The sequence below is a fragment of the Sapajus apella genome, unplaced genomic scaffold (genome assembly GCF_009761245.1).
Source record: "Sapajus apella isolate SASKATOON/1434 unplaced genomic scaffold, GSC_monkey_1.0 scaffold51, whole genome shotgun sequence".
NCBI lineage: Eukaryota > Metazoa > Chordata > Mammalia > Primates > Cebidae > Sapajus > Sapajus apella.
The window spans coordinates 12,907,708-12,979,796 of NW_022436991.1; positions in this window are offsets into that span (position 1 = coordinate 12,907,708).

Below are 72,089 nucleotides of genomic sequence, written 5' to 3' on the forward strand. Positions count from 1 at the left end.
CCCAGTACTATTTTCTACCACAGCATCGGATTCCTTTCCACTGCCACACTTCTGATCATTTGAAATTATATACGTTTTTCATGTTATGGATTGCTTGTCTCGTCCCCAAGACTGGAAGTTCCACAAAGGAAAGCCCATGTCCATTTTATTCAAGAGGATATATCTGCACTGAACATTAAACACCTCCTTTTAATCTTGTTTACCTGTTCCATTTGCTTTGAAAGTGTTTATTATGTTAGTAAAGGCAGAAAGCTATTGTATTTAATGGGAAGGTAATTAACTAGGCCTGGAAGGTAAGAATGAAAGGAAGACTTACTCTTTCTTTACTTGTATACCCTTTTGTATTTTTCAACATTTGGAAACATGTATCTCATTCAAATGTACACATATACAGCACCTGGAACAGGTTAGGTGCACACTGAAGCATGTGTTGAAAGCATAAATTATGTAATGAATGAACGAGAGGCAGAGAAATGGAGAAAAGCACCAAGCTGGCCCTGGGCAAGGAACTCTTAGATTCAAGGTTCCAAATGAGAATATTGGTGTCATGCTGGAGGCGGGGTCACTTTGAAATCTTGTGACAGAGGGGCAGTGGGAATCAGGCAAGCTCCTAGTTTTGAGTCAGACAGTTTGGGTTGACAGCAGACAAAGCCACTTCCCTCTCATCTCAGAACCATGACTTCTGTGGGCACCACAGGTTTTGCCATTCACCTGATGTTATTCGGTTACATGGAGGGTAGCTGAGAGGATTTTTAAAGTAATTTAAGAATCCTTGAAGCATTTTTCAGAGAGGCAAAAATACCATCTTACTTCTGACACCTGTATTCCTAGCTCTAGTACTTTCTTACCTGAAGAAGTATTTTCCTGATGGCAAAAAACAATAGTATGTGAGTATAAAACATACAGACACAGACAGACACACATATCACCCATAATTCACCACATGAAAGACAATCGTCATTTATATTTTGTTATATTCTAGTTCAGGCTTTTGGTGTATTGAAAATGCATAATTTTGTATCAATGTGAACATCATACTATAAATGCTATTTTGTAATAAGCTAAATACAGCAGCTAATTCTAATGATTTCTCTTGTCATTGAATAGTCCACTGAAACTCAAATTTTGGTGCTACTTTGAAAGGAGGTACTGTAATTTTATCTTGCCCTGCATTGAGCGTTTAGATTTTTTATGGTTGTTGTTGTGCTTATATAGAGCTGCAAGAGAAATCTATGTGCATATCTTTTTTGTCATCATCTGTGAATTTCTCACCTGGGGATATGTTCTGAGAGGTTTGCTGGATGGGAGGAGGAGAGAAATCATATGTGCTGTGGATGTGCCATCATTTTGTCCTCCAGAAATGCTGGAGCTCCCCTTCCACAAAGTGTACCTAAGTTTCTCCTATGTCCAAATCTTTCCCAAATGTATTACCTTTCTATTTCTTAATTACTTACACCAGGGCTAGTCATTGAATGATTTATTTGTTAACCAACATTGTCATTTTTATCAACACAATGCATGAATGAGAAAAGATGAGAAAAGCCAGTGACAAAAAAGCAAAACTCCCCCACCCCACTCTTCTGCATCCCAAGTTCAACGACCCGTGGATGCCTTTTAAATCATCAAGGTTTTATTTCCTCTGATGATGACTTCCATACGATGGTATGATATACAGGCACTTCTATTTATTAGAAAATAGTTATCTTCACCTTAATAGTAAATGGTATAGCTTATATCACTTACAATATATCGTCTTCTCCTCTGCTGCTTCCTATATTTCATAGTTATATATTCCTTCTTATTCTTCAGTTGGCCACATTTTTTTAACTTTTTGCTGCAAAATCATCCCAGATTTACAGAAAAGTTATAGACACACTAAAGGAATGTCTGTATGTTCTTCACCCAGTTTCCCCAAACAGCATTCTCATTCTTTCTAACTGTATAAATTTAAACACATATATAGATACAGGTAAGAATATATAGACAAATAATAGTTTTATATATATTAATCATTTAAAGTTATATGTAAAGTTATACATACTAATTTAGTTATATATTTATGTACACCAATCAATAATAGTTATATATATATATACATATGTGTGTGTATATATATATATATACTATTATTCTGAAATGTTTGAATTGAGTTGCAAATATGATGTTCCATTATTTCTAAACACGTCTGTGTGTATTTCATGAGAATCAGGACATGCTCTTACACAACCATGGTACAATGATTAAAATCAAGAAATCACATTGACGCAACACTCTTATCTAATCTACAGACCTATTCAAATCTTTCCAATTGCCCACTACTGTCTTTTATACTACAACCAAAAAAATAATTGGCTGCCTTTTAAACTTTGAATGTTAAATATAGATCACCATCTCCAGTTTCATTTGCTTTATTCATGTCATCTTTTATATCCCTTAATAAATGTAGTAACTTTCTTATTGTAGGTCTTGTACAATGCTGGTTAAGTGCATTCCTAGACATTTTAATTTGTTTTTGCTGCGATTATTGTGAATGGTATCTATTAATTTTTATAATGTACCTTACTGAACTCTTAATATTAGTTCAAAATCTGTTTTACCCAATTTTCTAAGTAGACAGCCATATTCTCTGCAAATGATAATTATTGGATTGCTTCCTGTCTAAAAATTTAACTTATTTCTTTATCATGTCCTTCTGCACTGGCCATAATGTCCAGACTATAAATTGTTCTTATTTATTTTCTCAATTTTTTAAATTTAGAATGACTACAGATTCACAGGAAATAGCAAAGAACTGTACAGGGAGGCCCTGTGCATACTTGACCTTCCCTCAGCCACATTCCTGTCTTCCTTAACTGTAGGACAATAACAAAATCAGGAAATCAGCATTGGCATAATCCATAAAGTGAGGCATATTTTACCATGAACACATGCACTCACACACACATGTGAGTATATGTGTATGTGGCTCTATGCAATTTTTTTTTAGACAGATTCTCACTCTGTCGACCAGGCTGGAATGTAATGGCGTGATCTCAGCTCACTGCAACCTCCACCTCCTGGGTCCAAGCGATTCTCCTGCCTCAGCCTCCCGAGTAGCTGGGATTACAGGTTCCTGCCACCACGCCCAGCTAATTTTTGTATTTTTAGTAGAGATGGGGTTTCACCATGTTAGTCAGGCTGGTCTTAAACTCCCGACCTCGAGTAATCTACGGATCTCTGCCTCCCAGAGTGTTGGGGTTACAGGCATGAGCCACTGCACCCGGCCAGCTCTATGCAATTTTATGTGTGTAGCTTCATATGACTAACCCTGTAATTATTTTCTTTTTTAAATAAAGAAAAGGAAAACAGAAATTAAGCCAGAGACTCTTCCAAAGATATATCAAAAATATCTTATCAGGTGTCTAACCAGCCCCAGAAATTTAGAAAATCTTGAGTCGAATACATGCAGTTTTTTGATGAGTGAATTTTGCCTCAATTAATGCAAGCTCATGAATAAACTCATCCAGCCACAGTCGAAGACATAAAAACAAAATAATACCATCTTACCAACAGTGCAAATTAATGCGTAGGATTGGGTCAATTTTGTGAGCAGCTTCCAAGGAAAGAAAAGCAAGAAGTAAAGAGCATTTGAGATAGTTTCCTGTGAAATAAAGAAGATGAATTTTTACTTCCACTTCTGCCATGGGCTTCTCATCCTTACGCATCAGTCCCATCTCTCGTTCTCCCAGCTTTTTCATCCCAATGACAGTCTGTAAAGGACACAAAGTCACCTATGAAATATTCTGGGCAAAAAATGTTTAAGTTTTTAATGTTAACTTTCAGTTTCTAAGAAATACAAAGAATAGAGGAACAAGTTAAAGACTCCCACAAGGAAATATGTAGAGAAATCCAAACTGTGGGTCACGCTGTAAAATGAGAGAGGAGATGCTGTTCCAGATTAAAGGGGAGATAAAAACCAAATGGGAACCGTCACAGCCAAAAGGAGCCTAAGGGAACATGGTGACTAAATGTAATGTAGGATCCTGGGTAAGACCACAGGACAGAAAAAGGACATTAGGTGAAAACCAACAAAACCTGAATAAAAAATCGACTTTAGCCAATAATAATGCATTAATGCATCAATATCCGTTCAATAACTGGGAAAAAAAGTTCCATACTAATGCAGGATGTTAATAATAGGGGAAGCCAGGTGGGGTGGCTCATGCCTGTAATCCCAGGACTTTCCAAGGCCGAGGCAGGCAGATCACCTGAGGTTAGGAGTTTAAGACCAGCCTGGCCAACATGCTGAAACCCTGTCTCTACTACAAATACAAAATTAGCCAGGGGTGGTGGTGTCTGCCTGTAATCTCAGCTACTCAAGAGGCTGAGGTATGAGAATCGCTTGAACCTGAAAGGCAGAGTTTGCAGTGAGCCGAGATGGCACCACTGCACTCCAGCCTGGGCAACAGAGTGAGACACTGTCTCAAAAAATAATAATAATAAATAGATCTCATATACCTCATACCCAGTTTCCCCTGGGGATCTTGCAATTATTTATGTAGCTCTAAAACTATTCTACAATAAAAAGGTTATTCAAAAACAAATGCAGATACTTGGGAGATTTTTTTAAATGTGAACCGGATGTTAAATATAGGTATAGATATTATTTTGTTAGATGGGATAAAGATGTTGAGTTATGAGGATAACGTCCTTACTTTTGACAATTTGTGCTATAAGTGTTTAAGGATAAAGTGGTTCGATATAGAAACTTACTTTAAAATGATTCAGTCCAACTCCTAGGGAATGACTGTCAGTGGCTATTAAATCTATTAGGTTAAAAGCTGTCAAGGACTTTACAATGGGTAGATTAAATGATGCAAAATGAGAACCTACTTAACATCACAAAAAGAGACTACCAGACATTATGACTGTCCTGATGGAACCACACCAAAGCTGTTTATAAAATATTCTGGCCAAAAGTCAGACGTGGATCTGATCAAGGCTCAATAGCTAAATCCCAGTTTACAGGAGATAAAAGGAAAAGAAGAACATGTTAAATAGCACCAAAAGACTGACTCTACAAAATTTCAAAAGTGGGGAAATTGTACAGTAGAAACAACACAGATTTTTTTTTTAACAAATAGATTGCACTAGGGGAAACAAAAAAACAGAAAAACAAGAAGAGAAAACCCAGGGACTTAAACAATTATCAACCAAATATGCTAGGGAGAGTTTGGTTTTAGTGCCAATTAAAAGACAGCAACTGTAAAAACACAGGAGAGAGAGGGAGAGGAAGAACAGAAGTCAAGAAATGTGTACGCTGACTAGGTATTCGGTGATATTCAGAAAGTGTTCATTATTTCAGATGTGAAAGTGACATTATGATTATATTTTTTAAAATGTCTTTATCGTTCCGAGAGGCAGACTGAAATATTTACAGATGAGATTACGTGCTGGTCTGGGATTTGCTTCAGAAAGAATACAGAGCTGGGGTAGAACAGGCACGGAATGACTGCGAGAACAGACGACATGAGATTGCCCACACATTGAAGATATTGCAGCTGGAATGGATCCACTTTACCAGTCTCTCTGCTTTCTTATACTGTTGATATTTTACAAAATGAAGTGCATACACAGTGGCTAAGCAAATAAAAATATGGGGCAAATAAAAGCTAAACATTAAAAAGTTGTTGAATCCAGTTGTTCAATTATAGGTGTATCATATTCAATACTACTATCCTTTCTAATTTTCTGCATGTTTGATCATTTTCAGAATAAAAGATTACAATGAAAGGCTGCATGACTGAATAAATAAAATAATGCAAAATTCAGGAAAGCAGCACCTTGCAGAGAGAAGGGTCAAGATGGAATTAGACAAAAACACACAAAGCTACTAAGCTATGGCTAGAATCATTTCTTAAAAACGATGGTGAACTCAACAGATATTCATTTTATTAATGGCTCATAAATGATGAATATATGCTCTATTCATCTTTATGTACGACACAAAAAGAAATTACAAGAGTACTTTTTTTTTTTTTAAGGTTAGAGATGGTTTGAGATCTTCCCAGCAAAATCTTTGTGTTGGCACTTGGCTCCCGGGGAGTCTCATGTACGTGTCCCACCATAAATCGCAGCTAGCTTAGAGGCTAGAAGTGGGAACAGACCACACCTCTACCTGCTTTCCTGGAAGAAGATGAAACAGAGTTACCAGCAGTGGGAGTCAAAGAGAACTAACTAAAGGCAGAAATAAACAACACAAACACGTCACTCTCCAGTGTGTGATCCTTTCTTTTTCTTTCTTCCTTCTTCCTCTCCCACTCTTTTTTCTCTTTCTTTCCTCTTTCATTTAAGATGAAGTTAATTTATATTTTTTTGAGACAGAGTCTTGCTCTGTCACCAGGCTGCAGTGCAGTGAAATGATTTTGGTTCACTGTAACCTCCATCTTCCAAGTTCAAGCAATTTCCCTGCCTCAGCCTCCTGAGTAGCTGGGACTGCAGGTGCACTCCACCACACCCAGCTGATTTTTTTTTTTGTATTTTAGTAGAAATGGGATTTCACCATGGCCAGAATGGTCTCGATTTCCTGATCTTGTGATCTGCCCGTCTTGGCCTCCCAAAGTGCTGGGATTACAGGCATGAATCACTGCACCCGGCCTAAGATGAAGTTAAATTTTAAAAGTCTCCACTAGCCTTCCATCCTCCTAAGAGAAAAGGTTCAACCCTTACTCGAGGCATTTGACAAGAAAAAGTCTTTCATATAAAGTGTTAACATAACCTTCGAGCAGGGTAGCCCCTCCTGGGATGCTTAAGTAGAAAACATTTGACCCAGAGAATGTGACCCAGCAGGAGGCTGAAATAGGTCATCCATAGAGCAGACAGCAAGGGATGGAGAGACAGAGGACGTCAGAGGGCCAGGTTGCTCTGTCTCACAACATAAATGAGTGCCTGCCAGAATGACGTTACTTAGGCTTGCTGTGTAACTCCTGACCAGTAGCTACTCCTCTCTAAGCAGCAAGTTTCACTCCAGGAAATTGGACTTAGTCAGTTGCTGCAAACTGCAGGGACCAGGTAAAGAAAGTAAAAAAGCAAAGTGAGCTAGGGCTGGGGGTGAGGGCGGGAAGGGGTATGAACTAGAGAACCGTATGGACTCAGCTCCAGGTGGGAACAAAGCCCCAGTTTAGTCAGAGCACCCATTTCTTTCTGAACAACATGAAAGTCTGATATTTGAAAGTGCCATCTCCCTATTTTCAAATGCTGATAGGAAATTTAATCTAAAAAGGAAAGAGAAGCAGCAATCAGAGACAAAACAACCATAAACTCGTTGTGCAACTCTAACCAAAGCTATCTGGGAGTTGAAGATGGGATTCGGCTTGCAAACCAACATTTCCCAATCTCCGTATTAGAGAATATCTGAAAAGCCTCCAAAGTTTTAAAAATCTATGTCAAAAGTCTGACTTGGGGGTTAGGAAGATGTACTTTGGATTCAGAAAGAATTGGGTTCAAACCCGTTTCAAGCTCTTTCTCTTCCTGCATGTGTGATATTGGACAAGTTTCTTAGCCTCTCTGAGTTTCAGTGTCCTCTCCTAATACTGTGCATCTGCAAGGATAGAATGAGAAAATATGCACAAAACGTGATTCCCACTGCCTAGCACAGTGCTTAATAAATGACAGTCATTATAATTCTCTACCTCTACCAGGATATGATAGCTGCATACTTTTACATCCAGATGGTTCTAAGCAAAAAAAAATAAACAATGAATGAACTTCTAGTTACATGGGTTCCCCAGGAACACAGCAGGAAATTCCACTGGGGGAGTATCATCCAAGGCACAGATAACGCGGAAAGGCTTCATGATAGCCACTGCGGGCAATGGGCTGCTCTTGAGTTCATCTCCTGGATCACTAAATCTGGAGAGCTTGTTTGTAAAAAATGAAAGTGATGCCCACAACTAAACTAAGAACCAATCAAAAGCAATTCAGTATTTTATTTTAAAAGCTGTGTTTTGAGTATTTCTTTCTTGTGTAGTAATTTTAGATTTATCAAATGACTTTCAAGATAGTACAGGAGGTTACCATATACCCTTGCCAAGTTTCTCCAGTTAATTTTTTTTTTTACTTGAGATGGGATCTCATATGCTGCCCAGGCTGGTCTTGAACCCCTGGGCTCAAGTGTTTCTCCTACCTCGGCCACCCAATGTGCTGGGATTTGTTAACGCAAAGTAAATACAACCTGAGAAGGACTCTGTACGGTTATATTTGAGTCCTTGTGGACAAACTGCAACCTAACTTAATAGGTAGGCAAGATTGAAAATCTAACATAGGAGTAGGCGCCTGTAACAACAGCTGAATCTTGGCCAATCCCAGTGGCTATACTTCAACCACTCATATGCTGCTGAGTGTTCAAACTGTGTTCAAATAAGGCAAACACCAACCTGTAATCCAGCTGTTCTGTACGTCACTTCTGATTCGTGTACGTCATTTCCCTATTTTTTGTCTATAAATCTTCCACTACTTGGCCATGCTAGAGTCTCTTTGAATCTGCTGTGATTCTGGGGGCTGACCAATTCCTGAATCATTCATCACTCACTTAAAATCCTTTACATTCAATTTGGCTGAAGTTTTTCTTTTACCAGCTGACAGGCATGAACCAGTAGTTTTGCCCAGGCGTTTTTCTCCTTTCGTTAACATCTTATATAACCTGAGTAAATTTGTCACATCTGAAAAACCAACATGAGTGCTTGATGATTAACTGAATTCTAGACTTCATTGCAATTTCACCTGTCTTTCCATGTACATCCTCTTTCTGTTACAAGACCCTATCCAAAGTTTCACGTTGCATTTGGTTGCAGCATCTTCCCAGTCTCTTCTGATGTGTCTTTCTTTGGTTTTCATGACCTAAGCAGTCCTAGGGGTGATACTGGCCAGGTGTTTTGTAGGCTGTCCTCCACTCTGGGTTTCTCTGGTGTATTTCCCATGAGTAGACTGGAGTTTGGGTCTGGGGGTAAAACACCAGAAAGCTGAAGCATCCTCCTCTTCACATCCTATCCAAGGTTACATGAACACCACGTGGCGTATTCAGTGAGGTTGGCCTTTATCGCTTGGTTAGGGTAGCATTTGCCAGGTTTCTCCGCTTTCTAATTAGTGGGTTTTTTCCCTTCTCATACTTTATTCTTTGGAATAAAACCACTAAATCAAGCCCACTTCTTGTGGGACGTGGGAGGTGATGAGGAAGATTAAGTAGCTCCTTCTAGAGTAGGAGAACCTACACATATTAAATGTAAGCAGTAACTGGCTGGTGCTTACATGGCACAACCTGGTAAGTGCCACGGCTCATGCCTGTAATCCCAGCACTTTGAGAGCCTTTTGGAAGGACTGCACAAGGCCAGGAGTTTAAGACAAGTCTGGTCAACATCATAAGACACTGTCTCTACAAAAAATTTTAAAATTATCTGGGCATGTGTCATGTGACTGCCATCCCAGCTACTCAGGAGGCTGAGGCAGGAGGATGGCTTGAGCCCGGAAGTTGGAAGCTGCCGTGAGCCACGATCATGCCACTGCACTCTAGGCTGGGTGACGCTGCAAGACCCTGCCTCAAAAAAACAAAACAGAAAACAAATTTTAAAAAATATCGGCAATGATCTTTAATTTTTGTGTGGCTCTGTACCCCCACTTTACAAAAGTGCGAGTGGAGGCCTAGAAAGGTCAAATGACTTTCCCAAAATGTGGCTACATTTATAGATAACAAAGCTTAGGTTCAAACCTCTATCTCTGCCCTCAAAGCCCATCTTCTTACCACTGGATGCCATGTCAGACCCTACCAGCTCTGCCCCGCCCCTCTGGCTTTGGTTATCTCCCTAGGGAATGGTGAATCTTTGATGATCTCATGTTTGCCATCTCCTTGAGGTCTAAAATGGTTGGTTTCCACCATCTATGGCATGAGTTAAATCACTGACGCAGAAGAACAACCTGGCCCAGTCTTTCTCAGAATTGCTGTGCTCTCATGGTCCCCAAACCTGAGTCAGGAATGAGTCACACTTATTTCCAGGTACTGGTGAAATCTTGTGGGGGGCAACTGTCATCACAGCCTCTTTACAACTCAGCAAGGTGCAAAATTACTTACGCAAGCCCCTGGCACTCGAGAGAGTAAAATGCACAAAGAAAGATAGAAATGCTTGTTTTTGTTACTACCTGGAATTCGGGGAAACAGCCGTGTTTTTCTAGACTTCTGACTTTCCAACGGGGGCACATTTATAACGCATTACTTTTCACAATACTCTACATTGAAAATACTTTTACTGATCTATGATAACAAGGGTTAAAAATCCAACCTAAATTGGCTGTAGCAAAAAGTAGAAAGTAACATTCAGTTCATTTAACTGAAAAGCCTGGTTTAGTTGTTTCAGGCATGGCTTGACTCTGGAACTCAAAAAACATTGTTAAGATTCTTCCTTCTTATTTTTAAATTTCTATTCTTCAGTATTGGCTTCAGTCTTAGACATCCTTTCTCCAAGTTGACATGGCATCTTCCAGCTGCTCTAGGCTTAGAGCTTTTCATCATAAAAATACCAGTAGAAAAATAAATGTCTCTGTGCTAATTGCGCTAGCAAAAGTTTCAGTTCTAACTCTGATTGACCATCAGTGTGGTCAATTATCTGTTGCCACAGAAGGAGTGAGCAACAAAGCCTCAGTGGTATATAAAAATAAATGTAGCCAGGTGCGGTGGCTCACACTATCATTCCAACACTTTGGGAGGCAGAGGTAGGCAGATCACAAGGTCAGGAGTTCAAGACCAGCCTGACCAATATGGCGAAATGCTATCTCTACTAAAAATACAAAAAAAAAAAAAAAAAAAAATAGCCCGGTGTGGTGTGCGTGCTTGCAATTCCAGCTACTCGGGAGGCTGAAGCAGGAGAATCGCTTGAACCTGGGAGGCAAAGGTTGTGGTGAACCAAGAGCACACCATTGCACTCCAGCCTGGGTGACAGAACGAGACTCCATCTCAAAAATAAATAAATAAAATAAAAATAAATAAATGTGTTCTTCATGCTGCTGGGGTCATTGGGGGTCCACTGGGGGCTTTGCTGATCTTGAATGGTCTTGCTCACACACCTGGGGGTCGGTTGGCTACTGGTTGAGAAGCTGGAGTGAGTTGGCCCTGCTCCACACATTTTTCCTTCTCTATGAAGCCAGCCCAGGCACGTTTCCACAGTGAAGGTGTAACTATAATAAATCCATGGCCAGATGTGCGCTGCAAGTCAACACCCCAAGACACCAGGTTGCAGCAGAGAAAGAGGCTACCGACCCAACCAACGAAATAGGAGGGAACCTCAAATCCAGTTCCCTGAGGGATTTGGGGTTAGGATCTTTAAGGGTTTTGGGGTAGGCTAAAATGCAGAGATCATTGGGTGGTGAAAGAAGTCAGGGGAAGTCAGGGGACAGAGGGATGAAAGAAGCTGTGTTCATTCATTCACGTGCTAACATGATTCCTCCCTGGGAATCTTCAAACTGGTGGGCTTCAGCTATTCCACTGGAATTCAGGACATGGAAAACATCATAAGCGATCCTTAAACAACAGCTTTATGATTCTAATGCCAGAGATCCTGTCTATAGGAACAATAGGTATGCAAATCAATTCATAAACAGTCTGTGAGTCTCATGTCAGAGATCCTATCCATAGGAATGATAGGGACGCAATGGTCAGTATCTAGTGCTACGTGACTTTAATAACAAGGAAATGGGTAAGAGTGCAGCCTAATGAATGCCTAATTATATTTCTCTCCGGAATCCAACGTGCAATTCTTGTCATCCCTGTGGGGATGGTAGGGATGGTATCAATAGCACAAACACAGCAGTAGCCAGTGGAAGCTCACCAGGCAGGCCTCAGCAGCATGGCAGTGACTCACCCTCACTTCCACTGCATCTGACTGGCAACTCCAATGTCAGGGATGGAGACACAGGCTTCCTCCTTTCTCTGATCATTTTCACAATACTCTACATTGAAAATACTTTTATTTATTAATTACAACAAAGGTTAAAAATCCCTTTGAGAGGAAAGCAATGGCACTCATGCAGGGTGGGTGAAGAATTAATGGATTGCACATGCAATCCATCTCACCCACCAGCCCTTGCTGGATGGAAGTGAGGCACACATGGGCTATGTACCTTTCTGAGTTGGGATATGAGAAGTGACTTCTGGGAAGATGAATGGAGTAGGGTTGTTTTCCAAGAGGAATATTGTAGAGGCAAAACCAGCAGAAGTACACTGCAGTGTCATAAACTGAAGTTCAGATGTGGAAAGAGTCACAACCAAGACCCGTGATTTTGGGGGTCACAATCAGAAGCTTCCAGGTTGTGGGCCAGGTGCAGCGGCTCACACCTATAATCCCAGCACTTTGGGGGGCCCAGGCGGGTGGATCTCCTGAGGTCAGGAGTTCGAGACCAGCCTGGCCCACATGGTGAAATCCCATCTCTACTCAAGATACAAAAATTAGCTGTGTATGGTGGCACACGCCTGTAATTTTAGGTACTTTGGAGACTGAGGCAGGAGAATTGCTTGAACCTGGGAAGCGGGGGTGTTGCAGTGAGCTGAGATCGCACCATTGCACTCCAGCCTGAGCAACAAGAGCAAAACTCCATCCCAAAAAAAAAAGAAGAAAAGAAAAGAAAAGGAAAGGAAAAGAAAAGAAAGAAAGAGGGGGGGGGGGAGGGGGAGGGGAAGGGGGGAGGAAAGGAGAAAGGAGAAAGGGAAAAGAAGAAGAGCTATCCAGGTTGTTTTTGGAGCCTAGACCTGTTTCCTACCAAAGCCAATTCACCTGATGTCTCATCTTACTTTATCTTGAGAATCTTTCACTCCAACCAACGCTTTGGTTTTGACACTGCTTTTCCTCCACTTGGGCACCCCATTAAAGTGAACTGTCTTACTTGCCTTTTATGTATGATTTCATTTTGTCACACACACACACACAAAAACTTTTTACTAAAGCTGATGCATCCATTATAAATTATTTACTATTATTTTTAACAGACACTCTTTAGCTTAATGTATTTCATCATGTTACCGCTTTATGAAACTGACTTGATTTTAGGTTGGAACTAGGAAGTCTTGTTGTTGAGAAGTTACAAAGACTCAGGCCTCCAACCTGTAAACCAAGGGGACAGCACCGTCTTCCCCTTGGTGAATTTTGTTCCTGGGCTATTTGAGACACTTGGCAAAGATGTTCTTTGTCACTGAGTGCCCGGGCTTCCTTGTCGTATTCCTGTGAATCAATCCTCCACGACAGGCAGTGGCTTCCTGAAGCCTGCAAAAGCCTTCTAAACAGGCAACTTGAATTCATTCCTGTCTCTGAGGCTGTGTTTAGATGGGAGCTGATATTGAAGGGTTTGGCAGCATCTAATCTCTGCAATAAATTCTCCTAAGAGCTGAAATCTCTCCTCTTGCAGGGAGCTGGGGCTTCTTGAATGGCCTATCTTGTGACTGCTGAAAGGAGAAACAGGATGAGACATGAGGACCCCTCTCCCTGGCCCAGAGAATCAGAGCTAGAACCTAAATCCATCAGAAGAAATTGCAGGAGAAATAGTTATGTCCAGGCAACATTTTAACCCAAAAGCAGTTCCATGAGTGTCCCAAAGAGGTTAAGGGCACATCCGTTCATATCCACTGGCAAAGATGAGCTCAAGCTCCTGTTTTCCATGGGTTGCAGGACTGATGTTTTAAAATTCACTCGACAAATGTTTCTTGAGAACCTACTAAGTACCAAGTACTAGAACACCACAGTGGGCAAGACAGAGATCTCTGCTCTCCTGGAGCTGGGGATCGTGTCATTCCCACAAGAAAGAAAGCATGGAGTATGTCTGGACAGTCGTGACTGGGGAAGAAAAAGCAAAGTGTGGGAACTTCCGGGAACGTGGAGGTCACTGGAACGGTCTGCAGAAGGACAAAGAGATCACAAGTAATGGTCAAGCTGGTGAAAGTCAGGAACTGATGAAAAAGGCGGTGGAGCCTGGAAATCACTGGATGGGGTCCTGAGCTAGAGTGGTTTTTATTTTTATGTTTTCCTTGTTGCTGCTTCTGTTTTAGAGATAGGGTCTGGCTCTGTCACCCAGACTAGAGTGTAGGGGCATGGTATGATCATTGCTCACTGCAGCCTCAAATTCCTGTGCTCAAGCAATCCTCCTGTCTCAGTTTCTCGAGTAACTGGAACTGCAAGTGCATACCACCATGCCTGGCCAATTTTTTTCCTTAAGGTTTTTGTAGAGACCGGGTCTCACTATATTTCCCAGGCTAGTCTCAAACTCCTGACCTCAAATGATCCTCCTGCCTCAGCCTCTCAAAATGCTGGGATTAGAGGCATGAGGCACTGAGATCAGCTCTCATTTGTATGTTCGGCAAATACCTTCTGAGCATCTTTTCTTTGCAAAGCATCCCTAGGCGTTGAGAATATAGCAGGGGCCAAGATGGGCACGGGCACTGCCCTCAGAGAGATTACAGTTAAGTGAGGGCCACAGAGAAGAAAACAAGCAATTCTAACACGTGCAGGGCCCGTGCAGTGACTGAGGAAGCCACAAGGTTCTGGGGAAAGGGGAGGGGCAGACTCCTGATGTGGAAGAAGAGATGGGGGAAGTTAGTGGGTGAAGACGAGCTGAGGTGAGGAAGGGGCAGGGAGCAAGGGGGAAGGGTTTCCCAACTCAGGCCCACCCTAAGCAGAGCAAGAATGGCACATCAAAGGTCCAGCTCCCAGTTCCATCAAGCTGGATGTAGAATTTAACGTCGAGAGATGAACCTGGGCGGGGGGGGCGGTCAAGCAGCAGACAAGACAGTTCTTTTATACTTTACCAAGGGGTTGAACTTCATCCTCGTCATTGAGAAACAACAGGGAAGGGGGGATTTTATTTCTTTATTTATTTACTTACTTTATTTTTAAATGTTTTGTATTAATTTTTTAAGTATATAATAGGTGTACATATTTATAAGGTACATGAAGTATTTGGATACAGACATGCAATGTGTAATAATCACGACATGGATGGAGTATTCATCCCCTTGAAAGTTTATCCTTTGTGTTACAAACAATTGAGTTAATCTCTTGTAGTTATTTTCAAATGTAAATTATGCTGTTGTTGACCATAGTCACCCTGTTGTGCTATCATGTACTAGGTCGCAGTCATCCTTTCTATCTTTTTTGTACCTATTAACCATCCTCACCTCTCCCACACCCTCCCGCTATGGGAAGGAGGGTTATTTATTTATTTATTTATTTATGTTTGAGACAGAGGCTTGCTCTGTCACCCAGGCTGAAGTGCAATCTTACAATCTCAACTCACTGCAACCTCCACCTCCTGGGTTCAAGTGGTTCTCCTGTCTCAGACTTCCAAGTAGCTGGGATTACAGATGTCCATCACCACACCTAATTTTTGTATTTTTAGTAAAGACAGGGTTTCGCCATGTTGGTCAGGCTGGTCTCGAACTCCTGATCCCAAGTGACCCATCTGCCTGGGCCTCCCAAAGTGCTGGGATTATAGGCGTGGGTCACTGTGCCCAAAGGAGGATTTTAAATAGGCATGTGACACAGCCCGATTTGTAGTTTGGAAGGATCCTTATGGCTTTATGTGACAAGCTGGTGAGTATTGGGCAAGACTAGAGATTGAGAGTCCACTGAGGAGAAGCTACTTAGCTGGACAGGATGCCCTGCTCTGGGAAGCTGCATGATTCTGGGGCCGTGGAGAAGCAGGAAGCCTAGAACCTCCAGTGTTGTGGTTTTAAATGGTGCAATGCAGAGATCTACAAGAGATGCCACAAAAGGCCTCCTGGAGATCTGGATAGGTTAGGAATTAGAAGAGTGGAGGATGAGGGTGTGATATAGTTTGGCTGTGTCCCCACCCAAATCTCATCTTGAATTATAGCCCCCATAATCCCCATGTGTCATGGGAGAGACCCAGTGGGAGATAATTGTGTTATGGGGATGGGTCTTTACCATGCTGTTCTCATGATAGTGAATAAATCTCATGAGATCTGATAATTTAATAAAGGACAGTTCCCCTGCACAAGCTCTCTTGCCTGCCACCATGTAAGACATGCTTTTGCTCCTCCTTTGCCTTCCGCCATGATTTTGAGGCCTCCACAGTCATGTGGAACTGTGAGTCCATTATGCCTCTTTCCTTTATAAATTGCCCAGTCTCAGGCATGCCTTTATTAGCAGTGTGAGAACAGACTAACACGGAATGGGACTTGGTGCTAAACAGGACAGTGCTTTTAGCTCCATGGCATCCCTGCAACCAGAAGGGCTTGACTTTCGTCTATCTTACATAAAATTTGATTAGGAGAAAAGATTCAACTACTAAAAATGCTGTTGGACAGATGAATAAAAGGCTACACTGGGAGACTCTTAAGGGTCCTTCCACCTTGCTCCTGGCTTCTGTGAATCAGAATCTCTGTGGGAGGGTCTGTCTGGGTTCCTAGAACCTGTGCAGGGGCCAGCTGTGATCTGCGGAGCAACCAACATGCCCCAGTAAGTGAAACAGAGACCCTAAAATGTGCTGTCAGGGCTCCATCCAAATGCTGATGACAAATTTCACAGGAAAGAGAAAGGACACTTCAAGCGATTGCTCAACAGGCAAAGCCTCCCAGAGCAATAATACTCGCTAACAGCCCAGCATCTGGTGATGATGTGAAAACGCCTGTATTAGAAAACTGGAAAACAGGACCATTGGAGTTTCCAAGAAGTGGTTGCTTAAGCTCAAGGATTTCTCTGAAAATATTCTGAGTAAAGACGAAAGTGAGAAGAGGCACAGGAGGAAGAAAATCACTCACTGCTTGAGGCTGCCGGGTTCAGCTGACATTTTCTGTCTCATCACGTCTACCTAGAGATACTGGGAAGGATGTCATGTTAGGGAAAAGCCATCTCTAGACCCATAGATATTGGAAGGAGACCCCCACTGCGCTACACAAGGCATTATGGCATGGTATTTAAGAGCCTCAACACTAGAGCCAGGCGACCTGGGTTGAAATTCCATCTTTGCTGCTTCTGTTGGCAAAGTAGCTTAATCTTCTATGCCTCAGTTTCTCCAGCTACAAAATAGGTTTGCAATAACAAAATCTACCTTATAAGGTTGGTAGAGAATTAAATTGGCTAATTTGTGATGTGCAATGCTTAGAATAAAGCCCAACACTTGGTGCTGGTAGTTGGTAGTTACTATTGAATCAAAGGCTAAAGTCAGTATATATTTAGAACAAGGAATTTGATAAATAGCACGTTTTGTGGTTTGCAGTGGTGGGGGGGGCGCATCTCAGTATTGGATAGAAAAAGAGGCACATCCTTCTCTCTCCAAACAAAAGAGAGATTGGGCCAAAGAGTCCAGCACGTACCAGGGTTTTCAGACAGCTTCATACGGCAGTGTGGCAAAGCCAGGCTGACTCCACAAACACAATATGCCTGCAATTATGTTCCTTTACATACCTCATAAACGGACATGTGTGTGTTTTCCTCTGTCTGCAGAAAGAAGATTCTCATTGTCTGGAGGAAAAAAAAATAACACGCCAGGCTTACCGACAGAAGCTTTTACAGGAAATGAAACCCGCAACTTCTCTCATCAAGGGCTCTTCAGGCTGTTTCTAAACACTCACAGGAAGGCCAGGCTGACATTTTACACATGATTGACTGAGAGAGCTGTGCCTTCTGGATATGTGCGTGCTTGTACACATGTGCAACTGTGTGTGCACGCATATGCCTGCATGCAAGTCCGCATGTGCTTACCTGCTCCTGTAGCTCAGCCTAAACAGAGATTCAGACCTGCTGATGCATAAATAATGGGTTGGTGGGGCCAGAAGCTGCCTAGGGTCTGTTTGTATAGGTTGATTTGCATGTGTCAAGGGGAGTTGGGAAGGTAGAGTGAAGACGGCCTGGTGATTGGTTCAGGGGCCAGGATAGCAGCTGAACCCATGCAATCCTCCCTGAGACTTTAGTGAGTCTGCAAGGAATGAGCCCTTTCTGTTTGCAAGGCCTCCAAAGCCAGCAGCATAAAAGCTTGGCAACCATAAAGAGAAAGTCATCCTGAGAATGAAGCCAGCACAGAGGAGAGCAGAAGAAGGATGGAGAGACAGACCCGTCCTGGTGCCCTTGTGTAGTGGCTTGGCTGGCACCTGCTGTGCCTATCTTTCCACTAGGAGCCTTAGTGTCATGCCTATTTGATCCCTCCACTGGTGTCAACTGAGCTTGAGATGGATTATCTGCTGCTTGCTGATGCTCCACTCACAGTCTCCCTAGATTAACCCAGCACCTGGGCCGTTTTTGGTAAGACTGCCACCCATGGGGGTGTGAAAGAAGTCACATTCTCAGAGAAAGTGGTGAACCACCGGTACTGCAGGACCCATCAGGAACAACCCCACCCTACACCCTAGTCCAGGTTCCTCAGCTGTCAATCAAATCCAGAGGCAGGACACCAGGTGGAGTTCTGCATCCTCTTGTAGTCCCTATGTCAGAGGCGTTAGGACTAGAATGACTCCATCTTGAAGAGGGGCTGGGTAAAATAAGGCTGAGACTTACTGGGCTGGATTCCCAGGAGGTTAAGGCATTCTTAGTCACAGAATGAGATAGATGGTTGGCACAGGATACAGATCATAAAGACCGTACTGATAAAACAGGTTGCAGTAAAGAAACCAGCCAAAACCCACCAAAACCAAGATAGTGACAAGAGCGACCTCTGGTCGTCACAGCTCATTGTATGCTGGTCGTCACAGCTCATTGTATGCTAGTGATAATACGTTAGCATGCTAAAAGACACCCCTGCCAGTGTCATGACAGTTTACAGATACCATGGCAACGTCAGGAAATTACCCTATGTGGTCTAAAAAACGCTAAAAGCCTTTAGTTCCAAGAATTGTCCACCCCTTTCTCTGAAAATTCATAAATAGTCAACCTTTTGTTTAGCATATAATCAAGAAATAACCATAAAAATGGGCAGCCAGCAGCTCTTGAGAGTGCTCTGCCTGGGGAGTAGCCATTCTTCTATTTTTTTACTTTCTTAATAAACTTGCTTTCATTTCTGAACTCGCCTTGCATTCTTTCTTGTGTGAGATCCAAAAACCCTCTCTTGGGGGTCTGGATTGGACCCCCTTTCCTGTAACACCTGGGTGTGATCTTTGTACCTACTGGGTTGGTCTAGGCCATGGGACAAAGCTTTTGCCAAGTTTTCCCTCTCCGTGTTGCAACTAGATTCCATGGCTGTGATAATACCCTTTGTCCCCGGTTTCTGGCACAAAACTCTTAAAACCCTTGGAACTTCCTAAATGACAAGGTGAGAGGAGCACCTTTTATTATTTGTTATAGGCGCATTTCAACCATGATAGCTGAGTTTATGCTAAAGAAGCAACTTTCAGCTCACCCGTCAATTTCCTGGGCACAAAGAAGAGTTGGAGATTGAGTCCAATCACCAATGGCCAATTGTTTAATCAGCCACGCCTACATATTACAGCCTCCATTAAAACCCCTAAATGACAGGGTTTGGAGAACTTTCAGGTGTCTGGACACACTGAGGTTCCATGTGGGTGAAGGGTGGTGTGTGGGGAAAGGGCTTGGAAGCATCACACACCCCTTTCTCCCATCCCTCGCCCTGTGCATTTCTCCTACGTGGCTCATCCGAGTCGCACCCTGTATAACAAACCAGTGATTGTAGGCAAAGCATCTTCTTGAGTTCTGTGAGCGGTTCTACCAAATTATCAAACATTCGTAAGCAGTCATGGGAACCTCCAATTTATAGCAGGTGGGTCAGAAACACAGGTGGCACCGGGGACTTGACACTGGCGTCTGAAGTGGAGGCAGTCTTGTGGGACTGAGCCCCTAGCCTATAGGGTCTGCACTAACTCTGGGTAGGTAGTGCCAGAATTCAATTGAATTGTAGGACACTCGGTTGTTATCCAGAGAGTTGAAGGACTAGTTAGTTGTTTGTGTGGAAAACACCCACATATTTAGGGCAAGAAGTGTTGTGTGTGAAAACAGCACAGACTGCCCCAAAATTCCAAGGTGCTGCAGCTCAGATGAAAGTCTCCCTCAGTTTTCTTCCTAGGGCTTCACTGCCTGCCCCAAGTGCCCAACCCCTGAATCCAGGAACTGGGCCCTGTCATTGTATAATAAATTAACTGCTGATTGCAGTATCTTTGCTGGATAAAGCTAAAAATAGAAGGAAATGAAAGGAGGGAAGGAACGAGAGAGGAAAAAGGAAGACTCTAACACTCATTGAGTGCCTGTATCATATTATTGAATGCCTCACTACAGTGCTGTGAAAACAGTACCATGATTTCATTTTACAGATTGATATACTGAGACTCCAAGAGATTCACCTCTTTCCCAAGGTCATACTGCTACCGGAAAGGGATCCAAATCCAGACCCCAAGAGAGGGTTCTTGGATCTCACACAAAAAAGAATTCAGCGTGAGCCCACAGAGGAAAGTGAAAGCAGGTTTATTAAGAAAGTAGAGAATTAAAAGAATGGGTACTCCATAGACAGAGCAGCCCCAAGAGCTGCTCTTGCCCATTGTTATGGTTATTTCTTGATTAGACGCTAAAAAATTGGGGCGAATTTTTAAATTTTTTATGCCTCCCCCTTTTAGACCATATTGGGTAACTTCCTGATGTTGCCATGGCATTTGTAAACTGTCATGGCTCTGGCGGGACTGCAGCAGTGAGGTGACCAGAGGTCACTCTCATCGCCATCTTGGTTTCAGTGGATGCTAGCTGGCTCCTTTACTGCAACCTGTTTTATCAGCAAAGTCTTTATGCCCTATGTCTTGTGCCAACCTCCTTTCTCATCCTGTGATTTAGAATGCCTTAAACATCTGGGAATGCAACCCAGGAAGGCTCAGCCCCATGTTACCCAGCCCCTATTCAAGATGGAGTTGCTCTGGTTCAAACACCTCTGACAATATCCTCCACTTGGTGATAGAGTCAGGGTGTGACCCCATGTTGGGTAACCAAACAACCAGAAAGGGCTTCCTGAGAGCCCAGTGATCTCACAAGGAAGACTGACTGCTCAATTCCTGGACTCCCCACTTAGGGGTGCCACGTCCTTGTTGGCTGTCCCCAAGCTGAGCACTTGCCACTGCGACCACTGCTGGCCCCTGGCATTTCTCTCCAGGTACAACCCCTGCAACAGCCTTGCCTTGAGAGTAGTGCTCTGACCACCGCCAAAGTCTTTCTCTTGCCAAAATGTCCAGCCAAGGATTCAGCCTGCCTGATACTCACGTCTCCCACCCTGAAGGCAAAACAAAGATGAGGTTTATTTTTTCCTAATCCCACTTCTAAACCCTCGGAACTCGAAGTTATGAGGACCTAACTCAAGGTGAATGTCAATTTCGTCTTCATTTCAGCACTTTCCAGGATGTTTTTTCTTCCTCTAAAATCCATTTTAATCTCCCACTCCGTGCAGAACACCTCAGAAGTGTAACAAAAGGGACTCAGATTCTTTATCTATATCATGTGGTCTTGCCTGAAGGTAGAGAAGACGCAGGGGAGTGGAACATGGATGGAGCCCAGGACATCATTTGTGATTTTTTTTTTTTAAATGAACAAGCCTGTTGTCAAAAGAAGACAAGATATGAGGATTTGGGATATGTGGGTTTCACTCATTCGGTGCAATCTACTTTTTTTATTCCAAGAGTCTTACTCTGTCACCTAGGCTAGAGTCCAGTGGGGTAATCATAGCTCACTGCAGCTTTGAATTTCTGGGTTCAAGTGATCCTCCAACCTTAGCGTCCCAAGTAGCTTGGGAGACATGTGCATACCACCATGCCTGGCTAATTTTTTATAATTTTTTTGTGGAGATGGAGGTCTCACTGTGTTGCTCAGGCTGACCTTGAACTCCTGGCTTCAAGCAGCTCTTTTGCCTCAGCCTTCCAAAGTGTTGGGATTACAGGCATGAGCCTCTGCACCTGGCCAGCAACCTCTCTTACCTTCTCTTTTCTGATGGAATTGGGAGAATTAAAATAATTAGGCAAATTATGCAGGTGGCACTCTGTCTTGGGGCCACCAGCAACATCAGGCTAATCCTAGCTTTAAGAAGTCAATGCATCACATTCACTTGTAAAAAAGGATGCCCATGCTCTTGACATCTGCATAGCTTCTTGATGGCTGCTGCTTTCGCACCATCTGAGAAGGGATCCTTGCTTCGGATTCCTTTGCCTAGGATCCTTGCCTAGGGGACCCCCATCAAAGCACGCTCAAAACTGAAAACCATTGAGTTGTGAGAGCAGCTTCTCAATTGAGCCCTTTCCTCTGATGTCCTGCCTCAGGGTTTCTCCGACACAACACTGTTAGCATCTGGGGCTGGGTTATGTCCTGTTACAGCAAGCTGCCCTGTGAGTTCCAGGATGCTTAGCAGCTTCCCTGGCCTCTACCCATTAGATGCCAGTAACAACACCTGCCACCCAACTGCAACAACAAAATCTCTCCCCACATTGCCAACTCTTTCCCCAGGAGGGCAGAATCGCCCCTTGTTGAGAATCCCTGTTCTGAGCAGAAATGAGGGAGCATGGTCCTCTCTCTCACCAGGATTGCACGCTATCCCAGGACCTCTATATCTCAAAGAGACCCCCAGTTCTCAGTCATGCCCCTCATATTCGTAGGGCTCAGTCCACAGTGGCTGACAAGTACCACGTGCTGTCTCCATCTCCACATCTTACTCTCTGAGAGCCCCGCTCCTTACTCCCTCCTGTCCACTTCCTCGCCTTCATTCAAGCACCCAGCCCACCATTCCATCAGGGAGCTCAAGATTCTGAAATCCAGCGGATGCCATCTGGGACACTTACTGCCCACACACATCCACTTATCTCTCTGATCCCTTAGCAACCAAGGGCCCACATAGATTCACATGCTTTGATTTGTGATTTCAAAAGCCTCCACTCTTTAAAAGCCTCTGGTGAACAACATTTGTTATATATAACTATATATATATAATGTTTATATATATTAACATTTGTTATATGTAACTACATATAGTTATATGTATAACAATACCTATATTTGTACATATTTGTATGTAATAACTACATATGTAGTTATATGTAAAAATAACCACATAAATATAGGTAGTTATTGTTATAAATATATAAATGTAATACATGTAAATAACATTTCTTATGCCTTTTTTCTGAACACCTACTATGTGCCCAACTTTTTAGATACCTAATTTGAACTTTGAGTAAACTTACAAAGACAGACCCATGGCATACTTCCTAGCATTTCATTACGCCATGTAGGTTCACCAGCATGTAGTTTTTAGATCTCATTTTAGCAAAATGTAAGATTCTAGGGAGGAAAAAGGTACAAAGTGGTTCCCCACACATTGTGAAGCACAAGGCTAAACTTGCCTTTTCTTTTGTTTAAAACACCTTTTTTTTTGAGATGGCTCTCACTTTGTTGCCCACGCTGGACTGCGGTGGCTCAATCTCAGCTCACTGCAACCTCCTCCTCCTGGATTCAGGTGATTCTCCTGCCTCAGTCTTCCAAGTATCTGGGATTACAGATGCCCACCACCATGCCTGGCTAACTTTTTGTACTTTTAGTAGAGACGTGGTTTCACCATGTTGGCCAGGATGGTGAAAACACTTTTTTATTCTGATCTCTCCATTTGCGTAAATTTTTTCCTACTTTCTATGCCTCACCCTCAAGATAGCTTCCTCAAGAAGGCCTGCCCTTACTCTCCAAATAAGGCCAGCATATACTTTGGGATAATTTGGCTGCAAATAACAGAACTCTAATTCACTAAGCAATAAAGAAAATAAATTTTTAAATTACATTATTAAAAAAGCGTAGTAGTATGGTCAGCTTCAGGTAAAGTTTGATCTAGCAGGTAAGCAATCTAACTGAGACACAGTTCTTCCCTCTATTGCCCAGGTTTGCTTCCCATCTATCTATTCCATTTACAGCAGGCTTTCCCTTTGGGTTGTAAGATGACAGTCAACATCTTCCTTGCCTAAATTCTTCTAGGTACAAGTCCAGCAAAATAGACAAGTTCCATTTTCTCAGTGTTTCACATATCCTAAAAGTAAACCTGGTTGGTCTCTATTGCCCAGAGTTGCATAATGTGCTAATCTCCAAACAAATCACTATGGTTATAGCCAAGAAGAGCTTATCTGTGGGGTTGAAAACGAAGATGAATCAACACACTTAAAACCATGAGGCTGGGAAATTTAGGGTGTTGCTAAAAAAGAGGGAGATGAAATAAATTCTGAACAGGTGACAGGTATCCACTAGAATCTTGCCTTTTTTTTTTTGAACAAGATCTCACTCTGTCACCTAGGCTGGAAAGCAGTGTGCAAACACAGCTACTGCAGCCTCAACTTCCTGGGCTCAAAAGTAGCTGGGACAACAGGCATGCATCACCATGACTGGCTAATTTTTCTATTTTTTTTTTGTAGAGCCAGGGTTTTGCCATATTGCCCAGGCTGGTTTTGAACTCCTGGGCTCAAGCAATCCTCCTGCCTTGGCCTCCCAAAGTGCTGGAATTACAGGCATGAATAATTACCAGCCTAGAGTCCTACTTCTTGATTTTAATTTTTTCTTTTTTTTTTTTTTTTTGAGATGGAATTTTGCTCTTGTTACCCAGGCTGGAGTGCAATGGCGCAATCTCAACTCACCGCAACCTCCACCTCCTGGGTTCAAGCAATTCTCCTGCCTCAGCCTCCCTAGTAGCTGGGACTACAGGCGTGTACCACCCTGCCCAGCTAATTTTTGTATTTTTAGGAGAGACGGGGTTTCACCTTGTTGACCAGGATGGTCTTGATCTCTTGACCTCGTGATCCACCTGCCTCGGCCTCCCAAAGTGCTGGGATTATAGGCGTGAGCCACCGCGCCCGGCCAATTTTAACTATTTAAATGTTGACTGACCCTCACCTATGATTCCCTTGTTCCGTGCAGGAGTCCTCCATCAGAATGTAACACCCAGGAAATCAAGGACTGAATCCCTGTCCTGTTCCTTATACCAGAGAAGCTATTTGGAACATTCTGTCTAATGTAACGCAGCGCCTGGCATATACTGGGTGCTTCATAACCACCTGTCAAATGAATTCATAAAAAGATAAGTGAGTAAATAAATGAATCTGCTGACCGAATGTGATCTATATGTCTGAGGCAATGGATCATGAGGTCAGGAGTTCAAAACCAGCCTGACTAACATAGTGAAACCCCATTTCTACTAAAAATACAAAAATTAGCTGGGAAGGGGGTGGCATGCACCTGTAATTCTAGCTACTCAGGAGGGTGAAGCAGGAGAGTCCCTTAAACCTGGGAGGCAGAGGTTGCAGTGAACCGAGATCTTGTCATTGCACTCCAGCCTGGGCAACAGAGACTCCATCTCAAAAAAAAAAAAAAAAAAAAAGATATCTTTGAAAACCATTGCTGTAATGGGGAAAAGCAAGGCCAAGTCTTTGAAATCTGAGAAACCTGGGTGAAATCCCACATTTTACCAAGTTTTATGTCAAAAAAAAATGCAAAGTCACTACCACGGGGTCTACAAGGCCTTGTGGGCTGGTCACCACCTAACTCCCGCCGTTCCCATGGCCACAGTTAAATAGCCACAGGACTTCCTTTCATGTCCTTGGTTTTCTCAAGGTGCCCCCCCCACATCCTGTGCACCTGCTGTGCACACTGCGGGGAACGTTCTCCCCCACCCCCGCTCTCAGTGCTTTATGCGACAGGCTCCCTCTCCATTTCTGCTCATCTGTCCAACAGCTTCTCAGAGAAGCTCTCTGGAACATTCTGTCTAATGTAAATATTCACCTATTTTCTACCTTTCCAGCCCCATGATGTTTGCTTCCCGACTTTACTTTCATTAGTTTTCTCATTGCATTTTTAGCTCCCCAAGTAAGATATGTCGCTAAGAGGGCAGAGGTAGTGTCTGTCTTGGTTGTCATTATCTCCAATGCCTAGAGCGCTTGCAGGCAGAATTTTTCATCAATATTTGTCGAATAAATGAGGATAGTTGCATGACTTCAACAGGAACCTACCTGAACCTCCGTTTTCTCACCTCTAAATTGGGGATGATAGAAATTACCTCTCAGAAAGTGGTCATTATTAAATAAACGGATTCCTGTCTGCAATGTCCCAGCACTGGAGGGCCACATTAGCATTCGCCACCTAATGTCCTGCTTGCCTGGCAACTCTAGGCTCGGCAGCCTCAGGCTGGGGAGTGTCACTTGGAACCAAATTACATCAAAACCCAGAGCCATCCTTTAGCTATGAAGCTGACAGCGACTTGCAATCCTGCTTGTCAGCCTTAAGCTGCCACACATCTGAACACACAAACTGAAAAATTAATGTCCCTGGAAGGCATTGTCTCCCTTCCCTAGACACCACTGACCTTCCTGCCTCTCTGCACAGCAGCGGAAACCGGAGCTCCTGCTTTCACTGTCTGGGTGAACTCAGCACTGCAGGGCTGGCAGGAGACAGGAAAGAAGCCGGTGTTCTCCTTGCATCTGAGGGCAACGGCAGGACCTGGTGTCTGGACTAAGAACTCATTAACTCAGTGTGAGACCTGGCGGGCACATTTGAGGTGAGAGTGAAGGCTCAGGTTACCTCGGCACTCAGTGTTAGAGTCCTGTACTCGTCAGTCTGGGCCAGCCCAGCTCTAGACCGGGCCAGGTGGTAGCAATAGGCTAGGCAGAAAGAGGCCCCAGGAGTGTACCAGAGCGCAGAAGAGAAGACTGTTAGACCGTGACTGTGATCTTGTAGGTTCTTAGGAGCAACAGGGTCTTTCATGGCCTTGCAGGCAGACAAACAGATAATCCACTGCCGTCCTTCCAGCATGATGACAGAAGTAAGCTCAGCATTGCATCACAGACTCTGGTTTTGGCCTGGACCATTCCTATGGACCTAGACTGATCATCTGCTTCTTCCTTTTCTTGTCATCTGAGACCAGTGTTCTAAACCCGGCCACCCAGAATGTGGTCTACAGATGAGCAGCAGGGACAGAATCCTTGGATGTTTATTAAAATGCAGGGTCTCCGGCTGTACCCCAGACCTGCCACTCAGAATTGCATTTCAACAGGGGACTTGCATGTGTGTTGAAGTGGAAGAAGTCTGCTGTGACCTGCAGCAATGGTTAATTTTATGTGTCAACTTGACTGGGCAATGGGGTGCCCAGATAGCTGGCTACACATTATTTCTGGGTGTGCCTGTGAGAGTGCTTCCAGAAGAAGTTAGTGTTTGAATCAGTGGGCTGAGTGAAGCAGATCCCAATGTGCATAAGTGTCATCTGATCCATGGAGGACCTGAGTACAGGAATGCTGGGGTTGCTCTTGGCCTGGAATCTTGATCTGGAACATCAGTCTTCTGCCCTGAGTGCTTCTGGCTTTCAGGCCTTTGGACTCTGACTGAAATGTGCAACGCTGATCCTCTGGCTCCCGCTCCAAGGCCTCCTTCAAACCACAGCACCAGCTCTCCTGGGTCTGCAGCTCACAGATGGCAGATGGTGGGACTTCTCAGCTTTCATAATTACTTGAAATAAGCTGGATATGGTGGCTCACACCTGTAATCCCAGTATTTTGGGAGGCCGAGGCAGGCTGATTCATTTCGACACCAGCCTACTACTTTCCAGGCATCGTTCTGGGAACTTTTTGTACATGACTTAATGGAATTCTCATTTAAAAAAAGAAAACCAGGCCAGGAAAAGTGGCTCACACTTGTAATCCCAACATTTTGGGAGACCGAGGTGGGAAGATCACTTGAGCCTAGGAGTTCAAGACCAGTCTAGGCAATATAGCAAGACCCTGTCTCTATAAGAAATTTAAAAATTAGCCAGGTGTAGTCATCTGTCATCGTCTGTCTCAGCAGATGCCTTCATCTGTCTTAGAGGATCCTCCTGCCTCATCCTCCTGACTAGCTGGGATTACAAGTGTGCACCGCCATGTCTGGCTAATGTTTAATTATTTTTGTAGACATGGGGGTCTCATTATGTTGCCCGGGCTTGTCTCCAACTACTTTGACCTCTTATTGCCAGACACACTAATAAATATTTTACATCATTTAATCCTCCCTCAATCCTATGAGGTTGCACAGATGTTATCCCCATTCGCCAGGTAAGAAAACTGAGGCTCAAGAGTTTGTAATCCCAGCTACTTGGGAGACTGAGGTGGGAGGATCACTTGAGCCCAGGAGTTTGAGGCTGCAGTGAGTTTTGATCATACCACTGCGCCCCAGCCTAGGCAACAGAGCAAGACCCTTTCTCTAAAAACAAAACAGAAACAAAAGCCTGAGGCAGGGATTGTTATCAGGTTCATTTCACAGGTAGGGAGGTGAATGCTTATGCAGATGGTGACTTGCATCAAACAGTATCAGAAACCAGCAGCATTCATACTCAGATCCACCTTTGTCCTAAGTCCCCAGACCTAACCAGTGCCTTCTTGGTATCACCCAAAGCCTAGGCCTTTCCTTATTCCATGGGATAACTGCACACAAAACCAGGATCTTTCAGCTGCAGATAGAACAGCTCAGCAGCTCCCAGCCTTCGTCACAGGAAGGGCAGGGGTTCCTGCATGTCCAGGGAGGAGAAGGCCTAATGATAATTGTCTAATGAGAAACCGCTACCAACCTATGGAGACAGACAAGGACAGAGACGGGGGACAACAAGGAGTGAAGGAAAAAACAAAAATAGAGGCAAGAAGCAGGGAGGAGAGACGAAGAATGAAAGAGGAAGCAGAGGGGAGAAAGGATGGAAGAAACGACCAAGTAGAGAGAGATGGGGAGAGGAGAGAGCAGCAGCAAGAAGCACGGTGGGTTGGGAGAGAGAGAAACCAAGAAGACAGAAAAAGTGGAGAAACGGACCCAGAATACCAGAGGGGAGGAGGCGAGAGACAGGCAGGAGGAGGCATGCAGGAGGCAGACAGAGAGAGGGAGAGGGAGAATAGGAGCCTCCTGCCCCCTGGCACGCGCGTGCGTGCACACACACTCTCTCTCTCTCTCTCCTCTCTCTCTCTCTCTCCCCCTCCCCAGGGTTGGTTGTGTTTTGTGTGTGTTCCTCTGAAGAGACCCTGGGAGCAGCCATCCCTGCAGCACCTCCCTCGTGCTCAGCCAGGGTGAAGGAGATGCCTATCAGACAGGCGCTCTGTAAAGGAGCTAGTTCCCAAGGTAAAATTGATTTTATATGTTTGTTTGTTCTGACCTTGACTGTTCCCCGTGGAGATGCCTGAGAAGCAGCATTGGATATACGAGGAGATATGAATGTGTCTGTGCAGTGCCTGGATCAGGGCGGCTCCATGCAGGAAATGCCATAGGCCTTGAGCCAGCAGGTGGACCTGTGAGACGTGCCACCCAGTGGGCAGGGTTGGCTCAAAGGGCTACAGGCTGTGATGTACCTGGGGCTACCAGAGTCATGAGGCATGTTTGAGGCCAGGAATGTTGACCCAAGGAGAAAGGAAGAAGAGGAATGGATAAACCAACATGGCTAAGAGGTTGGTCCCAGAGATGCAATAACCTAGGGAATCTGGCTAACGGCGCTTCATCATCATCATCATCATCATCATCATCATCTCTCTACTTTAACCTCCTTTCCTCTTTTCTTGTGGTAGAATCTTTCTCTGTTGCCCAGGCTTTAGTGCAGTGGCACGATCTCGGCTCACTGCAACATCAGCCTCCCAGGTTCAAGCAATTCTCCTGCCTCAGCCTCCCAAGTATCGGGGATTACAGGCATGCATCACTACTCCCAGCTAATTTTTGTATTTTTAGTACACACAGGTTTCCATCATGCTGGCTGGTCTCGAACTTCTGACCTCAAATGATCCACCTGCCTTGGTGCTAGGATTGCAGGTGTGAGCCACCATGCCCAGGCTATTTTAACCCCTTAAAAAAATTAATGTAACTTTAATAGATAGGGCCTCACTCCGTCCCCCAGGCTGAAGTGCAGTGGCGTGATCTTAGCTCACTAAAGCCTCAAACTCCTGGGCTCAAGTGATCCTCCGACCCCAGCCTCCTGAGTAGCTGAGAATACAGTTCTCCATCATCATGCCTGGCTAATTTTTAAATTTTTTGTAGAGACAGCAGTCTCACTAAGTTGCCCAGGTTGGTCTCCAACTATTTTTGCCTCTTAAGGCTAGACGCCATACTAAATGTTGTACATCATTTAATCCCCACATCAATGCTATGAGGTTGTATAGATGTTATCCCCATTCTCCAGGTAAGTAAACTGAGGCTCAGGAAGCTTTCTCCCAAGGTCCTCAAGCTAGGAAATAATACCATGGCTCTTGAACTCAGATCTTCCTGATGCCTATGCCTACCCTTGCAATAGCTCTCCCTTGGCTCTCTTGGGTTCCCAAATACCCAGTAAAGGGCAGCAAAGTTGCATCCAGGCTGCAGAATTTGGGTCAGATGTCATGAGCACCCAAGGCTGCCTGGGTAGGGGTTGTGAGGCCAGGCTGAAAGGGATCCTCAAATCCCCTCAGAAGGGCAGAGGGGATATAGTTTGGGTGGTCTGTCTATTCTCAGAGGACTCTAGTCTGTGGCTTTTGAATAGTCCTGGGGGCAGGGCTGAAGTCTGTAGGGAGGAGATGGCTCCTTTCAGGCAGGAGTCAGGGCACAGACAAGGAGAGCAAGGAGGGAAAGAGAGACACACATTCAACTGTACAGAAGTGGCAGAGAAGTAGACAGGGGCCATGCCTCAGAGTACTCAGAGGCCCTGGCTCACATGCAGACAGATCTGTGGAGCAAGACTTCATCTAGAGGCCTGTCTGCAGATGGGATCCACTTGCCTGGTCAGAGGAGCTGGGCAGGACCAGGCCTGCAGAAGGTCTTGGGGACTGCAGCTGGCAGAGGCCGGGGAAGGGTGGAGCAAAGAGACCAGAGTCAGTCTATCCATATGTGAAATGGCTCCTCTTTGTCCAACATCAAAACCTCTAAGGACATAACTCCCTTGTACAGTAACAATCGTATTTAAATAAATGATAACCTAACACATTAAGAACCTATGAGATGGCCTCGCTGATTGCTGAGGAGACTCATGGGAAGGAACTCCTGCCTGAGAAACTGAAAGAAGTCTCCCTAGCTGGGTAGAGAAGAAGGAAGTCACCCAAGATAAGGAGCTCATGGAGGTCTAAACGGATGTTGCATGTTCAGGGAAGTTGGGTGTGGCTACACCTCAGGAAGAATAAAGGGTTAGAGGGGGAAGAAAGGAAGGAGAAATGTAAGTAAGAAAGGAAATGAGGGTTGGGCATAGATTGTGAAGATCCACTTACACTGTGAGTGGTGTCCAGGGCTTGTGTGAAATGCATAGTGCTCACACAAAGACAAACACACATAAGCACTTGGCATGGAGCATCCATAATCTAGGTAGCAGTCTTACCATTTATCGACCAAGGAAATTGCCATGATGTTCACTCAAGGAGATAATGACTTTTTTTTTTTTTTTTTTTTTTGAGACAGCGTCTTGCTCTGTTGCCCAGACTGGAGTGCAGTGGTTAGGTCTCAGCTCACTGCAACCTCCGCCTCCCTGGTTCAAGCGATTCTCCTGCCTCAGCCTCTTGAGTAGTTGGGACTACAGGCGTGCGCCACCACACCCAACTAATTTTTATATTTTTAGTAGAGACAGGGTTTCACCATGTTGGCCAGCATAATCTCAATCTCTTGACCTTGTGATACACTCACCTCAGCCTCCCAAAGTGCTGGGATTACACACATGAGCCACCAGGCCCGGCCAACAACATTTAAAGAATACGGATTTATCAGTCCCCTAAATTCATCCCTTTGTTTTATAATCTCAAGTTCACACCTTCCATGAGAGAAATAAAAATAAAATTCTAAGCCCCCCAATCAACTGAACAGAAACCCTCTGGGCCAATGGGATACCAGAGAAGCCTTAAAAACTGAGTTCCAGGGCTGAGTGTGGTGTCACATGCCTGTAATCCTAGCACTTTGGGAGGCCAAGGCAGAAGGACTACTAGAGGCCAGGAGTTTGAGAACAGCCTGAGCAACACAGCAAGAGCCCGGGAGTTGGAAGCTGCAGAGATCCATGATCACGACACTGCACTCCAGCTGGGCACACAGCAAGACCCTGTCTCTAAAAAGAAAAAGGAAAATGGATTTTTGGGCCACAACGAGATTGGAAGTTGGACACGCCTCAACTTGACCCCTCCCTCACTAACTGCTATTAGGGTTTCTTTCCTAAGACCAAAACAAAAACCAGCGCTTTTGAAAGATTTGTTCCACTGCTGATTTACACAGCAGCTGACCAACATTCCTTCCTGCGAAGAGACCACCAACCATGGACTGGTTCTAATTTACAGAGTCTGCACTCAGGATACCTCTGAGTCCTCTGTTTCATCTTTAAAAAAAAAAAAAAAAAAGACAAAAAAAACCCAAGTGTAATGCATTTAAATGTCAAATATCCACCTCGAAGTGAACAAGGGACTTAGGTAATGGACATGTTTGCTTGCTATGGATTGGTGCACACACCCTCATCATGAATATTCATAGAATCTCCTATAACCTCTTAAATACATATGATTAGCCAACCCATTTGGCATAAATTTCTGTTCCACTCTTTACTCCTTCAAAGTGCTGGCTTTGGTTTCTACCAGAGGCTATACTTCTCAGTGTGTGGAATGGGCACCCTGCAAACTGCAACCCTTTATCAGAAATAAAATCCTCGTCCCCAATTTTATGAACCTCTTGGTTCTTCAGTTGACACGTCTATTTTTAACTTGAGTTACCCCTGTATCTAAGATTCCTTAAGCATTCCACATTTATCCCACGTCTATGTCCAAATGGAATCAGGATTTAGAAGCAATGTACTAGGAATAGCACCTGTAATCTTGAAGCATAGAGATACTTTTAAAAGGATTTTGGAAACCTTTCTCCTTCAGGCACCAAGGTATCCATGGAGCCAAAGATGAGATATTTGGGATCCTGGAGGGCAAGAAAGAAAAGGACATCACCTTTCACGTCAGGGAAATAGCCAGACTCCTACTGGAATTAGGTAGCCCAGATAGGAGAGAAGGCCTTTGAAAGATTTCAGGGTGTTCTTTGAATACACAAGGACAAGAAGCAGATGTTTGGAGAATTCTTATTCTTGATGCAAACGTTATTGCATTGACGACCTTAAGAACATTAGAAATTGTATGGGAGGAACAAATGAAGTCATCAGAGACATCTTTCACCTCATGATTGCCTGTGGACCATGAATCTGAGGCCGTAGGTCTAATCTGAAGAAATGCTCGAACTAGATAGAGATAAATAGCAAGTCTGGATGGCATCCACCCAAGTGTTTTAAAAGAACTCAAGGATGAAATTGGGGAAGTGCTGGCCAAAACGTGGAATGGATCTTTACAAATGGCTGCTCTGCTGAGAACTGGAGCAGGCACTGGCCTGAGCCGCCCGAGACAACACCTGGGAGCCCTAGGTCAGTGAAAGAAGTCTTGTTTCCCCGCAGGTCATATCAGCACTCTAGGGCAGAGAGAGAAATCAGTGGAACAGTTTTGTTGTTATAAACTGCATCATTATATGACTATTCCCTTCTGATTCCTCCAAGGGCATTCTAACCTGGTTCATTCAATCACATGAAGCGAGTTATTCAAAGGATAGTTGGCTTAACTCCCTCACCAAAGGGAGGGACTCTTAAGTCAAGAGAAGCTAGTTTGGAGATTGAGGGGAAAGGTTTAACCAGGCCTTCAGATGGGCTACAGATTTGTTAAAGTCCTTATACTTTTATTTCTACAAATAGGAAGTTTGCTTTTAAATTAATTGTAAACATGGGGGGTCCCTGCAGTCAACTTGTGAACTCTATGACAGTTTGACCTTTGCTTCCTTTTGGTCACCGTCCCCCAAGCTTTGGGGCTCTTTTGAAGGCCCCTCACTATTCTAGATCTGGACATTTCAACAGGAGCCCTTCACCCATGGTTGTTCAAAGCATCGACTAAAAGAAGCCCTCCTCCGGTGGCGTTCACTGTAAGGGTTTCTCAGAATTTTTTTATTTGATCCCAATTTTCTTTGTATTAAAATTTACTTCTCTTTTACCACTCTTTCTCAATGAGGACCTCTCAGCCAACTGTCTACTCACTTGCATCAGGCCACTGCTGAAATATGTATGTTTGGATGCACATTCTAACATGGAGCCTTGACAAAATTGAATCTTCCAGAATGGGACAACCAAGATGGAGATGCATTGGAAGCTGTGGGAAGCTGAGGGAATCAGAAATGTTTGGCAGAGATAAAAGAAAATGAGAACTCTCTTTGCAGAAGAGACGGTTTGAAAATGGGGCAAATGAGAGGAGCCTAAATTTATCATTCAATCTTGATTGCAACAACGTTTTATTGAACACCTACTATGAGGCAGCAGCCTTTAAGATATTAGAGAGATAACAGTGAATAAGACAAAAAGTACCTTAGTCTCGACAACATTGCATTCCAGTGAAGAAAAAAATGAGAAAATAAACAAATGAAAATTATATATATATATATAGTTCTAAAATTAAAGAAATAAAATAGAGCAATGTGATCAAAAGTGCAAGGTGGGAGGTAATTTAGGTTAGATGATTCACAAAGACTTCTGCAAGGAAACTTCACTTTATGAAGAACCAAACTCTTCAGTTAATTAATTGTAGATAGGAGTAGATTCCTGAGACTTCAGATGCATAAAATCGTTAAAGGTAGGAGTTTGGCCAAAAAGATGCCCTGAAGTTCAGTGTATTTGTGAATGACATAAGCATCAGCACATCTAAGAGAGGCTCAGAAGAAAATGCAGTCTTCATCCAGTTACAAAACCATGGTCAGTGAGAAACTAGAAAGATGTAGTCATGGTATATTTTGGGAATATATATCATGTTAGCTTAGAACTTAAAAACAGTACTGCTTAACAATTTTCTTCTTTATGGGAAATAACTTATATTAACAATTGAGATTATTGCCTCTTATTCTTCAGCAATCTATACTAATATCTTTGTTTCACTTCCAAATATAGGTTGCATATCTAACAAAGAAAAGAAATTTAAATCATCTCTCTACTTCTTTTTGAGTTATTTTGTGGTATGTGGTTAAACCAGACGTTCCAAACTGTTTTATGAAAGAATAGTTACAAACAAACCCTAGGTATTTGAAATAAATAAAGATGTATTTGGATGCCAGTATGATCCCATAATTCCTTCCTCGAATGAAGCAAATAAAGGATATCTGCTCACTCTGTTCGTATGGCCAATGTTGCTCAGTCAGGCTCAGCTGGGGGTCTTGGGTTATTCCGCTAACATTTGCTCCATCAAGCAAATAGGTAATAGAGTCCAGGATTGGTCATATAGTTAAAGAACTTACCTTCAAACGGTAGTAGTGCTAGAAATTGCTTGACACTTGCATTAGTCTGTTTTCATGCTGCTGATACAGACATCCCTGAGACTGGAAGATTTATAAAGACAAAGAGGTTTGATTGACTGCCAGCTCCACATGGCTGGGGAGGCCTCAAAATCATGGTAGAAGACAAAAGGGATATCTTACACGGTGGCAGACAAGAGAGAATCAGGACCAAGCCAAAAGAGTTTCCTCTTATAAAACCATCAGATCTTGTGAGACTTATATACTACCAACGAGAACAGTAAGAGGGAAATTGCTCCCATGATTTAATTACTTCTTGCTAAGTTCCTCCCACAACATGTGGGAATTATGGGAGCTACAACTCAAAATGAAATTTGGGTGAGGACACAGCCAACCATATCATTCTGCCCCTGGCATCTCCCAAATCTCATGTCCTCACATTTGAAACCAATCATGCCTTCCCAACAGTCCCCCAATGTCTTAAATTCATTTCAGTATTAACTCAAAAGTTCCCAGTCCAAAGTCTCATCTGAGACAAGGCAAGTCCCTTCTGCCTATGAACCTGTAAAATCAAAAGCAAGTTAGTTACTTCCTAGATACAGTAGGGATAAAGGTATTAGATAAATACAGCTATTCCAAATAGGAGAAATTGGCCAAAACAAAGGGGAAACAGGCTCCATGCAAGCCTGAAATCCAATAGGGCAGTTATTAAACCTTAAAGTTCCAAAATGATCTCCTTTGACTCCATGTCTCATATCCAGGGCATGCTGATGAAAGAGGTAGGCTCCCATAGCCTTGGGCAGGTCTGCCCCTGTGACTTTGCATAGTACAGTCTCACTACTGGCTGCTTTCATGGGCTGATGTTGAGTGTCTGTGGCTTTTCCAGGAGCACAGTGCAAGCTCTCAGTGGATCCACCATTCTGGGGTGTGGAAAACCATGGCCCTCTTCTCATAGCTTCATTAGGCAGTGCCCCAGTGGGAACTCTGTGTGGGAACTCACACCCACACTTCCCTTCTGCACTGCACCAGCAGAGATTCTTCATGAGGGTCATACCATGCAGCAAACTTCTGCCTGGACATCCAGGCACTTTTATACATACTCTGAAATCTAGGCAGAGGTTTTCAAACCTCAATTCTTGACTCTGTGCACCTGCAGGCTCAACATCACATGGAAGCTGCCAAGGCTTGAGGCTTGCAACCTCTGAAGCCATGGCCCAAGCTGTACCTTGGGCCCTTTTAGCCATGGCTAGAGCAGATGGGATGCAGGGCACCAAGCCCCCAGGCTGCACACAGCAGGAGAGCCCTGGGCCAAGCCCATTAAGCCATTTTTCCCTCCTAAGCTTCTGGGCCTGTGATGGGAGGGGCTGCTGCAAAGGTCTCTGACATGCCCTGGAGACATTTTTCCTATCGTCTTGGTGATTAACATTTGGCTCCTCGTTTTTTATGCAAATTTATGCCAAAGGCTTGAAGTTTTCCTCAGAAAATTTGGTTCTTTTCTATCACATTGTCAAGTTGTAAATTATCTAAACTTTTATACTCTGTTTCCCTTTTAAAATGGAAGGCTTTTAACAGCACCCAAGTCACTTCTTGAATGCTTTGCTGCTTAGAAATTTATTCTGCCAGATACTGTAAATTATCTCTTTTAAGTTCAAAACTCCACAAATCTCTAAGGCAGGAGCAAAATGCCACCAGTGTCTTTGCTAAAACACAGCAAGAATCACCTCTACTCAAGTACCCAACAAGCCCCTCATCTCCACCTGAGGCCACCTCATCATGGATTTTCTTGTCGATATCGCTATCAGCATTTTGGTTAAAGCCATTCAACAAGTCTCTAGGAAGCTCCAAACTTTCCCAATTTTCCTATCTTCTTCTGAGCCCTCCAAACCATTCCAACATCTGCCTGTTACCCAGTTCCAAAGTCAATTCCACATTTCCAGGTATCTTTACAGCAGCACCCACTCTTTCATTACAAATTCACTGTATTAGTTCATTTTCATGCTGCTGATAAAGATATACCTGAGACTGAGTCATTTATAAATATAAAGAACTTTAATTGACTCATGGTTCCACATGGCTGGGAGGCCTCACAATCACAGTGGAAGGCGAAAGGCGTATCTTACGTGGCAGCAGACAAGAGAGAATCAGGACAAAGTGAAAGGGGTTTCCCCTTATGAAACTATCAGATCTTGTGAGACCCATTCAATACCATGAGAATAGTATGAGGGAAACTTCCCCCATGATTTAACTATCTCCTGTTGGGTCTCTCCAACAACATGTTAGAATTATGGGAGCTACAATTCAAGATAAAGTTTGGGTGGGGACGCAGACACCCATATCAACCGTGCATATGATGAAGAAAAAAGGTAGATTTAAGCCCTTTGACCAGTCTCTGTCTCTTAATCACCTGTCATTTCCATTTTACCATCATCCAAAATAATACAGCTATGGCCTGGTATAGATGAGAGAGAAACCCCAATGAGAAAACCCAAATGAGAGTCTTACCTTTGATAGACTCTAAGGTAAGACCAGAGACAGGTTTGGTGACAGTTTTACCAACGACCCACCCAAAGTGAGATGAACTTTTAAAAATTCTCCCATTGTCCTTAACACCACATGAGGCAAAAATTTACAAATGGAATGTAAATAAAACTGCATCTTCTTTGACCAATTTTAAGAAAATATTCTCCAAGTCATGCTGGAATTATGGAACATTAAGCAAGGCTGTCTGGGTGCCAGAAGCTGTTATTGGAAATATAGAATAAACTTAAGGGTAACAGACAGTTGCAGGAACCCCCAAACATTAATTTTAGTCACAGTTGGCTGCATCGTATCAACCTATAAACACCTCTCCACTTTCAATTAACATTGCTCTGTCTCCTGTCTCGCTGAATATTATATTTAACTAATTTAAGAGGATTGGTAAAGAGAGTTTTCACACTTCACAGGAAAACATAATGAAATAATTATACCTCTACCTACAAAAGGCATGAGAATATTACATAAGCAGCTTCAGGGCTTTCCAACTAAAACCTCTTTCCTGTGTCTTCTGTTTGAGATTTCGTGTTTGAGCTTTCGCTTATATATACTTCATTTTTCCATCCTTGTGCATGATGCAGTTCTGGCATCTTCTCTGGTTACTCAGTATATTGGCCGTGATACGTCAGGTGGGTTTAGATACATGGCAGGCTGGGACCCCAGCCACATGTGTTGGTGGAGAAAAATGGAATCTGGGATTCGGAACTGGGAAAAGAAATCCATTAGACTGTTCTCAACAGTGGCCTGTGGGAGAAGGTATAATGTTAGCATCCTTGTCTAGTGTATCAATCAGCTATTGACACAATAATGCTTCACAGCCAACCATCTTAAAACTTGTGATGTGTTACAAGCACAGCATTTATTCTCATGCTTGTGGGTTTTGCAGACCAATGGTGGCAACCTGTCAGGCTGCAGGTTGCCTGAGCTTGCTTCCAAGCCATCAACTGGGTTCAGGGCCGACCCATGTTCTCAGGCCTGGGCTGAAAGGGCAGTGACTGCTCAGTACATGGGTATCACAAAAACTGCAGAGCCAAGCCAAACCATGCCAGCACATTTAAGGCCTCTACTTAAATAGTGTCTGTCAATATTCCTTTGGCCAAAGAAGTCACATGGCCAGACCAAAAATCTAGAAACAGAGGAGCATATATCACTCTTAGTGGGAGCTATAAGGTAATATGTATTTGCAAAATAATTAATAATTCTATCCATCAGAGTCATGAAAGGCCAATCCAGTGGGGAGGGTGAGCAGTGAGTAAAGATATAAAGAGTATTCAAAATCAAGCCAAGCTCTAGGGAGAAAGGGCGAGTATCACCAAAATAGAGTGCCATGGCCCCAGCCATCCAGATGGGGATTCAACATGACTTGGGAGATGGAGCATCAGGTAAACAGGAAGGAGCCCAGACTTCGAGGTGCAACATAATGAGCAGAAAGTCAAGTTCACAACAAAATGAAAGAACAGCCCATGTTCGGTTCAGCTGAGCTGATGAGGTGTTCCCTGAACTGGCAGCACTACCTCAGACTCTAGGCTGGGGGATTCTGTGAAGGAGGCCTCTCTGGTACCACTTGAGTGGAGTTTGGGAAGCTGGGAGATATTTAATATGATATATTCTGTATCTATGGCAGCCTTGGAGAGCCTAAATGGGATGCAGTAAGATGTTAAGATGGGATTGTTTCGTTTTGCTTTGTGCTTTGAACTGGGTTCCTAAAGCATTTGATTTGATCATTGTTCAGAATGCAGAAAGCACAAAAAGCTAAAAGAGTAATGTGAGCAGCCATAGACGAGGTCAGATCCCATCCAAGCCTGGTTATGAAAAGCCAAAAGTGTCTAGTTAAAAAATGTTTAACACCTATCTGCATTACCATTGCTGAGAGTAACACAGCAGGCATAATGGCTGCTTACCATTGCAGCAAGCATAATGACTCCCCTGCAGCAAGGAAGGGACTCTTCTCGCCTCTATGTTGCACAAAAGATAATGTGGCCAACCATTCTGATCCTGTAAATCAGTGCTGAGAGTTAGAGGTATCAAAGAATAAAATAGAGCTGAACACTGATTTACAAACATCCAAGAAAGTTTTGACACAATTACAGTTCACGTAAGAGATAAGGCTATGAAATTAAAGTGTTTAGAGTCAAATAATCCAATGTCAAGAAAATTGATGTTCCTTCAGTAGAGAAGGTAATAAACACAAAAGGAAAAAGAAACACAAATATATTAGAAGAAAAACATTGAAGTCTATTTTGTATTGCTATAAATGTGTACCTGAGTCTAGGTAATTTATAAAGAAAAAATGTTTATTTGGCTCACAGTTCTGTGGGCTGTACAAGAAGCATGGTGCCTGCATCTGCTTGGCCTCTGGTGAGGACCTCAGGCTGCTTCCACTCATGGTGGAAGTTGGCAGGGAGCTGCCATGTGCAGAAATCACATGTCAAGAGAGGAAGCAAAAGAGAAGGGAGCAAGATACCAGGCTTTTTAAAAAACCAGCTCTCTTGGGAACAGAGTGAGAACTCACTCACTCCTGAGGAATGAAATTAATCCATTCGTGAGAGACTCATGACTCAAACACCTCCTATTAGGCCTCACTTGCAACACTGGGGTTTAAATTTCAACCTGAGGTTTGGAAGAGATGAGCATCCAAACCATAGCAAAGAATTTCCCAAAATCAGAAGAAAAAAAGAATCTATAGAACAAAAGTACATATTCTCTTCCAAGAAGAGTTAGTACAGAGCAGAAAAGGTACAGTACAGTAAAGGTACTTCAAAAATACAGAGAAATTTTACCCTATAGGCAACAGAAAGCAAGTCATGTACAAGAAGAAAAGTCTAGGTGGCTTCCGACTTCCATCACAGCATTAAACATCCAGAAGAAAATGGAGCAATATTCACACACATCTGAGGTTAAGGAACTATAATTCTAGAACATTCTATCATGCCATTTGGAATGAAGACAACAGGGCAAACATTCTCAAAGATGAAATAAATCAGAGCTAATAGCACACCTGAGCTCATCTAGAGCAATGATGTCATAATATATCTTGCCAGCTACAACAAAACAAAGAACTGAGGGAATGAAGAACTTTGACAAACAGCCTTTATGTACTGAGTCTGTTTAATTATAGATTCTAGATTCAATAACTAGGGTTTCCGTGTTCCAAGAACGAAGCATAAGTTACTAAACAGTGATGAAGTAAGAGTAAAGATATAATCCACACATCAAGAGGGATGGGGATATTAGGTGGATATGGAAGCCTGAATATCTTTTCATCCTTCATAAGTTAAAAAAATTAACTTCTATCTCTGTTAATTTTTTTTCTTAACCTTAGAGGACCTTTATAAGGAATAATACACTTTGTGGTAAAGAATTAAATTTTAGCAAATTCTTCTGTTTTACTTTCATTGCTTTTTCTTCCATTTAATTCAGGAAAATTTAATTTAATAACTTTTATTGAAATAGCAAATATATTATAATTATATTTGTTACAATACCCCTCCCTGTCGTCTTTCTGTGTATATACTAAAAAGCTGTTTGGAATAACATACACTCCATGTTGACAATGGCTATTTTTAGGTTGTAAGATTTTCGAGGCAATTTGTTTTACTTCTTCCTACTTGAGTACTGTTTGAATTACTTATAATGAGCACGTATCATTTTTTAAAAATACAGTCATTATTTTAAAAACCAAAGAATCCAACATCTTTATATAAAGATACTTTTTCTGGGAAAACAGAGAAAGCAAAACTAGGTAAACAGAATTATTTATCTAATGTCAACACTCTAAGATTGATTTCTGCCCAGATGAGTTATGTGTTTTAGGACGGCAGGGCAGGGAGCTCTGGAAAGAAAAATGAGAGCTCTGAGCCTCCTAGAAAAGAAAAGTCCTTCACAAGAAAATGGGGAAAAATTAAAAGCAATAAAAAGCTAAAATATATTGAGTATTTCTGTGAACCAGATACTGTGCTAAGAACTATACATTGATTTTCTAACTTAATTATAGCCATAATCCTGTTAAATAGGCACTGTTATTACTCATAATATTCTGCATGAGGAGGTCGAGACTATGCATTAGAAGGCTGACCAACACCATCCCATAGGTGGCAGAGCTGACACTCTGACTTCAAATCTGAGTTTTTAACCATTCTAAAAACTCCATTTCCAAAACCCAGTTTCCGAAAGAAGGCACTGAGTCTAGGACTTGAGCTGCCTGAGCTTCCTGAAGGCTGTTAGTCTCAAACAAATGGTCATAGAACTTACTTTACATTGAAGCAAGGTCATGTCTGCTCATAAATGTGTTTCCTAATAGGATGATTTCCAGACACAGCCATCAAAAGTTGACCAATGCTCAGACAACTTCAATTTCAGAGTGCATGATTATCTCAGAAAAAAATAACAACCCCTTCTGATCACCATGTTCTGCTGTGGTGCTTTCATTGTCAGGAGTTTAGGCTCTAAGGCAAGTGTGTAGAAAAGTCTGGAGTCAGGTTCTATACACTGAGAACCCAGCTCTGTTGGATGAGTCTCCTTATCCCAAAAGCAGCTATTCAAAGTCTATGCGAAGCTTCCGCGAGTAAGCAGCAACCTGCTATTACAAGAATCTGGGGTGCAATCTTTCCAGCAGCAGCGTAAACCAACAGAATTGCCCACCAAGCCCAGATAATCAGGCCTTCTGGGAAATTCTCTGTAGTGGGCTAAATGGTAACCACACCCTCAACTGCATCAAAAGAAAGGTATGTCCACCTGGAACCTGTGAAATATGAAATAAATGAAAAAAGTCTTTGCAGATGTAATTAAGCTAACGATCTCAGCATGAGACCATCCTAGATTATGATGAGCTCTAAATACAATGTCAAATAGCCTTAGAAGAGAATGGGTGAAGACATACAGAGGGCAGAGTGATGTGAAGACTAAGGCAGAAATGGGTGTGATGAGTCTACAAACCAAGGAATGCCAAAGATTGCCAGCAGCCACCTGAAGGTGGACGAGAAAGGAAGGGAAAAGATGCTCCCTCAGACCCTCCAGAAGAAACCAACCCTGCCGTCATCTTGATTCTGGACTTCTGACTTCCTGAACTATGAGAGCATACATTTCTGTTGATTTAAGCTGCCAAGTTTGTGGTTAAAATATGTTATGGTAACCACAGGAAACAAATACATTCCCAAGCTATCTAAACTCCAAATATCCACTCCTCCATGCCCACCAGAATTCATGCATGAATTATGTTAATCCATGAATTCACATCTTGGTTCAGTCTGTGCTGTCAACAGTAAGGCTCAGAACTCCACCTAGCTGATTTTGGTGTGGAATGCAAGCTCCTGGACATGGTGTGCACTGCACAGAGTAGGTGCTCAATGAACATTTGTCACATGAATGATTGGGGGGCAGCGAGAATCGCCATTTAAGACTTACTCCATAGGAAATGATAAATAGGCATGGGTTCAGAGACTGTAAATGGCATTCTAGTGTCAATCTCATTTCTGGCTTTGCTGAAGGATCTTAGGAAAGTCACTGATACCTGCAGAGCTTCCGATTCCTCATCTAGGGGATGGATCTATTAAAACCTGCTCTAATTATTTCAGGGATTGTTGTGAAGTTTGGAGACTAGATATCAAAATTTCAAACTGTTAAGACTCACAAGCCTGTGTTTTTAGCATTATTTCTAGAACAAAGAATCCCGGATTTTTTTTAAAAAAAAAGAATATTTAAAGCTACTGAAATAATGTGTTTGTTTAGGGGTCTGAGACAAGGGCTATAAAGTCTGGTGTAAATAGAAGCGCAAGAACACTGCCTGGGCCTTGTTTTTCTGGAGCTCAGGATTCACTGTGGAATTAGCACATGAGCCTGGGGCGCCATGCAATGTGGAGATCTGTCTTCATCAGGGGTAGATTTCCAGAGAATGGAGACTCCGAAAGCTGCTATTTTATATCTGCACTGAAAAGTGAATTTTCTCTTCCTATTGATCTTTCTGAACATTTATTGACATGTTATTATGTGTCAGGCATCAAAAAGCGTTTTACAGGCATCAGCTCCTTTCATCATTACCCCCATTTTCCAGAAGAGCAAAGTCAGATGCAGACACGTAAATGGTGGAGCTCAGTTTTTAGTGGTGTGTCCAGAGCCTGAACTTCTAACCTCTGTGGATTGCTTCTCTCCCAGCCATTCAATGAGCACCTTTTCTTGGAATGCCTCATGATGGGCTTAGAAAGCAGAAGCTGTCCCTCCTTCAGGAAAGTCACAGATTGACGGGGGAAAGCAGACATGGGAACAAGTCATCATATACTGCGCTGTTACTCACAGCAAATACTTGTGCCTAGTCCTGTGAGGAAGGAGAAATTATCGTGGTCTGAGGACAAAGGATTCACAAAGACAATGACTTTGAGCTGGGCCTTGCAGTGTGAATAGCAGTTCACCATCTTACCTAGAGGAAAAAGAAGCCCAGAGGCATGAAAGAGGTCGATGGACCTGAGAAACAGCAGTTTGCTGTAGCTGAAACGCGGGTGTGAGTTTGGAGAGAGAGGGCAGCAGAGGCAGGTGAAGCTGGGAGGGTAAGTTTGTGCAGACGATGACATAACAGAAGTGCTTTGGTCAAGAAATGAGATTTTATCCTCTACACAAGAACTTTCGAGCCGGTGGTCCCAGAGGCCCAGATTTGGTCTGCAGACATGTTTTGTTTGGCCCATTTGTGTTTAAAATTATTTCAATGGGTCTAAGCTAAGATACTCGGACTATATCATGACGTCAACACAATTTTGTTCCAACTCAGTCCGGTTTCCTCTGATTGAAGTCTTGTGACAATTTGTAGCAATTTGTCATCCCTCAATCATTAGAAAAGGGAAAGAAGAGGCGGCATACAGTGGCTCACGCCTGTATTCCCAGCACTTTAGGAGGCTGAGGAGGGTGGATCATGAGGTCAGCAGTTTGAGACCAGTCTGGCCAACATAGTGAAACCCTGTCTCTAGTAAAAATACCAAAAAAAAAAAAAAAAAGATAAGCCGGGCATGGTGGTGTGTGCCTGTAATCCCAGTTACTTGGGACGCCGAGGCAGGAGAATCACGTGAACCCGGGGGGCAGAGATTGCAGTCAGCTGAGATCACACCATTGTACTCCAACCCTGAGCAAAAGTGCAAGACTCTGTCTCGAAAAAAATAAATAAATAAATAAGGAAAGAACAAAAGATAAGAAAGGTGAGGAGGGAGGTGAAGATGTAAAAGAAAATAAAGATTGGATACATTCCTCCCCTCCTCATTTACTTATCCATGAAAATTATTTTAATTGACTGCAAATATTTGTAAGTAAGAAGAACTTTACATAACCATCTGAATGTCGGTTCTCCCTTGAAAAATTCAAACTCTGGCAATACTCGGCCCGTATTTATTCACTGCTACTGACTGGAGCTGGGGAACACGTGTCCCTTTAGACTCATCTTGTGTTCTTCTGTTGACACAGCCCCCATCCTGCCCACTGCACCCACTTTTCACTCCTGGCCTGGTGCCTCTGGGCATCTGGGTTCTTTCTCCCAATGGATGGGTTGATCTTGGATGGTAAGCAGGTGAGTAAATGTACTTGGGTCTGAATGGGTCCAGGCTATTTAGGCTGGAGTGCAAAGGACAGAACAAAAGGAGAACTAGACACGGAGAAACCACTTTCAGGACTGTCCAGGTGATGTGACTAGAGATGCAAGGGTAATGAATGTGGGTGTGGGCATCTTCACAAGGTTTGTTTCCTCAACGTTGCAATCTCCTTCTTAGGAGAGCCTTCTTTACTGCCCTATTTAAAGTTACACCCCCATCCTCCATCTCCCTCCCTGCCTTCTCCTTCTGCATCCTGCATCATACGAATCCTTCCCCAACATTCTGGATGCTTTACAGATTCATCTTTTCATTGTCTGTCTCCTTCAACTAGAATAGAAACTCCAGGTGACCAGGAATTTGTTTGACACCCTGCTATATTCCCGGTGCCCAGTACAGAATGTTTTCTTAACAAAGAAATGTTTGTTTTAGATTTTAAAATGATGTTTTTAAATTATTTTAAAGCATATATCATGTCAATACAGGAGGATAATGGGCTATGTTTTCTAGCCTGCCAGCACAGTCCAGGGGACCTCCAATACTGTTCAGATCCCAGTCTAAGAAGTTCATCTCTGCCAAGCACGGTGACTCACACCTGTCACCCCAGCATTTTGAGAGGCTGAGGCAGGATGATTGCTTGAACCCAGGGGTTCACAACCAGCCTGAGCAACATAATGAGACTTCTTCTCTACAAAAACATAAAAATAAAAATAAATTGGCTGGGTGCAGTGGCTCAGACCTGTAATCCCAGCACTTTGGAAAGCCAAGGCAGGCAGATCACGAGGTTAAGAGATCGAGACCATCTTGGCCAACATGGTGAAACCCCATCTCTACTAAAAATACAAAAATTAGCTGGGCGTGGTGGTGAATGCCTGTACAGGTATTGATCGCCTTACCACCTATGCAACTTACGACCATTCGACTTTAGTACCACGATCGCTAGCCACGACTGCTCCTCGTCTGGCAGCGCAAGCGTTGCCCAGCTGGGCGTACGACAGTGCGGACTAGCTTCCAGCAGCACTACCATCTCCGCGTGCACCATTTCAACTGTATATATAGCCTACTCAACTTATGACCAAATCGTGTTACGACCGGTCGGCGGTCCCGACTATGGTCGTAAGTCGAGCACCAGCTGTATTCGGGAGGCTGAGGCAGGAGAATCGCTTGAACCTGGGAGGCAGAGATTGCAGTGAGACAAGATTGCACCATTGCACTCCAGCTTGGCGACAGAGCGAGACTCCATCTCAAAAATAAATAAATTAATTAATTAACAGGCATAGTGGTGTGCACCTGTAGTCCCAGCTGGGTTGAGGTGGGAGGATCAGTTGAGACTGAGAGGTTGAGGCTGCAGTGAGCTGTGATCGCACTGCTGCTCTGCAGCCTGGGCAACCAAGTGAGACCTTGTCCCAAAAACAAACAAAGAAACAAAGGAAGTTCGTGTCCACACCAGCCATGCATCGGCAGGGGTAGACATGCCACCTCTTGGAAGCCAAGTCCCCCAAGGCAAGGGTATGTCCAGGACTTGCTCACAGCTCCACATCCAGAACTCTCTGGATGTGGACATTAGACCATGTGGAGTCCCAGCACCCTGGGACCCACACAGCCTTTGAAAGGAGGGCTCAGATTAATTGTCCTTTATCTCCATTGTGATTTCTCTCCTGCTTTTTTCTGAACAAGTGCCAGGGCTGTCGGAGCCTCCCTTTGATGCTTAATTGCTTAATTATCGGTTTACTTCACTAACTTTAGAACCACTTAAGAAGGGAGGTGGGGTTGGAGACTGTCCAGGGAGTGAGGCTCCCCTCTGAGTCTGCAGCAGTTAACTCCAGGGAAGGCAGGAGGGCTTCTTACAAACTGGGTTCAGGGGCCCGTCTCCTTCTGTCACCACTGTTATTCCTTTTCTGTCCCTCTTAGAGATGAGTGTGGGGATATCTGAGCCCCTGGGGCCACTATCCAGCTTCTTTTTTTTTTTTTTGACAGGATCTCTCTCTCTCTGTCACCCAGGCTGAAATGCAGAGGCGCAATCTTGGCTCACTGCCACCTCGACCTCCCTACGCTCAGGTGATCCTCCCACCTCAGCCTCCCAAGTAGCTGGGACTGCAGGCGTGCACCATCACACCTGGCTAATACACTTTTTGTAGAGACAGGGTATCACCACATTGTCCAGGCTGGTCTCAACCTCCTGGGCCCAAGCTATCTGCTGACTTTGGCCTCCCAGTGCTTTTCCCTCCAAAAGCATCTAAATCTTTTCAAATTTTAATTATTTGTATGCTGCTGACATTTGTTCATCCATTCTAGCTCCCTTTCGTGTATTCATTGACACAGTTTAAATGCCAGGGTCTAATGAGGCACTCAGGAGCAGAGAATGAAAAGATATGAATCTGAAAACAGCTGCCATGTCCTGATAGCCTGGGCAAGGATGTGGGGAAGGGTTGATCCTACTGAGCTGAGTTAGGGTCTGTTTATGGAGGGATCAGAACCACCTTCAGGAGGAGGTGACATTTCATAGGTCTAAGAAGCATAGGTGGATGGTCAAGATGTCAGTAGTTTCCATTTTCTCTTCTCTCATTTCTTAGCTGCCGCTTCTCTCTTTCCTTCTCATCCTCCTCCTCCTCTTCTTCCCTCCACCCTCTGCTGCTCTTTCTCTGTCTTAGACACATATACGCGCATAAACACCTTCTTCAGTTTGTGAATAAAATAGCTTCACAAACACACAGACGATCTCACTATACTGACCTCTGCTGCCTCCAGTTGGTGTCTCAGAAGCAGACTCTGAGTCAACTTCTTAAATGTGGGCAGTTTATTCAGGCAGTGATCACAGGAAGCCTGATGACGGAGTGGAGACGTGAGTCAGGGCAGAGAAGAAGCCAACAGAGTGTGTGCTAGTAAATGCACTGTCCTGGCAGGGCATGACTCACGCCTGTAATCCCAGCGTTTTGGGAGGCCGAGGCAGGCAGATCATCTGAAGTCAGGAGTTCGGGACCAGCCTGGCCAACATGGAGAAACCCCAACTCTACTAAAAGTACAAAAATTAACCAGGTGCTGTGGTGCGTGCCTGTAGTCCCAGCTGCTCAAGACGCTGAGGCAAGAAAATCCCTTGAACCCGGGAGGCAGAGATGGCAGTAAGCTGAGATCGCCCCACTGCACTCCAGCCTGGGTGACAGAGTGAGACTCCATCTCAATAACTAATAAATCAGCATAAGTGCACTGTTGCTGTGGGCAGCTGAAGCTTAGTCCTGCTAGGACCCTCTGAGCCAGCGTGGGACATGCTTCAGAACTGTCCCAAGGAGGGAGAAGAAGGCTGGAGCATTTATGCACTAATTCCAAGGTGGAAGATTCCTCCTGGAGGCTTACTGTGTTGGTGCTTCTGATCTGACCCCACATATGCATGAAACCCCTCAGCGAGATGCCTGCAGGAGAGATGCAGTGGGCACGAGGGGCTGCTACAGGAAGGAACTCTGTGCAGGTTGCAGTCCGTGGTGGGCTGAGGGGCTGTGCTGGGAGAACTAGCAATATCCGCTTCATGTACATTTCATATTCTTCTCCCTTCCTCCCTCCTTCTCCCCTCCTCCCCCCCCATCATACACACTTACACACATGCACACAAACACACACTAAAGTGATCAGTCAAATAGATATCAAATAACACACAAGTTATCCCGGAGAAGATGGGTGGTCTCCACTCAGGGACCTTTGTCTTATTCCAGGCTACTTGACTATAATTCGTCCCATCTTTAAGGTGTTGTTATAGTGGATCCAGTTTCTCAGCACCGAAACGTGCTCATACACATTCTATGTCAACCTAGTTCAACGTGGCTTTGTTTTTTATTTTTAAGAATTACCCCTGAGATGCCTTCCAGAAGGGAGCGACATCCTACAAAGATGCAAGTGAGAACTTCCTATGAGAACTTCCTTCACAGTGCAGCAGAGTTGAGGCTGAGCTGGGCTCCTCTCACCCCCTCCCCCATGAGCTACAGGGAGCAAATCCTGTACACAAATCCAGAACACAGCTTGCAGGTATCTCCATGCCCTATGGATTTTTCTTTCTTTCTTAGGTCCCACAATATCAACGAGATCTAGAAAGATCCAAGAAACAAATACTTTCAGTGACATTATTATTATTATTTATTTTTTTTGAGACGGAGTCTTACTCTGTCGGCCAGGCTGGAGTGCAGTGGCGTGATCTCAGCTCACTGCAACCTCCATTTCCCAGGCTCAAGCAGTTCTCCTGCCTCAGTCTCCCAAGTAGCTGGGATTATAGGTGTGTGCCATCATATCCAGCTACTTTTTGTATTTTTATTAGAGACGGGGTTTCACCATGTTGGTGAGGCTAGTCTCAAACTCCTGACCTCAGGTAATACGCCCGTCTCAGCCTCCCAAAGTGCTGGGGTTACAGGCATGAGCCACCGTGCCTGGCCTAACGGCATTATTTTTAATGGCAAAAACCACAGTTACTTTTGCACCAACCTCATAAATGTTTCTACCAGTCACCCTACCAGAGAATTTACTGCAGTGTCTTGGACCACTTGGTAGGGGTCCCACTGAGAATGGCTTGACTGGTCACTACCACGCTGCCCTACATAGTTTGCTACAGTAAGGACGCCCGTGCATCATGCACCCATTGCCCTGTGTGTGTGTCTCTCCTCACTGACTCTGGGTTTGGCTTTGTGACTTGCTTTGGCCAATGGATATATGTACAAACCTAGTGCCAGCAGAAATGTAATGCGTACTTGTGCAGTGAGGGTTCCCCTCTGAGACCACTGATGAGGGAGCTGGTCTAGAGTAACCTAGGCCACATGAGAGGCCGTATAGAGAGCCAAGACGCCTCAGCTAGCAGCTCAGGCCAGCTGCCAGACATGTGACTGGCAAAATCAAAGCATTTGAATTCATGAAAGGAGAAGACTTTCCTGGTACAGTCTTAGGAGGTAGGGAAAGTGCCCAGCAGATAGCTCCTTCAACACGGAAAACAGATGGCCCTGGACACATGGAGATGGGGAGGGGGGACGCACAGAGCCAAGAGCTGCCAAAAGCCAGAAAAAGTTGAGTCTGGCAAACAACTCGGCCACCTTGACTAGAGCTCTGGAGTTCATTTGGAAACATGGACATTTTATGGATTCATGCATTTTCCTTGTTTATTTCCCCGCTGTTCACACATTTTCAGCGATGCTCTATGTGGAAATGTCAGCCTCTCAGCTCTGCTCAAGAAATCCCAGGAACAGAGAGCTGGCTCGGACTTGCGCCAAGTGTTCGAGAGGCACCAGCGCCCCCAAGGGGCCAGCAAGGTGGGGCCGCGTCAGGAGTGCTGAGCTCCGAAGGAGACCTCTCCTTCCTTCAACAGGCGTTTATTGAGCACCTGCTGTCTGTGGTCCAGATGAGCAGTGGGAGAAGGGGAGAGTGGAAAGCCAGGCAAGGCCGTATCATGAGGGACTCAGGACTTCTGGAATTTTAATGAGCTGGTTTGCCCCTTTATTTCCTTTCAGACTTCCTGTTGACTCAAGTCATCAAAATGAAAGAATATCCACATCCAAACACACATCTGGAAACAGAGCAATAAAGTTTTTAATATTTTGTTTCCTAATACAGAAACTCCTTTGAGATGCTATCAAGTGAGGAGGGCATAACACGTTCATCTGATTTCTTTTCCCTGCAAATGGGATCATTAAGGCATCCAAATTAACTGGACGTAATCATGAATTAAATCGAGCTCGTTTATAAGGGAAACATAGAGGCATCTTTCATCTTAATATCCTGACAGGATTCTCCTGACTTGGAGGTATGATTAGGAAAAAGGTGGGGGGGGAGGGGAAAGGAAAATAAAGAAGAAAAAACCCTCTGCAGTTCAACCCTGAGTGGAATTGGTAATAAAAGATTAGTTCCCCAGTGAACTCACCACCTTTCCACTCCTCCTCAGCTGAGTTCATTATTTTATTTCACTACTTGATAGGTTGAAAAATTGCCTGCAAACTGGTTAATTAGGACTAACAGTGCTTAGTAACTGGGGAGACAATTGCAGTTCGAGAAATTAATTCTCATGATTTATCTATTAAACTGCATCTAGACACACGATTCGCCTCATGGTAGTGTCAATCCAGACATCTGTGCTGGTGTCCAGGGTAACTGAGCATTTCTCAGTCTGAGTTTGGGTGCGGTGGTGGTAAGAAACAGAAACCCACCTTGAAAAAAAGGGAGGGGGGGAGGTTTCTTATGAGAACACAAAGGTAATGGGACTTCTGGGGATGGGAATATGCTATGGACTGAATGTTTGTGACTGCCCCATCCCCACCCCAGTCCCCACCAAGTTCATGTGTTCAAGCCTAATTTCTTTCTTTCTTTTTTTTATTACTGTACATTAAGCTCTGGGGTACATATGCTCATCCTGCAGGATTGTTAAATACACATATGCCGTGCTGGTTTGCTATCTACTTCCCCCCATTGCCTATAGCAGGCATTTCTCCCAGTGTTAGCCCGTCCCAATCCCCCATTCCCTGCTGTCCCTCCCCTCCCCTGGACCCCACCTCATAATCTACCCCAGTGTGAAATGTTCCCCTCCCAGTGCCCATGTGTTCTCATTGTTCATCACCCACCTATGAGTGAAAACATGGTGTTTGGTTTTCTGTTCTTGTGTCAGTTTGCTGAGAATGATGGTTTCCAGATTCATCCATGTCCCTACAAAGGACACGAACTCATCATTTTTTACGGCCGCATAGGATTCCATGGTGTATATGTGCCACGTTTTCTTTGTCCAGTCTATCATTGATGGGCATTTGGGTTGGTTCTAGGTCTTTGCTATTGTAAACAGTGCCGCAATGAACATACATGTGCATGTGTCTTTATAATAGAATGATTTATAATCCTTTGGATATATACCCAGTAATGGGATTGCTGGATCAAATGGAATTTCTATGTCTAGATCCTTGAGGAATACCCACACTGTCTTCCATAATGGTTGAACTAATTTACACTCCCACCAACAGTGTAAAAATGTTCGTTTTTCTCCACATCCTCTCCAGTATCTGTTGTCTCCAGATTTCTTGATCGCCATTCTAATTGGTATGAGATGATATCTCAATGTGATTTTGATTTGCATTTCTCTAATGACCAGTGATGATGAGCATTTTTTCATGTGTTTGTTGGTTGCATGTATGTCTTCTTTTGAAAAGTGTCTGTTCATATCCTTTGCCCACTTTTGAGTGGGTTTGTTTGTTTTTTTTCTTGTACATCTGCTTCAGTTCTTTGTAGATTCTGGATATTAGAAATTTGTCAGATGGGTAGGTTGCAAAAATTTTTTCCCATTCTGTTGGTTGCTGGTTCACTCTAATGACAGTTTCCTTTGCTGTGCAGAAGCTGTGGAGTTTGATTAGATTCCATTTGTCTATTATCGCTTTTGTTGCCAATGCTTTTGGTGTTTTAGTCATGAAGCCCTTGCCTATGCCTATGTCATGAATGATGTTGCCTAGGTTTCCTTCTAGGGTTTTTATGGTGTTAGTTCTTATGTTTAGATCTTTAATCCATCTGGAGTTAATTTTAGTGTAAGGTGTCAGAAAGGGATCCAGTTTCAGCTTTCAGCACATGGCTAGCCAGTTTTCCCAGCACCATTTATTAAATGGGGAATCCTTTCTCCATTGCTGTTCAAGCCTAATTTCTAATGTGATGGTACTAGGTTGGTGCAAAAGTAATAGCAGTTTTTGCTATTATCTTTAATAGCAGATTAAATGGCCATCAAAACTGTAATTATATTTGAACCAATCTAATATTAGGACATGGGGCTTTGGGGATGTGTAACTGGGATTAAATGCAGTCACGAAGATGGAACCCTCATGAGGAGGAGCAGTGCCCATATAGAAGAGAATCCAGTGACCTCCACCCCTTGCTTCATCCCCCATGTGAGGACACAACAACAACAACAACAAGAACAAAACCCAGCCAAACGTGAACCAGAAAGCAAGCCATCACCAGACGCCAAACCTGTCAATGCTTTGATCTTGGACTTCCCAATCTCCAGGATGGTAAGAAATAAATTTCTGTTGTTTGTAAGCCAACCAGTCTATAGTATTTCATCATAGCAGCTCAAACAGACTAAGAAAGTATAAAACTAACAAAGTAAGAAGGTATGGGAGTTTATCACTCCTTTCCTCCCTCTTCTCTCTCCTCTAGCCTCCCTATATGACCGTGGTTTTCTAATCTCTGTTTTGCCCTGGGTACCAACTCCATTTCCCTCTTAGCATAAAACCATCCTCCACTTAGTAATGGTGCTGTGGACTACTGACCTCACATTCATTCTTCTTCCAGATGTTTGGGGAGTCTCAAGTTCATATGATTTGGTCAAAGTCCCATTGACCTTATCAGAGTTAATAAGATGCAGCGAGGCTTTTGCTGGGGCATTTTGGAAAGAGACTGCCTCTCTTTGCTCTGAGATTTCAAGATAGGGAGGTAGGTCTGGGGGCTGCTGGAGTCATCTTTCAATGACCAAGACAAATCCTGTTTGAGAATAAAGCTAGCACATGGAGTAGGGCAGGGAAATAGATTGCATGACATCATTTGAGCCCCTGCATCAAGTGACGCATGATGCTTATGTTAGCCTGGATCTTACAATTGCCTTAGCCAGTAAATCCTCTTTTTTGTGTGTATAAGTTAATTTGTTTTTAATTTTCTGTCACTTATGGTAGAAACAATTCCCACTGAAACCCATGACCTCCTTTTGAATTGCAAAGTCACCAGGTCTCAACTAACTCCATAAGGCCTTCCAGCCAAGCACCACCACCTGATAATTATAGTTTCTGTATATATTACTTCATAGTCTCCAGAGAGACCCTCATTCAATCATCCCAGTCAAGGATTAAATCTCCTGACTCACCACTGGTCTAATCAGCTACAGCCAGGAGGATGAGGTCACAGAGTATAAACACAGTCATTGTCCAGCAGGAACTGCAGGAGAAGGACAGTGCCAAAGAAGAATTCAAATTGCGACCACTACATCCTTACTGGGTTCACTCATCCCACTGAAAGGGCACACAGAAATCCCTCTGAAATTCACAGCATCCAGGTATCTCAGCTGCTATCACCCATTAGCCTTAGGTTGCATTGGCAACACTTAATGCTTGCCAGGCCTTGAGTTGGTGCCATGGAACTCCCACGACGCAAAGGAAGGCATTCTTGTTTCTCTCTGCTTGGAGACTTTCATGTATCTGAAGAAACTCTAACCCATTAGCATCTTTCTGCTTGATGCTAAAAAATTTCAACTCTAGGAAATGACTGGCTAGCACACAAATTCTGGTCATTGCCTATGTAGCTCTGGCTGGGGATTAGCAAGAACATCCTAAAGTTCCCATTCATGTCGTGCATGAAGACGAGGAAGTACGGGTTCATTAATACGTGTACTTAGCAAATGTCTTCTGGGCCCTGGCTTCTAAGACATGATTTAAAAAAAAAAAAAAAAACTTGGGAGTTTTTTAAGTGTCTTGCTTTAGCAGAACCTGGGTGTTCAAAGGCAAGTGACAAAAGATCTCTAAGCTTCACCTCTTTGTCTTGAGAAGGAGAGGTGGTAATCCCTCCTTTTTCTGCCTCAAAACGACACTCACACTCATCTCCAGGAAGACTGTGCTGCTGCAGCTCTCTTCGTTTTCAGAAGATGGGTTTCTGAGGACTGTGTCTCTAGCATTACCAGCAGAAGCACATAGATCCCATGCCAGTGTGAGCTACAGTGGGTTTATGGACCCCACCCAGAGGAGGTGCTATCTACACCCCGCCTTGTGTTCCATCTGCCTCCTGGAGTCCCCAGCTATTAAGCAGGCCAACAGCTGCCCACCTCAATCTGCAGTAGACGTGGAGACTCCCCTCTCCTCTGGTAGTGTCAATCCAGCCATAAGCTTTTAGGCTTATGCTTTATGCCTAGCTTTTTCCTGCACCATGCACTGCAGGACTTGTTATAACACAAACAGGGGGTGTAAACAACAGGAGTGGTTGAAGGGATTCAGTAGACAGTAGCCTAGACTTCTCAAGCCCCAGTAGTGTGATGCTAAGGCAGTTCTTCAGAGAGACCACAGCAGGATTGGACCCCAAGTGCTTACAGCAGTGACCTGCTCATGAATGGCACCCCTTATTGAATTTCCTTCCTTCCCTGTCTCACCTTCACCATTCCCCAACTTGGGCTCCCTGGAATCACCTTGCAGATAAACTACCTACATCCAAGTCCCGGCCTCAGGGTATATGCTGGAGGAACACAAACCAAACCGCCAGCCCAGCCCTGACTCCTTTCACAAGCATCTTGTCTAGAGCCCAGACTCACTTTTTGGAGTATAATTCATTCCTGGATTGAACGAGTGTGATCTGATTCTTGGGTATCCTCCCAGGGATGTTTTATGCATTTACAAGCAAATGTGGATATAAAATTTACACACAAGCAAGATTCCATCTTTTACACCAAGACTTTGGAGTTCTTCCTCTATTCTTCCATACTTCTCCTCCATTCCCACAATCTAACTTTCCATCAGTTCTTACCTAACTGCAGTGAAAAGGTGCTATAAAGCAGGAGATGCCAGGTGCAACACATAACAAGGGCAATTAAGCCACACAGGGAAAAGCAGAAGTCAGAGAAGGCTTCCTAGAGGATGTGCTATTTGTGTTGAAATCTGAGGATTAAGTAGAAGCTAATCAGGTAAACCACACAATATATTCAAAGACCTGGAATCCAGAGAAAGACTGGCTTGTTGAAAGAATTGCAAGTCATGTGTACAAAAGCAGCCTTGAATGTAAGGATAGGAATGGGAACAGCTAAGTCTGAGAGATGACCCAAACGTTTTCATTCTCTCCCACCCTGGTCTGTTTTTCTCTCCAACTACATCTTCTACTCCAGGACATGTGTTGGAATGCATTTTTGTTTTTGTTTGTTTCTTTGGAGACAGAGTCTCAGTCTGTTGCCCAGGCTCGAGTGCAATGGTGTGGTCTCAGCTCACTGTAACCTCTGCCTCCCGGGTTCAAGCAATTTTCCTGTCTCAGCCTCCTGAGTAGCTGGGACTACAGGAGCCTGTCACCACACCCAGCTAATTTTTGTATTTTTACTAGAGACAGGGCTTCAGCATGTTTTCCAGGCTGATCTCAAACTCCTGATCTCAGGTGATCCACCTGCCTCGGGATCCAAGGTTCTGGGATTACAGGCATGAGCCACCACACCCAGCCTCTTCTTACATGTTGATCCCCATTTCTCCTGAAACCCAGCCAAATTTGCTTGGAAAAATCTTCCAAGTCTGTTATAAATGGTGCCCACCAAGAGAATCTTCCTGGCCTTCAAAGCAGTTGTGATTTGAATGCGTCCTCCAACCCTGCATCAATCAGCTTGGGTTTATCACCCTGTCAGAGTTCTTTAAGGGCCAAGGGCATATAGTAGGTACTCAATAAAAATGTTGAGTTATTCATCACAAATATCTCTAGTATCTAACACTATGTTGGTTGGATTTTTTTACTTTAAAAAATGATAAATTCAAAGGAAGTTGCAAAAGTCATATGGAAAGGCCCCGTGTACATTTTACCCATTTCCCCCCAATGGTTATGTTGCTAAAATGCCACAGGACCAATCACTTAGACAATTAGTATTGCCAGGGAAGAAAGCCAATCACTGAGACAATGAGTATTGCCAGGGAAGAAGACTTTTATTCAGGTGATACAGCTGAGGAGATAGGAGATCACTCTCAAATCTGTTTCTCCAAGCAACTAAAATTAGGGGTTTATGTAGCAGGGAAGAAATGTAACTATCTGTGGGAAAATGGGAATTAGAGAGGGGTAAGGAAGAGGAATTGGTCAACAGGAAGCAGATGGTTGGTTAGGCAATCATAATGAGTGAGAGATCTCATTGTCTAGATGTGGTGATCTGGTGAGTTTCAGTTCCTTAGTACTATTTGGAATGCCTGATAGTTAGTTTCTTGAGGAAGGAATCAGACAAGACAAGTGTAACTTTCTCAAGTTTTAAAACTGGGAGGCTCAGTTTCTATGTTTATTCAAAAGAAACCATAAACATCACTTCTATGGGACAATTTGGCTGGTTTCAGTCACATCTTCCATATTTATCATACAATTTCGAAGCTAGCAACTTGACATTGGTACAATCTGTGTGTGTACGTTAATGTTATTTTATCACAAGTATAGATTCCCACAACCACCACAGTCAACATAGAGAATAATTCCATCACCATAAAGGTCTGCCTCCTACCACTCCTTCAGAGTCATATCCTCAGAGTCATATCCTCCACATATCACATAGTATGTGACCTTTTGAGATTGGCTTTATTCACACAGCATAATGCCCTTGAGATTCAGCTAAGTTATTAAATGTATCAATAGCTCACTTTTTTTTATTGCTGTGTGGTTGTATTAGTCCGTTCTCACATTGCTATAAAGAAATAACTGAAACTCAGTAATCTATAAAGAAAACATGTTTAATTGGCTCGTGGTTCTGCAGGCTATACAGGAAGCATGATGCTGGCATCTGCTTCTGGGAGGCCTCAGGAAACTTACAATCATGGGCAAAGGAGAAGGGGAAGCAGGTATGTCTTTCATTGCTGGAGCAGGAGGAAAAGAGAGCCAGGAGGTGCCGCACACTTTTAAACAACTGGATATGGTGAGAACTGTATCATGAGACAGCACTAGGAAATGGTGCTAACCCATCAGAAACCTCCCTCATCACCTCCCAACAGGCCCCACCTCCAACATTAGTGATTACAATTCGACATGAGATTTGGGTAGGGACACAGATCCAAACAATATCAGTAGTATTCTACATCATGGGTATAGCACAGTTTATGTAACTATTCATGTATAGAAGGCATTTTATTTCCAGTTTTTGGTTATTACAAATATGGCTGCTACAAACAATCATGTACAGATTTTGTGTGGACATATGTTTTTAGTTCTTTCAGAAAATGACCAGGAGTGCAATTTCTGGGTTGTATGGTAAGTGTACATTTAATTAAAAAAAATTTTAAGGGCTATCTACCAAAGTGGCTGGGTAATTTCACATTCCCACCAGCAATGTATGAGTGATCCAGTTTATGCACATCCTCCCCATGATCTGCTCTTTGCTGCTATCTTTTAATCTTAGTATTACAACAGGTGTACAGTGATGTAGCCCATTGTGTTTTTAATTTGCATTTTCCTAAGTCCCAGTGATGTCAAACATCTTTTCATTTGCTTTTGTGCCATCTTGTACATCTTCAGTGAAATCTCTATTCTTGTCTTTTGTCCACATTCTAACTGCATTGTTTGTTTTTTGAACCATTGAGTTTTGACAATTTTAAAATATATTTTAGATATTAGTACTTCATCACATGTATAGTTTACAAATATTATTTCCTAGTCTGTAGCCTGTCTTTTCATACTCTTAATAGGATCTTTTAGAGAGCAAAGACTTTAGCTTTGGATGAAGTTTAGTTCATTTATTTTTCTAAATGACTTATGCTTTCGGTGTCATGTCTAAGAATTCTTCACCAAACCTTAGGTTCAGAAAATTTTATCCTGTGTTATTCTAAAACACTGTATAGTTTTATACTTTAAATTAGAATCCATGATAAATTTTGAGTTAGTTTTTGTGTAAGGTAAGAGGTTTAAGTCAATGTTCCTTTTTTGCCCATGAATATCTAGTGTTCCAGGATCATTTGTTGAAGACTATCTTTCCTCCGTTGAATTACTTTTGCACCTTTGTCAAAAATAGGTTGACTGTACTTGTGTGATGCTATTTTAGGTTCCTTATTCTGTTCCATTGGGTTGTATTTCTACCCCTTTGCCAATATCACAAAGTCTCATTTATTATAATGTTATGTAATTAATCTTGCAACTGGATTTCATTTATTTTACTCCCACTTTTCAGAATTGTTCTAACTATCTCTATTCTTTTGTCTTTCCAAATTAACTTTAGAAAATTCTTTTTATATGTTTGAAATATCTTATGGGGATTTAATAACAATTATACTAACCCTATATATCAATTTGGGGAGAATTCAAAACTTTATGGCATCAAATCTCCCAATCCGTAGACATAGATTATCTCTCCATTCATTTGGATCTCCTTTTTTTCATTAGCATTTGATAGTTTTAAGCATAAAAATCCTGTGCATGTTTTTGTAAGATTTATACCAAAGTAGTCAATGTTTCAGAGCAACTGTCAAGCGGCATTATATTTTTAGTTTTTTTTTTTATGTGTTTGTTGCTTGTATATACAAATACAATTGATTTTGGTATGTTGATCTTACATCCTGAAGCCCTGCTACACTCATTTTTAAAAAATTTGTTTGGATTCCTTGAGATTTTCTGTGTAGACAATTATTTCATCTAAAAATAGGGATAGCTTCATTTTTCCCTTGTGATCTATAGGTCTTTTATTTCCTTTTCTTGCCTTATTACCCTGGCTAGAACTTCCAGCACAATGCTAAATGGTAATGTTGAGAGTAAACACACTTATGTCACTCCCGATCTAAAGAGAAAAGTATTCATACATTTACCACAAAGTATGATGTTAGCTTCCTTAATTTGTTGGAGACCATTTATTTAAAAAAATTTTGTATAAATGGTCTCTATCAAATTAAGGAAGTTCCCCTCATTCTTATTTTCCTGAGAGTTCTTATATTAAACAGGTGTGGAATTTCATCAAATGATTTTTCCACATTATTTTTCTTCTTTAGTTAATTAATATGGTAAGTTACATTAATTTTAAAATTTTGAACTAGTCTTCCATCCTGGAATAAGAATTACTTACAAAATAATTACATATATATTACTGATTTCTATTTACTAATATTTTGTTAAGAATTTTTGAATCTACTTTCATGAGGAATATTCCTCTGTAATGTTTGTTTATTTGTTACCATCTTTGTCTGATTTTAGTAGGATAGTAATGTCGGCTTCATAAAATGAATTGAAAATGCCCTCTTCTGTTTTCTGGAAGAGGTTGTGTAGAGTTGATGTTAATTCTTTTTTAATCATTTAGTAGAACTCTCCAGCAAAACCATCAGGGCTTGAAGATTACTTTTTGCTGGGGGTTTTAATTTACTAATTTAATTTCCTTAATACTTTCAAGGCTCTTTGAATTAATTACATCATATTTGGTGGTTGTGTATCTTGTAAAATCAGTTCATTCCATTTAAGTTATCAAATTTATCTGTGTGGAGTTGTTTGTAGTGTTTTTTAAATTATTCTTTAGATGACTGCAGGGTCTGTAATGATCTATTCCATTTTATTTCTAATATTTGAAGTTTCTGTCTTCCTTTTTCTTTGTCAGTCTTTCTAGAGTTTTATCTATTACATTGATCTTTTCAAAGAACAAGCTGTTTGTTTCATTGATTTTCTTTATTGTTTTCCTGTTTTTAATTCCATTGATTTCTGCTTGTATATTATCCCCTTTCTTCTGCTTTCTTTTCCTAGTTTCTTAAGGGGAAAACTTAAATTATTGATTTAAAACTATTCTAATTATATAGATGCCATAAATTTCACTCTTAATGCTGTTTTAGTTGTGTCTCACAAATTTTGGTATGCTGTAATTTTATTTTTTTTCAGTGAAATGTATTTTTAAATTTCCCTTGAGACTTGTGCTTTTGACCCACAGATCATTTAGGAAGGTAGTGTTCAGCTTCCAGGTGTTTGGAGATTTTTCTCTTATCTTTCTGTTATTGATTTCTGGTTATATTCTGTTGTGGGCAGACAACATACTCTGTTTGATTTAAATGTTTTAGATTTTCTGAGGTTTATCTTCAATATCAGGATATGGTCTATCTTGGTACATCCATGGACAATTGAAAAGAGTGTTTATTTTGCTTTTGTTGAGTGGGCTGTTCTATAAATGTCAATGAGATCTTGTTGGTTGATAATATTGCTGAATTTTTCTATACTGCTGATTTTCTGTCTACTTGTTCTATAAATTACTGATAGAAGGGTGTTGTTTCCAATATTAAATATAGATTTGTCTATTTCTCTTTTCAGTTCTATCAACTTTGCTTCACATATTTTAAGCTCTCTTGTTTTATGCATACGCATTTAGGATTGCTATGTATTCCTTATGGATTGTTCGTTTTATGATTATGTAATGCCCCTTGTTTTCACTGGTAATTTTCATCATTCTCAATATTTTTATCTGATATTAATATAGCTACTACTGCTTTCTTTTGATTATTTTTTGCATAGCATATTTTTTTTATTATTTTACTTTCAATCTACCCACATCTTGAAGTGAGTTTCTTATAGACACTATATAATTGGTCCTTTTTTAAATCCATTGTAGCAATTTGTGTTTTAATTAGTCTATTTAAACCATTTACATTTAATGTAATTACTGACATGCTAGGGCTTAAGTCTGTCATTTACATTTTGTTTTCTGTTTGTTTTCTCTGTTTTTAGTTTCTTTGTTTTCTCTTTCCTACCTCTTTTCTGGGTTGCTGACACTTTAAAAAATAATTCTACTTCAATTTATCTACTGTTTTCAAGTGTATAGGTTTTTAAGTAGTTGTTCTAGTTATTACATTACGTATACATTACTTGGTATAACAAGTGATGTATTATTAATACCTGGCCACTTTAGATATTATGTTAAAACTCTGGATCTTATTTAAATCTTGTGCTTTAGAAGACCTCCTCAGACATTGCTTCAGTAGGGAATAGGGGGACACTTCCATGCCACATGGGGGTGGGATTTCAGGTTTTCCACTTGGCTTTCATTGATACCCAGTGGGGAAAGAGCTCCTTGTTACTCCTGGGCATGGATGGGAGTTCAGGATCCCTACTAGGTATCTAATATAATTACCCTGCCTGGGAGGGGAAATAAGCCATGTTTCTGCTCCCTATGTGGCTTCCAATGACATCACAGAGTGTGACCTCATTACTGCTCAGCAAAGGTAAATTTTCTGACTCTCTATTAGGTCTCTACAACTGCTCTCCCTGTTAGGAGGTGGATGGGTACCTAATATGACTGATGGGTACCTAATATGACTGAGTGGTTGTGGAAATCCAGGCTCCCCATATGATCTCCACTGATACCATTGAGGCAGAGGAATTTGTGTACCTCATTACAGCCTGAGAAGGGTAGAAATTTAGGCTCTCACCCCCATGTTGCTGATGGAAATGGGAATGAAGCCACAACTTTTTTCTATTGTTTATGGCTAGAGTACAGCAGTTATTCTCTTGCCAAGATTTTGTCTTGCCAAGCTGTCCCTTTTTTGGTCCTTTGGCTAGAGACCATAGTCTTTGCTTGGAACTTTATCTGTGTCAATTGGCATTTCTGGGTTTCTGATATCTCCAAACCACAGTCTTGGATATATGAGGTTAAAATAAACCCTAGAAAACTCATCACCAAGCAGTTCTTCAGGTTTTGAGGTTCTTAGCCAGTCTGCCTTCTTCTTGCCATCTTTCAGTGTTTTTATGTTCATTTTATATATAATTCCTAGCTGTTTTCAGTGTAAATACTAAGAGGAAAGAGGAAAAGTATGTCCACTCCACCTTATCAGAAGTGGAAGTCCCCTGATTAAATTAGTTTTAATATTTATGTGTTTATTTATCAGTAGGTCTGTTCATGTGGCTCAAAATTCAGAGAAGGTGTATCAAAAATTCTATGCTCATCTCTATTACCCCAGTTACTCAGTTTCTGTTCCTGGAGTTAAATAAATGGTATTAGCTTCTTTTGTACCCTTTCAGAGATAGTTTATTCATATACATGGAAGTTCATATATAAAACTCTCTGTTTATTTTACATAAATAGTAAAATCCTAAACACACTGATTTGATGCTTTATTTTTTTTTTGACTGAATAAAGAAAAGGTGATCATTAGCCACTTTTCTTTTAACTTTTTATTTTTAAATAATTATGTATTCACAGAAACTTGAAAAGAAATTTACAGGTAATTTCTATGCACCATTCTCCAGCCTCTCACAATGTTAACATTTGTTACAACTCCAGTACAACACGAAAGCCAAGAAGTTCACGTGGGTACAATCCACAGACCTCCACAGGCTTTATTCAGATTTCACCAGTTATAGATGCAATCACGGCAAGGGGTGGTGCATGCTTACTCTGCGCAATCACATCATATCTCTACCCTTGCGGTGGTTATCACCGCATCACGTTGCCCAGTTGCATCATTGGAAGACTCCCTCATGTTATCTCTCTATAGCCACGTGCATCTTTTCACCCCGTCCCTAACCATCTCTATAAGTAGATTACTTCATGAATGTTACATAGGAATCATCCCTTTTAACATACTTTTAAGACTTAGCATAATTTCCTTGAGGTTCCTCTAAGTTGTTGAGTGCATTAAGCAGCCCAATTCTCCCATTAGATCTCATTATTAGAAAGTTCTTAAGATGCACCAAGTTCTTCTCACTTGTGGCTTCTCCTGCTTGTTCCCATCACTAGTTTATTTCTACCACTAGTTCATTCTTTTGTATTAACTATTTGTATTCTGTAGTTTGAACATATCACCGTTTGTTTAACAATTTATCATTAAAGGACATGTGAGAAGTTTCCAGCCTGACGCTACTATGAATAAAGCTGCTATGAATATTTATGCCCAAGTTCCTGAATGAGCCTTCATTTCTTTCAGCTATATACCCAAGGGTGGAGTTGTTGGTCTGTATGGTAAGTTCATGTCTAGCTTTGAAAAGAACCTCCAAATCAGGTTTCAGAGTGGCTGCATCATTTACATTCCCAATAGCAATGCATGAGTGATTTATTAATAGTTTCTCTACATCTTTATCACTAATTTGTATCTAATTTGTTTTCTTAATGGATGTAATTCACATACCTTAAAATTCACCTTTTTAAAAAAGTGGACAATTCAGTGGTTTTTAGTATACTCACAAAATTGTACAACCATTTTCACTATCTCATTCCGGAACTTTTTCATCATCTGAAAAAGAAATCCCATACCTATTAGCAGTCACTTTCCATTCTATCCTTCTCCAAGCCTCTAGCGACCATTACTTACTAAACGCTTTTTAAATTTCCCCTCAGCCCTTCAGTTTTGAAATAAAATATCTAAATTATTTTTCCTGCTCTGAAATATAAAATTTAATTGGACATAAATATAGTCACACCCAATAGGATGGAAGCTTCATGTGAGCAAGGGTTTCATTTAGTCAATTTTGTTCATTGATGAAGTTTCTGGTGCCCAGAACAGATTCTGGCATACAGTAGTTGCTTCATATTCATCTCTCTGAGTATAAGTAAATGAAATAAGAAATTCATGAATGAATGAAAAAATTGCTAAGGGCCATTGTATTAAATTCCATACTAATAACGGACAGAAGTTTCTGTTCTTGTTGAACATCAGAAAATCCTGAGAAGCTTGTCAAAAATATATATTCTTAGGCTCCAGTCCAGAGATCTTCTAAATCCAAGCCTTCAGGTATGGGGCCTGGGATTATTCATTTTTAATCAACACTCCTGGTGTTGTGTGTATAACTAGTTCAATCCCAGTGCACGGGCTAGAGTTTCTAAATCATCAAGGTGGCTAGCATGGAGGAATAGATGCTGAGTGCACAACCTGAGCTTCGATAGCAGCTGGTGAATTTATGTATCCTTCTTTCTCAGAGGAATGCAAACGGAGAAAAATAATTCTATCAAAAGGATGCCTCTTTGAGGGAGGCAGTGTAATATATTAAGAAGAGCGGGTACTTTGAAGCTGAAGAAATAGAAGTTTGAATTCAGACTCAGTTTCACTAGCTGAGTTGAACACTTTGTTTGGCCTCTCTGGGAAGTTCCATTTTCTGTTAAAAGGGCTAAATAATGTTACCCAATCCAGATTGCTGCAGTGAGGATTAAGTGAGCCAACACATACAACACACACACATGTGTGTACATGTGTACACACACACACCACCACCATGACCACCACACCATACATTAATTTTCAGTCTTTCAGTTATGGAATCAGAATCCAAGAGTTTCAACATTAAGATGGTCATAAAATATCACCTCCTCTTACTCTTATAATAGATATCTCTCCTTCAGCTATTTTAACAGATGGTCACTCAGTCTCTACTTGAATGCCTCCAATGCCAGGTGCCTCACTACCTGATAAGCCAGCCTAATTCTCCTGTTAGATCTCATTGTTAGAAAGTTCTTTCTAGGATGCACTAGGTTCTTCCTGTTTGTGGTTTTTACCACTTGTTCTCATCTCTGCCTTAGAGCCCTGAAGAATGAAACAAATCCCTTTCCATCTCACAATCTTTCTGGTTAACCAGCCTTTCACTGGATAATCATAGTGTGGCAGCATATTATCTGCAGGGTGGCATATCACATGATTGGATTCTTTCATGTGGCCATTTTGCTTTGTTCCTGTATTTGGAACAGTACAGAAAAGTCAAACATAGAAGTACCTTTAGAAGCCAGGCAGGTAATAGAAACAAGTGAGATCAGCTAATTAAGCTCTATGGCAAAATGAAGACTCAATGAGCCCCTAAAAAGAAGCAGCTTCCTCTCCATTCTAACTCTTCTTTCTCCAGTTGAAACCTGGCCTGCTAGTGTTAGATATGTAGTTTTTAAGGGGCACCCAAATTTCATACTTTTACTTTAAAATAAGACCCAAGTGGAAGAAATTTCCCTTGAGTTTCAGATGAGATTTTGGAATTTGGACTTGATATTGGAATGAGTTAAGACTTTGGGGACTATTGAGAAGAGATGATTGTGTTTTGCAATGTGAGAAGGACATTCAATTTTGGGGTCCAGGGGTGGAACAATATGGTTTGGATATTTGCCCTTTCCAAATCTCATGTTGAAATGTGTATTACTTTTGTTTTCTTGTAGATTTGTTTAAGTTCCTTATCAATGCTGGATATTAGACTGTTTTCAGATTCATAGTCTGCAAATATTTTATTCCATTCTGTAGGATGTCTGTTTTACCCTGTTGATTTTTTTTTTTTTTTTTTGCTTTGCAGAAGCTCTTTAGTTTAATTAGATTCCATTTGCCATTTTTTTTTTTTTTTTTTTTTTTTGAGACGGAGTTTTGCTCTTGTTACCCAGGCTGGAGTGCAATGGCACGATCTCGGCTCACCGCAACCTCCGCCTCCTGGGTTCAGGCAATTCTCCTGCCTCAGCCTCCCGAGTAGCTGGGATTACAGGCACACGCCACCATGCCCAGCTAATTTTTTGTAGTTTTAGTAGAGACGGGGTTTCACCATGTTGACCAGGATGGTCTTGATCTCTTGACCTCGTGATCCAGCCGCCTCGGCCTCCCACAGTGCTGGGATTACAGGCGTGAGCCACCGCGCCCGGCCTCCATTTGCCATTTTTGTGTTTTTTTCTATTGCTTTTGGTTTCTTCATCATAAAATTTTTGCCCATTCCTATGTCCAGAATGAGATTGCCTAGGTTGTCTTCCAGGTTTTTTATAGTTTGGGGTTTTACATTTAAGTCTTTGAACCATCTTGAGTTGATTTTTGTATATGGTGTAAGGAAGGGGTCCAGCTTTAATCTTCTGCATGTGGCTAGCCAGTTATCCCAGCAACATTTATGAAATAGAGAGCCCTTTCCCCATTGCTTGTTTTTGTCAGCTTTGTTGAAGATCAGATGGTTGTAGGCATGTGGCCTTATTTCTGGGTTCTCTGTTCTGTTCCATTGGTTTATGTGTCTGATTTTGTGTCAAGACCATGCTGTTTTGGTTACTGTAGCCCTGTAATATAATATGAAGTCAGAGAGTATGATGCCTCTAGCTTAGTTCTTTTTGCTTGGGATTGTCTTGGCTATTTAGACTCTTTTTTTGTTTCATATGAGTTTTAAAATAGTTTTTTCTGGTTCTTTGAAGAGTGTAATTTATAGTTTAATAGAAATATCATTAAATCCATAAATTGTTTTGGGCAGTATGGCAGTTTTAGTAATATTCAGTCTTCCCATCCATGAGCATGGAATCCTTTTCCATTTGTTTGGGTAATCTCTAATTTCTAGGAGAAGTGTTTTGTAATTTTCATTGTAGAAATCTTTCACCTCCCTTAGCTGTATTCCTAGGTATTTTTATTATTATTGTGGCAATTGTGAATGGAATTGCATTATTGATTTGGCTCTCACAAAACAGACTAATACAGATGTCTTCTGAAACCAACTGAGAGAGAGACCTGGTTGGATGCAGGAGACCAACAAGATGGGCACCTTCCCTTTTTGGAATTCAGCCTGGAAGCTCTGGGCTAAAAAGACTCTTCAAGGTCTCTCCAGGTAAGGAACGGTATCTCCTCGAATAAAAGTCACACTGAAATCAGCCCTGTCTGGTCCCTCTGTCCCAATCCTGCCATATTTCCTTAGCCTGCTCTTCCCTGTGTTGTGCTGAGAGAAACGAGGAAGCGCAGATTAAGCAGGTGGCTGATTTGAATTTTTCTCCTGGCCTGAAATTCTTGGCAGAGGCCAAGAAGAAAGTGACAGGTGAAAGTGGAAGAGTAAGCCAGAGGCCACAGCAAATGCACGTCTGTCTTGTTCATACCCAGGCCTGAGTTTCTGAAGGAGAGGGAGAAGAAATAAGTTGGCTAGGGGATGTCTGCTTTGAGAATGTATTGGGTGGGGATCAGAGGTGATGACCTGCATCGTGTGAGCTCTGGCACTTCACTCCAGCAAGGGCAAGAGGCTTTGGTGGATAAACATCAGGAGACAACCCTTGGAAAAGCCCCTTGTGTGTATGTCAGGACCAATGTAGGGGTCATAAACAACTGCTTAAGAGGAAGGAAAGAAGAGGAAAAGGGGAAAGCGAAAGAAAGAAGGAAGGAAGGAAGGAAGGAAGGAAGGAAGGAAGGAAGGAAGGAAGGGGAAAGGGAGGGAAGGAAGGGAGAAGAAACAAAGAATTCAGACACACAGACAGACTTCCACCCCACAAATATTACTTAAATGCCTCCTACGGACCAAGCACTGTGTTAGGTATCAGGACAGAGGAGCTTACAGTGAGGAAGGCAGAGAAAGAAAACAATCAAATCCACAACTTTTCAGGTTGTGAAAAGTTCTTGGAAGTAAAAAAACAACAACAACTAAAACAAGGTGCTGTGCTTTCATTGGATGGTTAGGAAGGACATTTCTCAGCAGGCTGGATGTGAACAGAGGGAGGGAGCGAGCTAAGCAAAGGCCCTGGGATGGAGATTTCTAGGCAGAGGGAACAGCCCTGGAGGCTGGAGATGAGTGGCTTGTTCCAGGAACAGCCCAGGAACAGCAAAGGAGTTGGCGGCTAGGGAAGAAGTCCAAGAAGCAGCAGGAAGCAAGATTATAAGATTTCCTGTGGCCTGAGCATGAGGAGGAGGTGGTGGAAGGTTTAGAACAGAGGAGGGACATGATTTGATGGAACTTTTTCAACAGGATCCCTCTGGTGCCAGGTTGAGCGGAGATGCAGCTGGGCACACATGAAGCCCAGGGCTGTTAGGATGCTACTGCCTTCATCCAAGTGGACACACACCACCACCACCACTCATCAGCTCCCTACGCTTGAGCAAGACACTGTTTTGTCTGGTTTGGTTCAGTTTGGTTTGGTTAAGGACAGGGTCTCATCTTCTCACTCAGGCTAGAGTGCAGTGGTGCAATCATAGCTCACTGCAGCTTTGAACTCCTGGGCTCAAGGGATCCTCCAGCCTCAGCCTCCTGAGTAGCTGGGACTACAAACATATGCCATGGACAGGGAATTTTTTTGCAAAACTCAATTACATCCACCCTCTGCGTATCCATCTAAAGGAAAAGACATTATCCCCATTTTCTGCTCTTGAAGCAAAGTGGCTCATCCCAAACTGCACTCAAATAAGGATCCAAGGCAGGTCTGTGGGATTCTAGATACTGTGTCCTCAGCTCCCACCACTTACTCTGCACCACATCTCTGCCCTACCTCTGTAGTCTGGAGTCACAGGATGATTCTCACATCATTGATTCACCCATTCAATTAATTGCAAGGGTCCGCTGCAATGACTACTATTTACTAAAGCATATATATATATACACACATATACATATATACATATACATACATATATACACACATATACATGCATATATATATATATATATATATATACATACATACATATATATGATGAAGTCTTGCTCTGTCACAAGGCTGGAGTGCACAATCTCAGCTCACTGCAACCTCCACCTTCCAGGTTCAAGCGATTCTCCTGCCTCAGCCTCCCAAGTAGCTGGGACTACAGGCATGTGCCACCATGCCCAGCTAATTTTTGTATTTTTAGTAGAGATGGGGTTTCACCATGTTAGCCAAGATGATCTCGATCTCTTGACCTCGTGATCTGCTTGCCTTGGCCTCCCAAAGTGCTGGAATTACAGTCGTGAGCCACCACGCCCAGCCCGCATATATATTTTTTAAGAGACAGGTCTCACTCTGTCACCCAGGCTGGAGCACAGTGGCATGATTACAGTTCACTGCAGCCTCAAATTCCTGAGCTCAAGCGATCCTCCCACCTCAGCCCTCCGAAGTTCTGGGATTACAGACATGAGCCACTGTGCCTGGCCTTCAATGCACAATTTGATGGTGTCTGAGAGATGCAGCAGCAACACGGTCAGCACTTGTGATGACTGACTTGGGTTTATCCTAATGCTGTCTCCCCAGCTAGACTGTGTGCTACATGAGAACAGGAATCACAGCCGTTTTTCTTGACAGATGTGCCTTCAGTATCCAGAAGAGCATCTGGCATAAAAATATGACCATGGTTATGTAAAATGGTAGAATTAAGGGAAACTGGGTAATAAGTGTGTGGGAACTCTATTTATATTATCTTGTAAATTTTCTTTCAAATAAAAACAACTGGTCGGGCACAACGGCTCATGCCAGTAATCCCAGAATTTTGGGGAGGCCAAGGCAGGTGGATCACAAAGTCAGGAATTTGAGACCAGCCTGGCCAATATAGTGAAACCTCATCTCTACTAAAAAATACAAAAATGAGCCCGGAATGGTTGTGTGTGCCCATAGTCCCAGCTACATAGGAGGCTGAGGCAGGAGAGACGCTTGAACCTGGGAGGTGGAGGTTGCAGTAAGTGGAGATTGCACCACTGCACTCGAGCCTGGGCAACAGAGTGAGACTCCATCTTGAAAAATAAAATAATAAAATAAAATAAACAATAATGCTGGTAGAAAAAAAAATCAGTGGGTTCTAAAAAATGCAAATCTAGCTTGTTGCTTCTGTCATCCCTGAGCTTCACCCAAGGCTCCAGACCCTCCCTCTGAGCTCTGCAATAAACATCTGCAGTGACTGAGTCCAGATAATGCAGTGCACTGGTTTATGGAGAACTCCCTGACATCACCCAACCTCCCTTCTTGGGTGAACCTGCCTGGGCAAGGCGATAGAAGGATTTTATTATAACAGCACTTTATGGAGCTCACTCTACCCGTCAAAATAATTGTTTGACTTAATGTGAAATCTGAGTTCCACAGCTGCGTGAGTCTGTCCTCCCCGGGAGCTCAGGCTGGCTGCTGCTGGTGCGCATTTTAGCGTCTCAAATTAACAGCAGTTTGGAAGTCTCCTTAATTAGTTACAGTACTGCTCGAGGTGTCATTTTATTTTATTTTATTTTTATTTTTTATGAGCCCAATAACATATTGCCATTTAAGTTTCTGGGAGACAGGGAGCTATAAATAAATAAAATTATAATTTGCTTGAAGTCTATCACACAGATACACGAAGTTCAGAAGTAAGTTTTAATTTGACTAATGAGATGAAACTTTTCCCTGCAGAGTGTGGGCTGTGGGGATGATTGTTGCTCCGCTGCGCAGAGGGTGGCATGCCTCAAAAGGCCTGGGAGACAGCACAGCCCAGAGACAAAGAAGGAAGCTGAGCTACTCCACGGAAGTCAAGCCTGGAGTCTTGTATCCAGGATTTAAATTCACACCTCAGCTCTGCTTCTTCTTGGCCAGAGGTCCTCTCCCTTCCTCTTCTTCAGCCTCAACCTCCTCTTATATCCGAGGAGGAGGAACGTGCTTATTGCTTCTCTCAGAGGTTTGTGTGAACATCTGATATACGCAAAAACAGCCCATACCCGAAATCCAGTGCTGTGGTGCAGTGATTAAGGAGTTCTATGTAGAAGCCAGGCTACCCGAGTTCAAATCCTGCCTTTATTACCTAGCTGTGTCAAATCAGGCAAATCACTTGGCCTCTCTGTGTCTCACTTCCATCACTTCTTAAAAACTGTACAGGGTAAATTAATGAACATAACCAAATTGCATAGAATTTACAGAGACCACCTAAAACACTCTGCAATTCTTATCTACAGCATGTATGTTCAACAGAGAGCAAAGAAACCTTAGCTACTCCAGCGGTTTTTCTGCCCCAGATATTACAGTGTTGTGCGACCCTCCAAAAAGCCATATTTTCTACAAACAGTGTTTTGGGAGTGTTAAAAAAACAGAAAGGAGAGTGTCAGGAGAAAAGGTTAAGAGTCGCTGAAGCACTAATCTGTAGTTATTATAATCATAATAACTGTGTAAAATGCACCAGGAATGTTCCTTGTCTGATTTCAACTGCTGTGACCTAAAACTCTGGGGTCAGACAGGCCTGCACTTAAAATCCACTCTTCTCCTCATGAGCTGTGTGATCCTGGCAAGTCACTTTACAACTCTCTGCCTGAGTTTTCATATCCATAAAATGGAGCTAATAAACTTGTCACGAAGATGGAATAAAATAATTCGTGCTAAGTGCTTAGGACAATGCCTGTCATCCTATATGCACTAATATAATATAAGGCAGCTATTATTAAGATTTTTTTTTTAGATGGTATCTCACTCTGTCGCCAGGATAGAGTGTGCAGTGGCGGG